Raw genomic sequence first — 72,089 nt, 5'->3', positions numbered from 1 at the left:
TTCAGAAAATTTCTGTACTTTTTGAAGAAACAAGATGTTTGGCAAAATGTGTCCAGAATCTTAAAAATGCATATAGCCTTTGGCTTCACAATATACTCCTATGAAATGATACAGAAAAAAATAATCAAGATGTGCAAAAACAATATTTTGGGCAGTAATTCATAAGAGTCAACACAGGAAGCAATCTAAATATCCAATATTAAGCAATGATTAAACAATGTATCAATGTGCACATCATACCATTATAATTGAACTATCAAAGAATTTTTTTTACCCTTACTTACCCTTAATTACCCTAAATTATCTACATATGAGACTTATTTGGAAACAAGTGGAAAATAACAAACATAATAAGATCATAATTTTCCTGTAGGATAAAAAAGAATATAAGTTAGATTACAATTTTCAAAATATATGTCATAATGTATATTTAATTATAGAAGTAGATAAAAGACTAGAATGAATGTACAAATTCTAGCATAATCTTGTTAAAGTCCATCCATGTTATCAAATATGACAAAATTTCTTTCCCATGGATGCATATTATTCTACGTCTGTGCCTGTGTGTGTGTGTGTGTGTGTGTGTGTGTGTGTGTATTTCAGATCTACTCTATGCATTCATCAAGTGATGGGCACTTAGGTTTTTTCCCTTCAGTTCATTAGAGTTCAGTCACTCAGTCGTGTCCGATTCTTTGAAACCTCATGGACTGCACCACTCCAGGCCTCCCTGTCCATCACCAACTCCCAGAGTTTACTCAAACTCATGTCCATTGAGTCGGTGATGCCATCCAACCATCTCATCCTCTGTCATCCCCTTGTCCTCCCACCTTCAATCTTTCCCAGCCTCAGGGTCTTTTCCAGTGAGTCAGTTTTTCATATCAGGTGGCCAAAGTATTGGAGTTTCAGCTTCAACATCAGTCCTCCAATGAACATTCAAGACTGATTTCCTTTAGGATGGACTGGTTGGATCTCCTTGCAGTCTAAGGGACTCTCAAGAGTCTTTTCCAACAGCACAGTTCAAAAGCATCAATTCTTTAGTGCTCAGCTTTATTTATAGTCCAACTCTCACATCCATACATGACTACTGGAAAAACCATAGCCTTGACTAGATGGACCTTTGTTGGCAAAGTAATGTCTCTGCTCTTTAATATGCTGTCTAAGTTGGTCATAACTTTCCTTCCAAGGAGTAAGCGTCTTTTAATTTCATGGCTGCAGTCACCATCTGCAGTGATTTTGGAGCCCAAAAGAATAAAGTCTGTCACTGTTTCCACTGTTTATCCATCTATTTGCCATGAAGTGATGGGACTGGATGCCATGATCTTAGTTTTCTGAATGTTGAGTGTTAAGCCAACTTATTCACTCTCCTCTTTCACTTTCATCAAGAGGCTTTTGAGTTCCTCTTCACTTTCTGCCATAAGGGTGGTGTCATCTGCATATCTGATGTTATTGATGTTTCTACCTGCAATCTTGATTCCAGCTTGTGCTTCATCCAGCCCAGGGTTTCTCAGGATGTACTCTGCATGTAAGTTAAATAAGCAGAGTAACAATATACAGCCTTGATGTACTCCTTTTCCTATTTGGAACCAGTCTGTTGTTCCATGTTCAGTTCTAACTGTTGCTTCCTGACCTGCATACAGGTTTCTCAAGAGGCAGGTCAGGTGGTCTGGTATTCCCATCTCTTTCAGAATTTTCCACAGTTTATTGTGATTCACACAGTCAAAGGCTTTGGCATAGTCAATAAAGCAGAAACAGATGTTTTTCCAGAACTCTCTTGCCTTTTCAACAATCCAGAGGATGTTGGCAATTTGATCTCTGGTTCTCTGCCTTTTCTGAAACCAGCTGGAACATCTGCAAGTTCACAGTTCACCTATGGTTGAAGCCTGGCTTGGAGAATTTTGAGCATTATTTAACTAGCATGTGAGATGAGTGCAATTATGTGGTAGTTTGAGCATTCTTTGTTATTGCCTTTCTTACGGATTGGAATGAAAACTGATCTTTTCCAGTCCTGTGGCCACTGCTGAGTTTTCCAAATTTGCTGGCATATTGAATGCAGCATTTTCACAGCATCATCTTTTAGGATTTGAAATAGCTCCACTGGAATTTCATCACCTCCACTAGCTTTGTTCATAGTGATGCTTCCTAAAAGCCACTTGACTTTGCACTCCAATAAGTCTGGTTCTAGGTGAGTAATCACACCATTGTGATTACCTGTGTTGTGAAGATCTTTTTTGCACAGTTCTTTTGTGTATTCTTGCCATCTCTTCTTAATATCTTCTGCTTCTGTTAAGTCAATACCATTTCTGTCCTTTATTGAGCCCATCTTTGCATGAAATATTCCCTTGGTATCTCTAATTTTCTTGAAGAGATCTCTAGTCTTTACCATTCTATTGATTTCCTCTGTTTCTTTGCATTGATCACTAAGGAAGGCTTCTCTCTCCTTGCTATTCTTTGGAACTCTGCATTCAAATGGGTATATCTTTCCTTTTCTCCTTTACTTTTTGCTTCTCTTCTTTTCACAGCTATTTCTAAGGCCTGCTCAGACAGCCATTTTATTTTTTCATTATAAGGGACTGGAATTTTCCCCTTGGCTCCATGAATAATGCTGCAACAAACATAGAAGCATAGATCTCTTCACTACACTGCTTTTGCTTTCTTTAGGTATATACCCAGAGGTGAAATTTCTGGATCACATAATAGATATATTTCTAATTTTGTAGAAAACTTCATTTTGTTTTCCATAGACACTCAACCAATTTACATTTCCTTTTCTCCACATCTCATCAACATGTATTGCTTATATTCTTGATGGTAGACTTTCTAACAGTTGTGAGATGGTATCTCATTGAGGTTTTGATTTCCATTACCCTGAGTATCAGTGATGTTAAACATCTCTTCATATACCTGCTGGCCATTTGGGTACCTCTGGAAAAATGTCTATCCTGTCTATCTGCTAATTACAATGAATTTTGTGATTATTGAGATGTATGAGTTATATATATAATTATTTATATTATATATTATATATAAATAATATATATTATTTACTATTTATAAATATATATATAAATAAGATGTTAATGCCTCTTTTCATGTGTGGTTTGCAATATTTTTCTCCTATACTGTAGGTTGCATTTTTATCTTACTGATTGTTTCTTTTGCTGTGCAGAAACTTTTATGTTTGATTTAGTTCCACTTAGTTGATTTCTTTTTCTTTTGTTGTCATTTTGATGTCATATCCAAAAAAAAAATAAGAGTTTCTTTTAGGAGTGTTATGATTTTTGGTCTTATATTTAAACCATTGATCCATTTTTGAATAATTTTTGTGAGTGGTGTAAGTTAGAGGTCTTATTTCATTTTTTTTTTTTTTTTTGCATGTGTTAATCTAGTTTCCTCAGAAGAGAAAGAAGAGACTAACCTTTCAAGATTGGGTGTTCTTGCCTTCATTGTTGAATATTAGTTGACTGTACATGCAAGGATTTAATTCTGAATCCTGTATTCTGTTCCCTTGTCCTATGTGTCTATTTTTAGGCCAATGCCATATTGTTTTAAATACTGTAACTTTGTACTATAATTTGAAATTGAGAGGTGTGTTATCTTTGGCTTTGGATAGTGTGGACACTTAACTATTTCTTTGTGTTTTATTCTATTTCTTTCAACAAAGTCTTGTAGTTATCATTATACAGATCTTTCACTTCAATGGTTAAATTTATTTATAGTTATTTTCTTATTCTTGATGCTGTTGTGAATGAGATACTTTTTTTTCAGATGTTTCATTGTTAGTATACAGAAATCCAACTGATTTCTGTATGTTGATTTTATATCTTGCTGCTGCTGCTGCTGCTAAGTGGCTTCAGTCATGTCCAACTCTGTGCGACCCTATAGACAGCAGCCCATCAGGCTCTTTCATCCATGGGATTCTCCAGGCAAGAATACTGGAGTGGGTTGCCATTTCCTTCTCCAATACATGAAAGTGAAAAGTGAAAGGGAAGTCACTCAGTCATGTCCGACTCTTAGCGACCCCATGGACTGCAGCCTACCAGGCTCCTCCGTCCATGGGATTTTTCTGGCAAGAGTACTGGAATTGGGTGCCATTGCCTTCTCCTTGTATCTTGCAACTTTACTTAATTTGTTGATTAGTTCAGTTTTATGGTTGACTGTCTGGGATTTTCTATACAAAAAAAATTTGTCATCTGCAAAAAGTGATAATTTTTATTCATTCTTTTTGATTTGGATCCTTTGATTCCTTTGTCTTACCTAATTGTTCTAGCAAGAACTTCTAGGTTAAACTGACTAAGTGTGGGAGTGGGCCTCCTGGTCTTGTTTCTGATCTTAGATAAAAACCTTTAACTTTTCACCATTGTGTATAATGTTACCTTCGGATTTGTCATATATGGCTGTTATTATTGAGGTATGTTCTTTCTATATCCAGTATGTTGAGGGTTTTTAATCATAAAAGGATTTTTTTTTGTCTTGTCAAATGCATTTTCTGCATCTACTGAAATGATCAAGTTATTTTGTCTTGTATTCTATTGGTATAAAGTATTACATTTGATTTTGGTATGTTAAACCATCCTTTCCTCTCAGGGATAAATCTCACTTGGTCATGCTATATGGTCCTCTTAATGTATTCTTGAATTTGGTTTACTGATATTTGGATGAGAATTTTTGCATGTATATTCATCCTGGATATTGTCTTATAGCTTTTTATTGTGATGTTCCTATTTATTTTGTATCAGGATAATGTTGTCCCACTGGGGAACAGGTGCTCTCTGGGGTACCCACTGAGATGATGGCAAGAGTCCCTCACAGCAGTTGCATACAGCACAGCCGACTGTGACATTGATCATACAATATGAGCTCAGGGCAAAGGGTGTAATATGTAAACAAACTCAGCAATATGGTCACTGAAATATGTAACGACATGGGCATATCTCTGGGTCATATATAAATAGGACTCAAAGGATTGCTTTACAGAACTTCCAAACCATAATACCAGACTCTTCAATGTCAGTGATTAATGATTTAGAGTGTTTTAGAAATTCTGAAAGAGTTTAAAGTAAGGCATAAAAATTACAGAGCTGACCAACTGATAAAGTCATTTATATTATAATTCTTTCTTAATGCTCATAGAGAAGTGAAACAGTAATGACTAAGCTAAAATAATTCCCTATAAAGTCTGACTGGAGTAAACAGATAATGTAGTAGAACTACAACAATAAAGAATTAGATTCATTCGCCGGCTGTAGCCCCGGAGGGCGGCGGTGCGGCGGAAGGGCCAGCGCGGACCTCGGGCGGCCCGGGCGCTAGTCCTGGGCCGCGCCTCTCTCCCTGCTCGACCTCGCCGGGAGCCGGGGGCGGGCCGCGCGAAGGTGACTTAGAGAGCCCTTGCGGTGCCGCCCTGGATCGCGCCTCGCAGCTGGGCTGGAGAGGAGGCGGAGGGACAGGTCGAGCGCGTTCTTGCGAGAGCTGCGAGCTGCGCCGGGCGGAGGGCGCCGCCGGGGGGAGCCCCGACCCCGGCCCAGGTGAGGAATTTTAAATTGGAACAGGAACAAGAAAAAAACAAAATTTTATCAGAAGCGCTGGCGACTGTAGCCACTGAACATCACGAATTAGAGCAGTCTCTGGTTAAAGGTTCCCCGCCTCTGAGCATCTTTAGTGAGGACGAGTTCTATGATGCACTGTCAGAACAAGCCTGCCTTCCCGTATGTTTTCCAGAAATGACTTCAGTATCTGGAGCATCCTCAGAAAATGCATCGGAATGGAACTCTCCAAGATCACCATGCCAGTTGTATTTAATGAGCCTTTGAGCTTCCTCCAGCGACTCACTGACTATATGGAGCATACATACCTCATCCACAAGGCCAGTTCGCTCGCTGATCCTGTGGAAGGGATGCAGTGTGTGGCTGCATTTGCTGTCTCCGCTGTTGCCTCGCAGTGGGAACGCACTGGAAAGCCTTTCAACCCACTCCTGGGAGAGACTTACGAGTTAGTTCGAGATGACCTTGGTTTCAGACTCATCTCTGAGCAGGTCAGCCATCACCCACCCATTAGTGCATTTCATGCTGAAGGATTAAACAATGATTTCATCTTTCATGGCTCAATCTATCCCAAACTGAAGTTCTGGGGGAAGAGCGTAGAAGCAGAACCCAAAGGAACCATCACGTTGGAGCTTCTTGAACACAATGAAGCATATACGTGGACGAATCCTACGTGCTGTGTGCACAACATCATCGTGGGAAAGCTCTGGATTGAGCAGTGCGGCAACGTGGAGATCACAAACCACAAGACTGGGGACAAATGTGTGTTGAATTTTAAGCCGTGCGGCCTTTTTGGTAAAGAATTACACAAAGTTGAAGGCTACATTCAAGATAAAAGCAAAAAGAAGCTCCGTGCCCTCTATGGGAAATGGACAGAATGTTTGTACAGTGTTGACCCAGCCACGTTTGATGCTTACAAAAAAAATGATAAGAAAAATACTGAAGAGAAGAAAAACAGCAAACAGGTGAGCGCTTCTGAGGAGTCGGATGAAATGCCAATGCCGGATTCTGAGAGCGTGTTCGTCATCCCCAGGAGCGTTCTCCTGTGGCGAATAGCCCCGCGGCCTCCGAACTCAGCCCAGATGTACAATTTTACTAGCTTTGCAATGGTTTTGAATGAAGTAGACAAGGAGATGGAGAGCGTGATTCCTAAGACAGACTGCAAGCTGCGGCCTGACATTAGAGCCATGTAGAACGGGGAGATAGATCAAGCTAGTGAAGAAAAAAAGCCACTCGAGGAGAAACAGAGAGCGGCCCGCAAGAACAGGTCCAAGTCGGAGGAGGACTGGAAGACGAGGTGGTTCCATCAAGGCCCTAATCCCTACAGCGGAGCCCAGGACTGGCTTTATTCAGGCAGCTACTGGGACAGAAACTACTACAATTTGCCTGACATTTATTAAAATGTAGACAAGTTGGGGCGTTTTGACTCATCTGCAGATAAATCTTAAACCTATGTTTTAAAATTTTCTTCCTTGGTTTCTACTCATTTTTTTAAAAAAACGGAAAAAACCCTCTCATGATAATTTGCCCTTCACCCAACAGAAGTGGGGTATTGGGTGATACCAGTGATGAAAGTCTTAGGAAGAATGGGTAATTCTGCTAGGTCGTGCTTCTTTGGAATACTATTTTATACAGAGGTATGGGAAACTGCTGGCAAATATGCTTTTGATGGTTGCTGTTGCCATATTTACCGAAGGTTTATGCCTAAATGTAACTTTAGCTTTATGGAATTATATAGTAACCCAAATCAAGTTATTTTGAATATTTTTATGATGTCATGCTTGAATGTTTTAGATTTAACTTTGAAATGTTTAAAATTCTCCTATACAAGGTTTATATGCTCAAATATAGAGGTGTATGTCATTTTGTAAAGATTACATTGAAAAGATGGCTTTTCTTTACACTAATCCTCTCAATTTTGCCCCCTCCCATCCCTAAAAAGAAAAAAAAAATGTCTGAGTGTTCGGAAGAGACATTCCTAATTTGAAAATTCGAAGCTGGAAAAGGTATTTCATTTGCTTATTTTAGTACTCTGAATTTACTTTTACAATTTTCTATAATTAATGTCATTAGAATTAAAAGGTGTTTGAATTGTATGTTTGAAAATATGTATAAAACCTAGCAATTCACAAAAATACCATAAAAATAGAGGTTTTAGGCACCATCATTACATAATGACAAACCTTTTTAAATCCTTCAACTTCCAGTGGCAAATGCCACCAGAGAAACTCAGTTGTATTCATGTATTATAAATATCAAACTATATAAAAGGAGGTCTTGTGCATTTCAGGTTTGCAAGGCACCTGTGTACTTAAGATATGTACGGAGACCTACTGTACAGTAGCTTTGCCCCTTTAATTGGGGCACATTAATCACATGATATTTATCTACCCAACCCCAAACTGAGATTTTGCTCCTAGGGGCCTTAGGTAACTGCCAGTAAGTTATTTCAATGGCTGTCTCAAAGTTAACAAGTGTTATAATGAAATAATCTACCTGATACTAATAAAGGCTTTAGAATGTTCTAAAAAAAAGAGAGAGAGAGAGAATTAAAGGTGACTTAAGATCCTGTGGTCATCCCTCCTGCTAAGAATCTATGTTAGTAATTGATAACATTACTGATAAAGAGTCTAAGCATAATCGTGTTAAGCTTATATTATCCCCTCATTACTATGTGTACTGGCTTTATCTCATTTCTTGCTTACACACACACACACACAAACATTCCCACAAATATACCTAATAGAAAAAACTGTCTTCAAATCACACATATCCTTCTCAAGGACCTAAGGAGTGAAGTCTTAAAAGACAGCTATTACTGAAGACAATTTGGATATTCTTCAAAAATTTGAAAATATAATTAAAGTCCATAAATTCCTCTTCTGGGCATGTATCCAAAGGAATTGATATTAGGATCCCAAGATCTATTTGCACACCACATTCACGAAAGCACTATTCACAACAGCCAAGAGGCTGAAGCAACCAAAGTGTCCATCAACAGATAAATCCATAAACAAAATGTGGTATCTACAAACAATGAAATATTACTCAGGTTTTAAAAGAAAATTTTGACATTTGTCACAATGAAGAATCTTACATGAGTGAAATAAGTAAATCACAAAAAAAACAAATACTGTAAAACTCAACTGACATGAGGTATCCAGACTAGTAAAATTAGTAGAAACATAGAGAAGAATGAAGGTTGCCAGGGGCTGGGAAAAGAAGAAAATAGAGTTTCTTAATGGACATAGACTACCACTTTTGCCAGATGAGAAAGTTCTGGAGATTAGTTGCAGAATATGAATATACTTTACTAAGCTATACACTTAGGAGTAATTAAAGTGGTAAGCTTTATATGTATTTTACCACAATATTTTGAAAAACAGCCGCAACTCTAATAATTCCTCAAAATATCAGATTTTCTCTTTAACTGTTTGTAGTCATCCTTCAACAAATGTTTCGTATGCTGTTGCTCTTTTGTGATGGAGCAAATGCTTTTTTTCACGGGAAATTAAAGAGTTTGTGCAGACCTCTGGAGAAAATGGGATTGTGGTGTTTTCTTTGGGGTCAATTGTTAGAAGAAAACTTCTAACATGTCAGAAGAAAGAGCTAATATTATTGCATCAGCCCTTGCCCAGATTCCACAAAAGGTATGCACAGTAACTTAACCAGTGGGCAACTATTAACATTTAATAAGTTGGTGTTTTTCTTTATGGGGAGGGAGGTGGGAGGGGGGTTCAGGATTGGGAACACGTTGTACACCCGTGGTGGATTCATGTTGATGTATGGCAAAACCAAAACAATATTGTAAAGTAATTAGCCTCTAATTAAAATAAATACATAAATAAATATTTAATAACTTGGTTACACTCTATAAAAGGTCAGATTTTAGACATCTTCTGTAAGAAAGATAAACCATTTTAATAGCTTCAGCTTATCTCAAATATTTATGTTGTTGGTATTGCTTAATCACTAAGTTGTATCCAACTCTTTTGTGGCCCCATGGACTGTAGCCTGCCAGGCTTCTATGTTTGTTGGATTTCCCAGGCAAGAATAATAAAGTGGACTGCCATTTTCTTCTCCACAGGATCTTCCCAACCCAGGAAGTGAACTGTGTCTCCTGCATTGCAAGCAGATTCTTTACCATTGAGCCAGCATGGAAGCCCCTCATATATATATTTAAAAACCAAAATATACACAGCAGGTGCTAAAGTAGCACAGCGTGCCTTTGATTGATGAGAATTTTGAAGTAATATTGTGATAAGAAAGTATATTTAAGAGATGCATTGTGAATTCTGGTATTATAATAGTAGTGTGGGCAGGTACAGAAATTGCCAAATTATGCCCTGTTATTTACTCCTTTACCTTGAAGGACTCCAGAGGATACAGTACACATACAGATGTTCTCAGGAGTTAAATTTTAACAGTAAACATCAGTCAGTCAGTTCAGTCGCTCAGTCATGTCTGACTCTTTGTGATCCCATGAACTGCAGCACGCCAGGCCTCCCTGTCCATCACCAACTCCCAGAGTCCACCCAAACCCATGTACATTGAGTTGGTGATGCCATCCAACCATCTCATCGTCTGTCATCCCCTTGTCCTCCCGCCTTCAATATTTCCCAACATCGGGGTCTTTTCAAATGAGTCAACTCTTTGTATCAGGTGGCCAAACTATTGGAGTTTCAGCTTCAACATCAGTCCTTCCAATGAACACCCAGTACTAATTTCCTTTAGGATGGACTGGTTGGATCTCCTTGCAGTCCAAGGGACTCTTTTTTTTTTTTTTTTTAAACTTTACAATATTGTATTAGTTTTGCCAAATATCGAAATGAATCCGCCACAAGTATACATACCCGCGTTCCCCATCCTGAACCCTCCTCCCTCCTCCCTCCCCTACCCTCCCTCTGGGTCGTCCCAGTACACCAGCCCCAAGCATCCAGTACCGTGCATCGAACCTGGACTGGCGACTCGTTTCATACATGATATTATACATGTTTCAATGCTATTCTCCCAAATCTCCCCACCCTCTCCCTCTCCCACAGAGTCCATAAGACTGATCTATACATTGGTGTCTCTTTTGCAGTCTCGTACACAGGGTTATTGTTACCATCTTTCTAAATTCCATATATATGCGTTAGTATACTGTATTGGTGTTTAAGAGTGTTCTCCAACACCACAGTTCAAAAGCATAAATTCCCAGAGGGATGGTATGGGGAGGGAGGAGGGCGGAGGGTTCAGGATGGGGAACACATGTATACCTGTGGCAGATTCATTTTGATATTTGGCAAAACTAATACAATTATGTAAAGTTTAAAAATAAAATAAAATTAAATTTAAGAAAAGCATCAATTCTTCAGCACTCAGCTTTCTTTATAGTCCAACTCTCACATCCATACACGACTACTGGAAAAACCATAGCCTTGACTAGACGGACCTTTGTTGACAAAGTAATGTCTCTGCTTTTGAATATGCTGTCTAGTTTGGTCATAACTTTCCTTCCAAGGAGTAGTGTCTTTTAATTTCATGTCTGCAATCACCATCTACAGTGATTTCAGAGCCCAGAAAAATAAAGTCAGCCACTGTTTCCACTGTTTCCCCATGTATTTGCCATGAAGTGATGGGACCAGATGCCATGATCTTAGTTTTCTGAATGTTGAGCTTTAAGCCAACTTTTTCACTCTCTTCTTTCACTTTCATCAAGAGGCTCTTTAGTTCCTCTTCACTTTCTGCCATAAGGGTGGTACCATCTGCATACCTGAGGTTATTGATATTTCGTCCGGCAATCTTGATTTCAGTTTGTCTTCCTCCAGCCCAGCATTTCTCATGATGTACTCTGCATATAAGTTAAATAAGCAGGGTGACAATATACAGCCTTGACCTACTCCTTTTCCTATTTGGAACCAGTCTGTTGTTCCATGTTCAGTTCTAACTGTTGCTTCCAGACCTGCATACAGGTTTCTCAAGAGGCAGGTCAGGTGGTCTGGTATTCCCATCTCTTTCAGAATTTTCCTCAATTTATTGTAATCCAGTCAAAGGCATTGACATAGTCCATAAAGCAGAAATAGATGTTTTTCTGGAACTCTCTTGCTTTTTTGATGATCCAGTAAGCATAGTAGCACAATAATGTTAATTTTGATAAAAGCCTGAAATGTGCCATGCAATGTATACTTGCGAGGTAATCCTGGCCCCTTTTATTTCCTCTAAATTTTAGTGTGCTATTCAGTGTGCTTTTCAAGGGAACTACCTAGATAGAGAAAGGATGGTCAGGGCCCCCCAAACTGCCTCCAGACATCCAACCAGCCACAGTGATTTAGAGAAAGAGAAACATCAACATCCCTGTTTGACTGGGCCCTGTCAGATCAAAGACCAAAGTGTGAAGATGGGGTCCTGCCCTTAGAATGAACCCTGCCCATTGTAAAGTCTGACTCCTAGTGGACTCTGTTTCTCCTCCAAATTGAGGAAGGAAAAGAGGCTGTAAGAAGATGTCAAGTATGAGCAAGACTGGCATGGAAAAGATTCAGTTGCCTCCTCCTCCATAAAATATAGTAGTAATGTATTTTCTACTATGTAAAATACCCTTGGCTGTTATCTTCTACTATGTTAAATATCGTTTTGGAAATTTGTGAACTACTTTTTAGTTTGCTATCTGATATTATAGTCTTCTTCTAAGCACCTACACTAATTTTTTGCTGAGAACTTAGAGTTATTTTACATTCACATGACAAGTAGAAGTCAAATGCTAGTAAATTAAAATACTGATAAAAGAATTGCTTGGGAATCAAAGTTGGTTATCTTATTTTGATACTGGGCAAGCAAACCACATTAATCAGTGCTGTCAATGCTTTGTGCCTCATTGTCAAAATGTTCAGGACTGATTCAATAAATTTTAGCAACATCATTTTGGAACTTTTTCAACAGCCTTATTGATATTTAAAAGTAGTAACATGGTTTTCTTTTCTAAATTCAAATAATTTTGAAACTAGTAATAGTGCTAATACTCTGGATTCATGTAAGATACTACCAGTTGCCATATTTGTTGGAAGTAGGGCTTAACAATTTGCAATCTCAAAGAACTTATACTTCCTACGCAGCATAAGTTAAATTGATTATTGATAAATTAGAGACTTCCCTATAGCTCAGATGGTAAAGAATCTGCCTGCAATGCAGAAGACCTGGATTCGATCCCTGGGTCAAGAAGATCCCCTGGAGAAGGAAATGGCAACCCACTCCAGTATTCTTGCTGGGAGAAACCCATGGAGAGAGGAGCCTGGTGGGCTACAGTCCATGGAGTCACAAAGAATTGAACACAATTACATCAATTTGTAAAAATATTTCTCATTGCATGCATGATTGTATGCACTTTCCTTTCTGTAAATAAAAAAATAAAAACTCTAATGAAATAATGAGTTATATTAAGTGGATATAAGTTAGCTCCCTTCTATAACAGTCAAAAAGAAATAAACCAGTAACTATTAAATTTGAGAGCTAGTATATGAAATAAAGTAAATTGCAAGTTATTAGTAATCTGTGACTATTTTTGCACTAGAGTGAAGACCACCTAATGATTTCTCAAATATTTATACTTGTCATTGAAAATCTCATTTGTCTATGCCATTATGTGTGAAAGGTCATGGCTGCATAGAAACAGTAATAAGTACATAAAATGTGGGCATTCCATGTCACATTTCATGATAAAATTTGGTTTTTCCTCCCTCTGCTTGCATTCCCACTACAATTATGCTTCCTGTTGCCTTGACTCCCTTCTTATCTGAATAAATAGCTTCAGTATTTCTTTAAGAGAGAATATTTCTGACATGCCCTTCCCTATTTTTTTTGTTCATGTGCTTCCTTTTATCCCGACTGTTCTTTCCATTTCTTCACCTTTCAATCTTGGATTCACTTGTGGAATTAAAGTGACGAAGCACTCTTTTCAGAAAGTCTTCACTTACCTCTTCAGCAGACTTAATGGATTCTTGCTCTGAGTTCTGAAAGCAGTTTAAATGCAGTTTCCCATGTATCATCATCTGTTATCTAAAAGACACTGCTTCTTTCAGTGCCTTATAATATCCATTTTTCATTTTATTTCTAAGACTAAAAGTTAATAATTCTACTGAAATTCACTCAACCCTAGGCCATCCAAAAACCAAAGCTTTCATAACTCGTGGTGCAACCAATGGCATTTACAAGGTGATCTACCATGCGATCCCTATGGTGGGCCTTCCTTTGTTTGCTGATCAACATGATAACATCACTCATATGAAGGCCAAGGGAGCAGCCGTCAGATTGGACTTGGAAAATGTTAAGGACAGATTTGCTCAATGCTTTGAAGCAAGTCATTAATAATCCTTTTTAAGTATAGTTTTGTTTTTCTACTCTTCCTAGAGAAGTTCTCATATGAAGACAAATGAGTCTTCATATAAACACAATGAGGAGTAAGATTGTTCAACACTTTTAAAACAGTTGTCAGTAACCATTTTGAGTGTCACATTGAGTTTTTTCTCTGTGGTTTTTAGGGAAAAGGTTTATCTCAGGTTTAGGGATAGTGGAACAATTTTGGAAGAGTTACTCATTAGAATGAGAGGAATCACTTATAAATATAGGTATATTCTTAGTTCTTTTGGTTGTTATGTTATTTAGAAGAATGTAAAATCATAATGTAATTAATTTAGAAGATATACATTGGGATATTCCTGTAGAAAAGCCAAATTTTCTTAAACCAGGAATATTAGATTTCCAAATTATTTCAGGATATGCATTAATTTCAATATTATTATTATTAATATCATAACTATGATGTATATATCTTCCCCCTTTTGCTTCATGGTAACTTTGGAAAGAAAACATTTTGAGAATATATTGATAATAATAGCACAGTGACAGTGGACAATTTTGTTTTAAAAGTAGTATTATTTTTATTTTAGCACAAATACAATAAATGAGTACCATAAGAATCACAGTTTCTTCTTTTTTAAGAGCTATAGGCTTCATTTGGTGGTTTTTATGTAAAAGTACATCTCTCTAGTATCTTTATACATTTCTTAATCTTTAGTATTGTAAAGCTGCTGTCCAAAAATGAAAATAATTTATTACCAGATATATACTGAATGTTTATGAAACTCTACAAGGTGTACTAAGTCTTTTGGCACATACTAAGTAACTTTTTCATTATAGTCTTTCCCTAGAGTATAACAAAAATATGTCTGGATTACTGACCTTTTCTCAAAAACCCAGTGCTCCCCATATGTTTTGTACAGAACAGGGAGAGAAGTTACCTCAATAATTATCGCTACAGTGCCATGTTGTAGCACTTTGTGATTCAGAGCTCCTGAATTTCTTTATTCCTCCTTCTTTCTTGACTGTTAGTCCATCATCATTTCAACTGTAGAAATAAATGTAACTGCAAAGCCTGAAAGTGAAATGTTGAGCCTTCTCCAGATTCTAAAATAACTAACAAGGAAAACAATATTAGCAAACATTTGCTGAGAGCTTACTTTATGCTAGGAATGCCTCTAAGAATCAACACATTATTCTTCAAAATAATCAGATAAGGTACTATTTCCATTCATTCCATTTCACAATAAAAAACTGTGAACTAGGAAGAATGAAAAACAGGCAGCAAATAAGTGTCAGAGTCAGGATTCAAACCAAGGCAATTCACTGCCACACTTTTAACTGTTACTTCACTAATAAAAGATCATCATCAATTTCTGGGCTACTCCTCCTCATCCCTGCCTGAATGTATCTCTGAACCTCATCATAGATATACCAGGTATCTCTGGGTTATGACAGCATTTTGAAACTTATTAAAAATTCTTTACTGGATGATTCCAGCTTTGAACACTCAAATCATGTATTTATTTCTTCTCTTCTTTCTCTTTCTTTGCCTTAGGGACTTAACTAATTCTACTCTTTAGGCTTCAATGTTTCTCCTTCCCCATCTTTTCTCTCTTAGCTTGAAATTCTATTCATTTAACAAATTCTAGCCCATAAGCTCTCTATAATTGTCCCTAAGGAAAATAATATATTTTCTTTCCTTTATGTGGCATTCATTTATACCATCTGCATGAAAATTTCACACATTTATCTTTTCTGGTTTGTTGTATAAATTAATGTCTCTTTGGTTTTCCTTTAGGTATACAGAGAATGTGATGAGGTTATCAACCATTCTACGTGATCAGCCTATGAAGCTCCTAGACCGAGCAGTCTTCTGGATTGAGTTTGTCATGTGCCACAAAGGAGCCAAGCACCTGTGGCCAGCTGACTACCTCAACTGCTTCCAGTACCACTCCCTGGATATGACTGGGTTCCTGCTGGCCTGTATGACAACTGTTATTTTCCTTCTCATAAAAGGTTGCTTGCTTTGCTATCAAAAGTTTGTTAAGACAGGAAAGAAGAAAAAGAGGAAGTAGACTGTGAGATCTCAGGCTAGCAGACATGATAGACAGTGTTATTCCATTTAATTCAACCACTATGGATCAAGTTGTGACCAGATTTTCGTCCATATTTGACAAGAACTGTGTCTTCCTGTTTTACCCAAAATTTTAATCTTGATTGAATATATTGTGTTAGTTAATCTACTCAACTCTAAGGATGAAAATCCTGTGTATTTCTTGATAAACACTTAAATATTCCTCTTGAAATGATCAGTTCTGTTCATCAAACCAAAGAAAAATGGTACCTAAAAATATAAGGTGGATTATAGTCAATTTAAAATTCTAATTTCATAAATCTTTCAGTAATTAATTCTACTTTTTAAAATACTGATTTATGTATAATTTTATTTTGGGGGGGCTCCAAAATCACTGCAGATGGTGCTGCAGCCATGAAATTAAAAGACACTTACTCCTTGGAAGGAAAGTTATGTCCAACCTAGATAGCATATTGAAAAGCAGAGACATTACTTTGCCAACAAAGGTCCGTCTAGTCAAGGCTATGGTTTTTCCTGTATCATGTATGGATGTGAGAGTTGGACTGTGAAGAAGGCTGAGGGCCGAAAAATTGATGCTTTTGAACTGTGGTGTTGGAGAAGACTCTTAAGAGTCCCTTGGACTGCAAGGAGATCCAGCCAGTCCATTCTGAAGGAGATCAACCCTGGGATTTCTTTGGAAGGAATGATGCTAAAGCTGAAACTCCAGTACTTTGGCCACCTCATGCAGAGTTGACTCATTGGAAAAGACTCTGATGCTGGGAAGGATTGGGGGCAGGAGGAGAAGGGGACGACAGAGGATGAGATGGCTGGATGGCATCACTGACTCGATGGACGTGAGTCTGAGTGAACTCTGGGAGTTGGTGATGGACAGGGAGGCCTGCTGCGATTCATAGGGTTGCAAAGAGTCGGACACGACTGAGCGACTGAACTGAACTGAACTGAACTTACAACAAAAAAGAAAATTACAGGTGAATATCTTTGATGAATATTGATGCAAAAATCCTTTAAAAATATTAGCTAACAAAAAAATTAGTACACTGAACTCAATTATACATTAAAAAAATCACACACCATGATCAATTTGGATTTATTCTAAGATTACAAAGATGGCTCAACATATGAAAGTCAATCAATGTGATACACTACAGTAACAAAAGGCAAGATAAAAATCACACAAATATCACCAATTTGATAAAATTCAGTATCTCTTCATGACAAAAACTCTCATCAAAGTGGGTACAGAGGAAACATATTTCAACACAGGGGCTTCCCCAGTGATTCAGGGATAAAGAATCAGCCTGCAGTGCAGGAGACACAGGACACACGGGTTGGAACCCTGGGTCAGGAAGATCCACTAGAAGAAGGAATGGCAACCTACTTCAGTACTCATGCTGAGAAAATCCCATGAACAGAGGAGCCTGGCAGGCTACAGTCCATGGGGTAGCAAAAAGAGTCAGAAACAACTGAGCAATGGAGCATATTCAACATAATTAAGGGCATTTATGATAACTGAGCGACTTCACTTTCACTTTTCACTTTCATGCTTTGGAGAAGGAAATGGCAACCCACTCCAGTGTTCTTGCCTGGAGAATCCTAGGGATGGGGGAGCCTGGTGGGCTGCCGTCTATGGGGTCGCACAGAGTCAGACACGACTGAAGCGACTTAGCAGCAGCAGCAGCAGCATGACAACTGAGCGACTTCACTTTCACTTTTCACTTTCATGCATTGGAGAAGGAACTGGCAACCCACTCCAGTTTTCTTGCCTGGAGAATCCCAGGGACGGGGGAGCCTGGTGGGCTGCCGTCTATGGGGTTGCACAGAGTCTGACACGACTGAAGTGACTTAGTAGTAGCATGACAAACCTACAGCAAACAGATTAATAAATAAATAATAAAGCAAAACACAATACGTCTGTATCACAAAGCTGAATTTGGAGTTGAAACAATAAATTGAAAACTGGTATAACAGACAATAGTACTTCAAATTTTTCATTCATTAACATCCCAAAGGTTTTTGCATCCTTGGGCCCAGCATCATAATAAAATTCAGGTGAATAGAGGCATGTGTGGGTGCTCAGTTATGTATGACTCTGTGATCCAATGGACTGTAGTCCGCCAGGCTCCTCTGACCATGGGATTTCCTAAGCAAGAATACTGGAGTGGGTGGCCATTTCGTTCTCCAGGGGATTTTCCTGATCCAGGGAATGAACCTGTACCTTCTGCATTGGCAGGCAGATTCTTTACCACTGTGTCACCTGGGAAGCCAAATAAAAGGCACAGCTTGTCTTTAAAATGAAGTTCATAGAAGTGGTAGTAGATAGAGCTCCTGACAAAGATGAATAAAAGTTAGGTCCCCTCGGGTCTGCAGCACCCCTGGTGGTCACTTCTTTTTTTTTTTTTCACACTTGAAACTAATAATTTATTTATCTATTTTAATTATAATTCAATAAAAATTATTTTGAGACTGAATTTTAACTGAAAGTGGAGTAGGGAAATGGAGGAAGAAAAAAAACAAGAGATGGAGAAAGTCTAGCCCTTAAGTAATCTCAAATGTTCTTTTAGATTACTCTTCCTGGGAACTCCCTGGTGGTCCAGGGGTTAAGAATCTGCCTTCCAATGTGAGGGATGTGTGTTCGATCCCTCATCTGGGAAGTAAGATCTCACCTGTCCCAGGCATAAAGCCCCTGTATGACTCAACTAGAGAAAGCCTGCATGCAGTAAAGACTCAGTGCAGCCAGAAAAAGAAAAAAAGATAATCTTCCTAATTTCTTTTAATTTCTGGTTTTAACTAGTTTATCCTATCATCTGTTATATAAAATCCAGACTGATTACAAAGCTTTCTACACCTGCCCTCTAGCCTTATCTCTTACCTTTTTGGCCCTGTCTTGTATCTGACATGACTGAGCGACTGAACTGAACTGAACTGTATGCCTCAACTTCATTTCCTCTAGCCAGACTGATCTACTCGCTGTCCTTCCAAACATTTCATATTCACCTTCCATGTAAATATTCATACTGCCTTTTATTTCTGGAATGATGCCCAGAATAATGTTTTCTCTTTTTTCAACTTTTCAAATCCTGCCTATCTCTCAAAACCCAATTCAAATTTCATCTTCCTCTTACATCAACCAAAAATGATGACTTTCTTCTTTAATGTCCAAATTATGGTAGAATAGACTAGATTTTCTACGTAATAGCTAGCTCAGTCTAGGTTATGGGAAATCCATTATGTTGGACCTGAAGGTTAGCCGAATATGCCATCCCAAACTATGCCACTTTGGCATGTTACTTTGAATTAAATACTTAGGAAAGTAAAGTTACTTAGGAGAAAACTGGTATAAGGATACTCTGACTTTCCTCTGTCCCCACTGATAGCAGGAAATAAATCGCCCTGTGAGGCTACCCTCTATTCCAGGAGAGTGGAAGGCATCCTTATCAACAGAGATAAGGAATTTAGGGCTAAGACTATTTAAACAAAACTTGTTACTTTTTCATGAATTTGCTATGCCAAGGGCAAACCCCTTTACCTTGTCAATTCTTCATCAAGGTATTATTTCTTTGTCTAAAAGGTATAATATCTGCCTGTCTGGTCATTTCTTTGAGTCTCATATTTTTATGGGCTCTCGTATATACAAAATTAAATGTTTTTCCCTGTTTATCTGTCTTACATAAATTTAATTATTAGATCAGACAATGAACCCGGAAGAGAAGGAAAGTTTTCCTCCCCTAAAAGCCCACATAAGCCTTCATCTCTGAACCCATCACCAATCTGTTCAAACATCCATCAAACCAGCACTAGAGTGACCAGATAATTGGTGTCTCCTCTATGATGGATATTAAATCAAACAATCCAAAATAAATGGAAATACAGTATTTTATTGATTTAACTGGCAAATCTCTATTAATATGATCACCCATTTTTTTGTATAGTAGTTTTGTTGTTTTTTATCCATTCAAGTCTCTTTTTTGTACGTACTGAACTCCTTTTCTATTGTGGTGCTTTTCTATTGACTCTTCCTTGGCTTAGAGAAAGTATGAAAGGTCAATTTGTCATTTGTAAAAACAAAAAATCTAGAATCCCAGAGTCATGGATGACCATGAGTGAAAGTGACTGGCAAAGAAACAAGACTCACAAAAGACAGATTAACTGGTAAAAATTAACCAGAAATTCAAGGTCAGAGAAGTTGAGCTTTGGAGCTGGGTTGATCAGTCATAATGAGGACATGCAGGTTACATGACCCAAGAAAGAATGAAATAAAAAGGAAGGCAAACACATTGAATCAGATCACAAATACTACAATGTAGCACAGAATGGGTAAGTATGGCCAGGAAAACAATTAGAAACACAAGAACTTTAAAAGCACCATAGATAATCAGGAGAGCTCCGATGTGAAGGCTAGAGGCTCTATCTGTTAAGATTCAGTCAGAAAAACAGAAAATTCACTAATTCTGTCTACAACTTATCATACTCATTCTTCTCTTCATCCATTCAGTTCCATTTTAGTTCATACAATCAATGAATATATTTCTGACTTCTAGAATTTCTAATGGTTCTTTTTATAGTCAACTTCCCACCCCAACCTATTCTTACCTGCACTTTCATCTCTGAACAGTCTAAACATGCCTTTCTAAATAAAAAAATTTATTGACATACAGTTGATTTACAATGTTAATTTCTGGTGTACAGCAAAGTGATATATATATATATATTCTTTTCCATTAGTTTATTACAAGATATTGAATACAGCTCCCTGTGCTGTATAGTAGGACCTTGTTGTTATCTATTTTATATATAGCAGCTTGTAGTTTGTATCTGCTAATCCCCAAATCCTAATTTATCCTTTCCCCCACTTCTACTTTGGTAACCATAGATTTGTTTTCTATGTGAATCTGTTTCTGTTTTGTAAATAAATTTTTATTATTTTTTAGAGTCCACATATAAACAATATCAAATGATATTTATCTGACTTACTTCACCTAGTACAATAATCTCGAGGTCCATCCATATTGTTGCAAATGGCATTATTTCATTCTTTTCATGGTTGAGTGGGGCTTTCCAGGTGGCTCAGTGGTAAGAGAATCTGGCTGCCAATTCAGGAGACTTAGATTCAACCCCTGGGTTGGGAAGATCCCTTGGAGTAGGAAATGGCAACCGACTCCAATATTCTTGCCTGGAAAATTCCATGGACTAAGGAACGTGGCAGGCTACAGATGGATGGGGTCACAAAGAGTAGGATATGACTGAGCATGCATGCACTTATGGCTGAGCAATATTCCACTATATTTATGTGTGTATGTGTGGGTGTGCATGCACACACCACATCTTCTTTATCCATTCATCCTCCAGTGGACATTTAGGTTGCTTGTCTTTGCTAAATACTGCTATGAATATTGGAGTGATGCCATCTTTTCAAATTACAGCATTTTCAGATAAGACATTCCCTTTTAATTATTTTTTAAATTTTAATGAAGTCAGAGATGTTTCTATAAATACTTTAGAATTCATTGAGATTTCATTTGTGACCCTGCACAAGGTCAATCTTATCAAATGTTTCATGTGTGTGCTCTTTAAAAGAATGTATATACTCTATATGGAGCTACAGAATTCAACGGATGAAACTTGTTTTTCTCAAAATAATCCAAGTTTCATACTAATTTTTGTTTGCTTGACTATCAGTTTCCAAGAGTACATTAAAATATCACAATTTTTATGTTAATTCTTAATAGAAATGTTTATCACATTTTACTTTTTGTTTTTCATTCTACTTGTTTGAAATTAATAGTATTACATCAATTTTTACTTCATTAGTATTAGAATGCATATGTTTAATAATATATACATAATTTTAAGTAATCAAAAAAGAGAGTTCCAGAAAAACATCTATTTCTGCTTTATTGACTATGCCAAAGCCTTTGATTGTGTGGATCACAATAAACTGTGGAAAATTCTGAAAGAGATGGGAATACCAGACCACCTGAGAAACCTGTATGCAGGTCAGGAAGCAACAGTTAGAACTGAACATGGAACAACAGGCTGGGTTTAAACAGGAAAAGGAGTACATCAAGGCTGTATATTGTCACCCTGCTTATTTAACTTATATGCAGAGTACATCATGAGAAACATTGGGCTGGAGGAAGCACAAGCTGGAATCAAAACTGCCAGGAGAAATATCAATAACCTCAGGTATGCAAATGATACCATCCTTATGGCAGAAAGTGAAGAAGAACTAAAGAGCCTCTTGATGAAAGTGAAAGAGGAGAGTGAATAAGTTGGCTTAAAGCTCAACATTCAGAAAACTAACATCATGGCATCCAGACCCATCACTTCATGGCAAATACATGGGGCAACAGTGGAAACAGTGGCTGACTTTATTTTTCTGGGCTCTGAAATCACTGCAGATGGTGACTGCAGACACGAAATTAAAAGACGCTTACTCCTTGGAAGAAAAGTTATGACCAAACTAGACAGCATATTCAAAAGCAGAGACATTACTTTGTCAACAAAGATCCGTCTAGTCAAGGCTATGGTTTTTCCAGTAGTCACGTATGGATGTGAGAGCTGGACTATAAAGCTGAGTGCTGAAGAATTGATGCTTTTGAACTGAGGTGTTGGAGAAAACTCTTGAGAGTCCCTTGGATTTTAAGAAGATGCAACCAGTCTATCCTAAAGGAGATCAGTCCTGGGTGTTCATTGAAGGACTGATGTTAAAGCTGAAACTCCAATACTTTGGCCACCTGATGCAAAGAGCTGACTCATTGGAAAAGACCCCGATGCTGGAAAATATTGAAGACAGTAGGAGAAGGGGATGACAGAGGGTGAGATGGTTGGATGGTATCACCGACTCAATGGACATGGGTTTGGGTGGACTCAGGGAGTTGGTGATGGACACGGAGGCCTGGCGTGTTTCGGTTCATGGGGTCGCAAAGTGTCAGACACGACTGAGTGACTGAACTGAAGGGTGTAACAACTAAATGCTAAGATTAAAAGATTAATTATCGAAGACTAAAAGAGACTAAGAAGATGTGACAACTAAATGCAATCTATGAACCTGGATTGGATCCTGGTGTAGAAAAAGTTAGAAACAGAAAAATCTGTAGCTAGACTGTTAACACTGTGGTTTCTACATTCTACCTACCCCCATTTTCCACCCCCACCCACCAACTCCCAGAATTAGAGTTCTTTTGTAAAGAAATTGAAAAATTGTCCAGGGAGAAATAAAGTACCTAAAATCAGTGTAACACATCAAAGTAAATCATTTCTCGTTCTGGCACGTATAACTCCCTTGAGTCATATCTAGTAATACGCACTCAGCATAAAAATCAAAGCCAGATAGTTAACAAATCCTTTACAGGTACAGAGCGTTCCCAGTGATTTCTTTGATCTATTGCTCATTCTTAAATACGAAGAGACAAGCAAAGATCAGAAAACATTTATGGATAGCTTATAAAATGCCAGATTAAGGCCAGCACACACAACACACACACACACACACAGACACACACACACCAGAATAAACATAATGAACAAATCAGAATTTTAAAAAATAAAGTTTAACCTTATTTAGTAACCTCTGCTGCTGCTCCTAAGTCACTTCAGTCGTGTCCGACTCTGTGTGACCCCAGAGACGGCAGCCCACCAGCTTCCCCCGTCCCTGGGATTCTCCAGGCAAGAACACTGGAGTTGTTGCCATTTCCTTCTCCAATGCATGAAAGTGAAAAGTGAAACTGAAGTCACTCAGTCATGTCTGACTCTTCGTGACCCCATGGACTGCAGCCCAAACAGGCTCCTCCGTCCATGGGATTTTCCAGGCAAGAGTACTGGAGTGGGGTGCCATTGCCTTCTCCTTAGTAACCTCAGAGGTCATCAAAAATTTCATTCATAATTACTACAAAATGAAATGAGGAAAAAGGGAGGGGTCTTGTATATTTCACACCTCTATGTCCTATCTCCTACCTTTTTAAACCTATTTTGCTCACTAGCTTTTGCTGTGCCAAGGAGCTTCTGCAGTTACAATTGGATAGTATAGATCTCTCACTTTCTACACAAGAGCTTCTTTAACACCACTGCATGCAACTGCTGAAGGAACGCATCTCACACAAGCATAATCTAGCAGAATGTTGAATAGGAGCCCCCTCCCATCGTGCAGGTGGTCATTTGTGAGTATATTATACATGGCTTCTTACTGGGTCCCAGTGGACTTAGGTTCCACGTGCTCATTAGCTTCGTAATACATGTACTAACTTTTCTCGCTTCCTGTTTCATCCTTTCCTGTTCCCTACTCCTGTACCCTAGGACTGCTCAAAATAAATTACTGCTTTCTGATCCTTATCGCAGGCTCTGTTTTCTGAGAATATACTGAAATAGGCTGCACCAGAACTGGCTCTAAAAAGCAGACCTGCACGATAAGATGTGGGAACTGGCTAACTCATTGATAACTAGCAATAACAATCTCACTCCTGATGACATGTGCAACACTGAGAGATCCTAGCATTTGGCAACATTACAATTTATAAGAATCGTACAACCAGTGAGGTTATGTGGAGAAGATAAAAAGTATTCATTTATGGACAGTACACTGTGAAAGTGTTAGATACTCAGTCATGTCCAACTCTTTGCAACCCATGGACTATAGCCTGCCAGGCTCGTTTGTCCATGGAATTCTGCAGGGGTCCAGCCCCGGTGGATCCAGGGAATTCGAAGCGGCGACGGTGTCGGCGAGGATCAGGAAACAATTGCTTAATTAAATGTTAATTAAGGATATAAAGAGTGGTTAAATAAGGATAGCTCAGTGAGGAAGTTCAGTGGAGAAAAGAGGCTGAATAATTCAGCCAGAAGGTGAGAGAAAGAACGACATGGGGAGACCAAGTTTCGGTGAACAAGGCCCGCACTTTATTTTCCAAAGTAGTTTTTATACCTTACGTTATGCATAGAGGATAATGGGGGAAGGGGTAGAGTCATGCAGTAAGCCAGGCTTTCTTCCTGCAAACTTATCATATGCAAAAGTTTAGGTGATTTGCATCATCTTCTGGCCCAGAGGCCTGTTAACATTTTAAGACCCTTTCTTCAGAAAACTTATTTTTCTCTAAAGGTAATTAGTCAGGCGCCACCCTCCAAAAGCATTAGATAAAGTTGCATTACTACAGGGCAAAGGTGTGGTGGGCCATAACAATAAAAAGAATTAACTCAAGGGTCCAAGGTTACAAACATTAAAGCTACTACTTACACCAATTATATTAATCAATACACTGCCAGGGACACAGCAGGTAAGGGATATGGAAACTTAGCAGCAAACATTGGCCCAACAAGTGAAAAACCCTTGACCAATACAATTTCTAATCAATCTTTTAACTGCTCAAAGGAATCTGTAGACAGTTTAGAACATCTTATGCCTCTCAGTTGGGAGGCTCTGAACAATCACATGTGGCCGGAAGAACCTATTCAGGAGAGAGATGGTGGTGGGAGACAGCCCCCCGTAAAGTCAGAGGTGTAGGTGAGAGCACAAAGCAGTAAAGTAGGCAGACTCTGGTTTTGGGGGTAGATGCTCAAGAATTTCCAGGGGGACTCCTGAGGCTCGATCCCGCCTTTGCGTATGCTGAGCCTCCTTCCTCATGACCTTTGCCACGGGTGGAGTTCCTCAGGCTGGATCCCTGCAGAATTCTCCAGGCAAGAATACTGGAGTGGGTAGACATTCCCTTTTCCAGGGGATCTTCCTGACCCAGGAATGGAAGCCGGGTCTCCTGCATTGCAGGTAGATTCTTTGCCATCTGAGTCACCAGATAATGCTTATGTGGAAATTACTATTGGTAATAATACAGTTTACAGAGTGACATGGGTTTTTTTTAAAACAAACAAACAAAAAGTTTTAGAAGTCTTATAAATGACAAACTCAGTTTAAGTAGACATCAAATCAAAATACGCTGTGCAAGTCAGGAGTTCTCCTTGGCAGTGTTTAGCCTCTTTCTTCTGCAGCAGCAGAAAACCAGGCTTAGAATATAATTGCTAAGATAGAAGCCTACAAAGAAGACTCAACTCAAGCTCAACAGTTTTCCTACCAAAGTCAGGGTCTAGATAGAAAAATGGGGAACTCTTGAAACCTGGGTTGGGGGAGTAAGCCTGAAAATGCTCAATACCCAGGTTCTTCTAGGTTCTGCTTCTGGGGGTACAGTAGTGAAGACAGTTCTATCAGGGGTCACAGTAAAGTCACCACTAAACATAAAGCTATGAATATCACATTTTGGACTCTTCATACCAGTCACTCGGTGGGCAAAGAAAATAGTAACTGTTAAGAGTGGACAACGAACCCTGATCCAAGTCAGGAAATATGATCATAGTTACATGACAGGGAAAGAAGGGATTAATCTGAGACTCAGGATGCGGCATGCTATGCTGTGTGTTAAAATCTATCAGTCATGTCCAACTCTTTGCAACTTCATGGACTATAGCCTGCCAAAGTCCTCTGTCCAAGGGGTTCTCCAGGCAAGAATACTGAATGGGCTGCCATACCTTCCTCCAGGGTATCTTCCTAACCCAGGGGTCGAACCTAAGTCTCTTACATCTCCTGCATTGGCAGGTGAGTTAACCACTAGCACCACCTGCAGAGAAGGCAATGGCACCCCACTCTAGTACTCTTTGCCTGGAAAATCCCATGGACAGAGGAGCTTGGTAGGCTGCAGGCAATGGGGTTGCTAGGAGTCAGACACGACTGAGCGACTTCACATTCACTTTTCACTTTCATGCACTGGAGAAGAAAATGGCAACCAACTCCAGTGTTATTGCCTGGAGAATCCCAGGGACAGGGCAGCCTGGTGGGCTGCCATCTCTGGGGTCGCACAGAGTCGGACACACGACTGAAGCAACTTAGCAGCAGCAGTGTCACCACCTGGGAAGCCCCAGGATGCAAAGGGGTGCCTAAAATTTAGGGGGGTAGAACTCAGTGCTAGTGATAACCATGAACTGACATGGGTAGGGTGGTTTGAGGGTCAAGGTTCATGTCATCCCATCAGACTAGCAATTTAGAACAGCCAAAGTGCTGGCAAAGAGAAAAGTAAAAGAATCTGCAGTAAAGGAAGATGAAGAGACAAGCAAAGCTTTTTCTGAAGCTAAAGATAGTGGTCACAATTCCTCAGTGGAGGGATTGAGATAAAAAATACGGCTGATGTGGAAAGAAGCAAAATTTTTTATGATGGTTGGGTCAATGAATTAAATATATGTACACATATCCTGATGCTGGGAAAAATTAAAGACTGGAGAAGGGGACGACAGAGGAAGAGATAGTTGGATGGCATCAGCAACTCAATGGACATTGAGTTTGAGTCAACTGCGGGAGTTGGTGATGGACAGGGAGGCCTGGCGTGCTGCAGTCCACGGGGTCGCAAAGAGTCAGACACGACTGAGCAACTGAACTGATATTAACTTGTAAAATGTACTGGTGAATATAAACAAAATGTTAGTGAAATTTATTACCAATTGGTTTAATCAAAGGCAATGCTGATTCAGAATCCAGGTTTCTTAATACATAAGTGTTCTTTCTTCTCAACCCCACTGCAGAGATTTAAAATAAATCCTTTTTTTGAAAGACTGAAAGGCAGGAGGAGAAGGGGACGACAGAGGACAAGATGAATGGATTCCATCACCAACTCAATGGACATGAGTTTTTGAGAAAGCTCCAGGAGATGGTGAAGGATAGGGAGGCCTGATGTGCTGCAGTCCATGGGGTCACAAAGAGCTAGACACAACTGAGCAACTGAACAATATATATCTATTAGGCTGGTACAAATGTTAATTGTGGTTTTGGACTGTGATTTTTAAGTCATTATAACTAGACTCAAACACATCTTCATTAATCAAAATAGGAACCACTGCAATCAACACATTTTTGCCAATGAGGAACAAGTTTGCTTATTCCTGTAGCACAAAAACCCATGCGTCAGGATTCAATGAACTCTCGGAAAGCATTTTCTACCTCCTGCTGGTTGTAGAAGCATTTTCCCTGTAAAAAGTTGTAAAATGCTTGAAGAGGTGGTAGTTGGCAAGAGGTCAGGTGAATACGGTGGATGAGGCAAAACTTCATAGCCCAATTTTTTCAACTTCTGAAGCACTGGTTGAGCGGTCAGACATTGTGGAGAGAACTGGGCCTTTTCAGTGCAGCTCAGCGATCTGCCGAGCACACTTCTTGGATGTAATGGTTTTGCCAGGATCCAGAAAGCTGTAGTGGATCAGACTGACAACAGACCACCAGTAACCATGACCTTTTGGGCGTGCAAGTTTGGCTTTGGGAAGTGTTTTGGAGCTTCTTGGTCCAACCAGAGCTGGTTGTTGCATAAAAACCATTTTGAACTTCAATTAGAAAATCGCTTGAATTTGCTTTTTGTCTAACATCATTTCTCTAGTCTAAATTAAACAGCTATAAATCTTCAGCAGAAATATAAGGCAAGAAATGTGCTAAAATGATGTAAACATAACATTTATTTAAGAATATATTTCAATATCAAACGACAAAGTTCAACAATGCAAAACCACAATTACTTTTGCACCAACCTAAATACTAATTGGGAACGCATGGAAAAATATTCTAAATGTCAGTGAGAATATGAAAGCAGTAAGCTGACAGTTTTAAAAATCATTCAACAGTGAAGTTCTTGTGTTCTTTTGACACTATTATGAACATGATTTAGCACAGAATTATGACAGTGTATGAAAATGAAAAAATGTGATCAAACATGCAAATATCACAAATATTTAAATATTCAACATAACAAAGGCCAAAATGGTAACTTAAAATACAGTTCTTTCAGCCATCTTGGATCCTGTGGAGGCCTGCTGGGAGCAGGATGTCTAAAACAACAGCTATGTCTGGAAGGCTGTGGTACAAGGCCATTTTTGTTGGCTAAAAGTGGGGTCTGTGGAACCAGAGGGAGCACACAGCTCTGCTGAAAACTGAAGGTGTATATGCTTGGGATGAATTCTATCTAGGCAAGTGATCTGCTTATGTGCACAAAGCAGAGAACATCACAGTAACTCCTGGCAGATAACCTAACAAAATCAGAGTAATCTGGAAAAAGATAACTCACGCTCATAGCAACAGTGGCATGGTTCGTGCCGAATTTCAAAGCAACCTTCCTGCTACTGGACATAGAACCTGTGTGATGTTGCATCCTTTAAGTATTTAAACTTACTAAAAAGTAAATAAATAAACATGTGGATTTATGAAAAAAAATTTTTAATCTTTTATTTTTTTAAATATAAACTTATTTATTTATAAACTATATTTTATATAGCTTGTTACTACTGAGAGGGATTAATGAGGGTTAATTTTAAAGGTGTATTTTAAAAGTAAAATATGAAATATCTAACTTATCAAAGATGAACACAAAACCTGAAAAAAACAAAATAATCCTGTAACCAAAGTAGATCCAAAAATGCTACCAAATGAATACCTTAACCAAAATATCAATGAAATTCCACTATGTACCATTAGTTCTTATATTAGAAACAAAAGTAAGCATTTATATATAATTGACCTAGGTTAATCATTTTCGATAAAATATGCAAAAAAGACAAATGGGGGTCCAACAATTTCTAAGCACAAAGCATTCTCTTATGTCTACTAATAGGTTGGTCAAAAAGTTCATTTGGGTCTTTCCATAACATCATATGGAACACCCAAATGAACTATTTGGCCAAATGAACTTTTTGGCCAACCCATACATCATACACAAGAAAACAAACTTGCGTTCAGACAAGAAAGAAACACAAGAGATAAGTGTCAATCTTTACCAATTTATTTTATACAAAACAGTAGCAATGTAGAATATGGGAATTATCTTCTGCTGCCACACACGCAGGTTGTGAACATTCCAAGCCAATGTATACAGTTTGGAGGAGAAGGCTAAACCAATAGCATCAACCATGCTACTGAACATAAGAAGTTTTCCTATCTAAAAAGATTAAAAATTAGATAGCAATGTCTTCTTAATATTGCTCTCATCATTGAAGACGAAGAAAAATAAAAAGTGACTTTTTTAAGATTAAAAAAAAGAGGGAAAGGGAGAAACCAAGAGGCTGCTACAACACTGCCATAGAGTCAAACCATCATACTTCAATATTTGCATACTTGATAGCAGCATTATTTTTACTGAACCGTGTGCAACTACATTTAGAAATACATCAAAGCAAAATATCATGGCAGTCATCAATCAAGATCCAAAAGAAAGAAAATGAACAAAAAATAACTCTAGGATGAACACCCTATAAGCAGATGAAGATTTACAGAGACTGAATCAGTATCTACATTCTTGGACTGTTCCATTCTGTCCCAATAAAAGTGTCAACTCAAACTGTCAACTGTGCATTTTTGGAGGATTTGAGTTTTTCCAGTTCTTATTATACTGCATGCTTGGAACAAAGAGGGTCATAATAAATCCTTCTACACAATGAACTTTAAGTAGACAGTTGAAAATAAATTTACTACTTGTAAACACACACAAAAAGAAAAATACAAGATTCTGTATCTTTAAACAATCAGTGCTTCCAAAAGCGCATTATCTCCTATATCTACCTCTCTCCCCTCGGTCTCTGTCCCGATCACATAATCGCTCTCTTTCTCTTTCTCTATCACGTCCTCTATCTCGCTCTCTGTCTCTTCTGTTATCTCTAGGGCGGTCTCGTTCTCGTTCCCGATCTCTTTCACGGGGTCTACTTCTCCGGCCACTGACAACAGCCTGTGTTCGACGAAGGAAATCATCCACCCTCATATCATAATCATGCTAGAAAAGGTAAGAAATGGATAAGGTATGTCAAAAATCAAATGGAATTTATGAGTCCATTTACAGTAATTACTGTCTGGTAGAGAGAAGAATCTAAAGAAATACCCTAATGCATTAATTCACAGAAAGCAATTTTGACATTGTTTAGAAGAAGGATTCTGATGTCTTACTAATTAGACACAACAGATGATTTACTCAGATCTCATTAAAAAATCATTTCTTGTAGTCAGTTTTTAATTTCTCTAACCAATCTGTTTAATAAGATTTATGCCAAATAATCACCTAATGATGACCTCCAACTGCATGATCAATAACATCAATACATGGGGCCACCTATGCTAAATGTCAATGTTTTTCTGCAACAGGTGGATTCTACTTAATTTTTCCTCCTTTGAGTCTACAAACTAAAGCAAATCAACTGCGCCCTCTAAAGGTGAAATTGGGAATTCTTCCATTCCTGATTTTCTTTCAAACTAAATCATTGTTAACAATTTATGGAATTTGACAGAATTTTTTAAAAATATGTACTGCAATAAGACTGTGAAGTCTATTTCACACAGAGCTAATAATACACATAAGGCTGAGGAGGACAGTGAAGGGTAAGATAAGCAACTAAGTGAGGTGCAAGGTTGTCACTGGCTACTACTAAGTTTGACCCCTGCTCTAGAGTTCCTCTTTCAGTTCTCAACTCATCTTTAGTGAACTTTGTTTCTTCAAAAGTCAGCTTATAAGATTCAAATTTTCACACTACCTTTCATATATTAAAAAAAAGCGATTAAATAAATACAAAATATATTACACATATGTATTAACCAGAAAGCTACTATATAATGGTGCATGAAGCACAACCTGTTAAAAAGGACACGAATAGTTTAAGAGTCTCAGAAAAACTTTTTCAAAGTAATGTGATCATTTAAAAAAGGCATTTTCAAAAACACCACAAGCTAGCTATTCAACTAAGATTTCATCATACATTGGCTGTACACTTGAGTGGTGGGGGGAAAAAAAAACTACTAAAAGTCTACTGCTATTCAGTTGTGAAGTCACGTCCAACTCTCTTTGTGACTCCATGAACTGCATGCAGCCTGCCAGGCTCCTCTGTCTACAGACTTTTGCAGGCAAGAATACTGGAGTGGGTTGCCATTTCCTTCTCCAAAAGTCTGTTTGTTAGAATTCTCAGATTGTTTTACTAAATATTAATGGTCCTAGTGTGACTTTATTTTGAAGGCTTAATAACTTCATGAGATAAGGAAATAAATGACAGATGAAAGTATCTCAAAGATAAGAAACTACTGCTCTGACTGGTTCTCAGACATGCATGTTCTTTATCATGTGGGAAAATAAAAAGAAGTTTATGTGGCCCAGCAGAGTCATCATGTGTGTAGCATTTAATAAACAAACTCAGCCCAACTATTATATTGAAGACCCAGAAATATTTACTCAAAAATAATCCACTTAAATAATCAAAGAGATTAGCCTAAACAATCTGCAATAGAAATATGAAACCATTATCTATTAATCAACATAATCTGGTTGTTGTTCAGTCACTAAATCATGTCAGACTCTTTTTGACCCCATGGATTGCAGCACACTAGGCTTCCCTGTACCTTCACTATCTCCCAGAGCTTGCTCAAACTCATGACCGTTGAGTTGGGATGCCATCCAACTATCTCATCCTGTCGCCCTTTTCCTCTTGCCCTCAATCCTTCCCAGCATCAGGGTCTTTTCCAATAAGTCAGTGTCCCCCACATTTAAATTATCTACAGAATTCTAAGTAGTTCCCTCACGCTTTTGCCTTCTTGTGCACTTACTACTCGTTTATCTCTGTATCTTGCTTCATGTGGTACTGGGTGATGTCCTGAATAAGGGGGATGAGCTTGAGGAGGTGGAGCATGGTGCTGATAGTAAGGATGGTGTGGAGGCTGTTCCATTCCAGGATAAGGAGTCTAAAAAATGAAAACCATTTCCATAAGCATCTAAAAAACATCCTTGTAACAAACCATTCTTAGAATTCCCCTATCCAAACCACCCAACCCAAAGAATTTACTGTTGAAGCCATTTACTTTGATGACATTAGCATTCTTTAAAATACCCTCTGTATTTGCTTGTTGAAAAAAAATGTGTGTAAGAAACTCCTGAATATTTAAACCCCATCATCTAACATGTTACATACCATAAAATACCACTAGAAATCAAAAGCCTATCCTACACAGTGATTACTATTCAGTGTCCTAAGCACTTTAGAAGTCTCATTTAATCCCCACAGCAACCCTACAGATAGGTACTAATAGAATTATAGGTAATAGTATTATTATGTAATCCTAATTTACAAAAAGGGAAACTGGGGCACCAAACGGTTAGGTCACTTGCTCAAATTCACACTGCTACTAAAGAGGGTAGAAGTTAGACACAACATCAGATAATCTGACTCTAGAATCAGTCATGTTAATACTATGCACAAATGTATTTAAAGAGCTAATGAAATTATAAAATGAATAATGCAATTATAAAATGAATGATGGAAAATCAAGGTAGTTCTCCCCCTAGTTAGGGCCAAGATATTACTATTATTTTTTAAATGTCATACTCTAAAGGAAAGAAATAATTCATCTGTCTGTATACAGTACCTTAAGTGAAACAAAAGTCAGATGAAAAGGCCACATTACAGGCAGCATTTTAAGATAAAAAGGTAAGAAACAATCAGAACAAATTAAACTTCTAAGTTGTTTTATTTTATTAGGAACTAATGCTTCAGCTATCTTTAATACTTTAAAATATACTTTAAGAAGAACATCCAGTTTTCTTAAAAAAAGAAAAAAATTAAAGTTCAGGAACAAGATTTAGTTAACCTTATTTAACATAGAGAATTTACTGAATATCAGGGTCAGGCACTATGCTAAACTTAACATGTATTTTGCAAACTTAGCTTCTTGACAATCCTACAAGGTTGACACTATTCCATTAAATTTTAAACTATACAAGCATAGGCATACTGTCCCAATTTATTCACTGATGTACACCCAGAGCAAACAGGGTGGTGCAGAGTAGGTACTAAATAGTTTGATGAGTCAAAGAATGAATGGATATCCAAATTTCACAGATAAGGAAAACTAAGACAAAAATGTATTATGAAACTTTTCTAAAGTCAGAGCTGAGACGGGAAGGTATTTGAACCCTGAAGAGTTTACACTACTAGCCACCACAATAATAAATCATAACATTTATCAACTAAGCCTCCACTATTAATACAAATCCAATCATTCATTAGCCTTTACTTTAAAAACAGCATGCAATTTTACTTATCACCAGACATGTATTTTATGTCTCTTAATGGGTAACTGTAACAATCATACTCCAAGTAAGCATTCAAAATGTATGGAACTGCAAATGAAATTATATAACTTGCAAAAACAGAATTAATACAAACCATTCCTTGCCAAGGTGGTGGTGGTCCCATGTTATGAAATTCCCTCACATAATCATTGTAGGACTAAAATGAAAGATGATAATGTCAATAAATAAAAACCCAGAACTTACAAAATAAAGCAGATACTGATTTTATGTGCATTAAATAAAAAAAAAAGAAATGCTTACCCCATTTAAAAATACATCTCGGCGAACTCCTGAAAACCGTCTGTTGGGAATAAGATTTGTGAAACTAAATTCAGGTGGTTCATAAACTAGTTCCAAGAATGTAATTCAAAACTGAACAAAAATGAACCCAACTTACCTATCTACTTCCTGGTATCGTGGATCCTTTAAATACCCTGTTCAAACATCAAGCATTTTAGTATATCAAACTTATATTTTTTATTATGGCATCATAATTAAACCTTCCTTACCACTCATTTCAATTCTTCCCATGATATAATAGTGAAGCTATTAAGTGATACTATTATCATACTGTTCCATTTTCAGATTTTCTTCTTGGATTACATGATAATTAGAAAGTAACTAAATAACTTACTGATATCACAGAATTATAAACTGTTAGAGAGGTTTGCATATGGATCTTCTAAATCCACACCCCAATTCTTGCTAGACAGAAATTTCTTCATGCTGCACCATAGGAAGGTAAGGACAGAGGAATTATCTTGAGGACACTGTAATAGGTCTTCCTTAAAACAAATGTTTACCTTCCACCTTGAGAATACATAAGCCTTGCTAAGTCAACCAAAGCTTTAAAAAATGCAAACTTAAGGGGAGAAAAACAAAATTAACGAAAGTTGTAAAAATTAAAATATATACATTTTAAATGAAAGAACCACAGTAATCAGAGAAATATTCTCCCCTCTTCTTCTCATAAGAACTTAGTAAATTAAAATGTGAAAAAGTTTAAGTGGCCAAGTTACTGGGGAAAAATTTTACTTCTTCAGAATATCCCATTTTGGAGAAGAATGAGGCTTATCAAGCCATCTGTCATGTAACAAGGCTGTAATGCTCACTAACACCAACTTCCAAATGGTCTGATTTTTATAAGTGTATCACTGACTGTTTTAAATAAATATCTTCTCTTTAACTACAGTGTGCCTTTTTCAACTCCAGTAAGGGAAAGGTTAACTGAAAAGCTGCTTTTAGATTACAAACCAAGCATTTCCCATTCCTCTCTAAAAATATGAAAATCAAAGATGTATTTAGAAAAATACAGCATAATTTCAGTTTCCAATTAAAGCTTTCTACCACAGGAAATACTAAGTATCAAAGAGAATAAAAATCCTAATAAGAGTGTAAGTTCATTGCTTTCCCTATTTAATCTTAAAACACAAGTGCAGTTTCCATTTCCTACAATTTCAGGTCATTAATAGCTGCATCCTAAAGTTTTCTCACTTTTAAAACTATAGGGTCATGATAGAAGATTCTGTGCTGTTGTTGTTTTTAATCATTTCAAGTCAAATATCTGCAGGATTATAAAATATTAACCTGGTCTCTGATGAAACTCAGGGGCATAGTCAATCCTTGGTTTCTTTCTGCTGTTATGAATATCATAATCTTCTGGTCGACGCCTACATAAATTAGACACATTAGAAATTAAACCAGAAACTGCTAGGAGAACAAACAGCAAAGCAAGAGTTTCTGACAGAAATAAGTACAAAAAAAAGCTCATTATTTCCTTTAGAATAACAGCCTCGTCTTTCGTGAACATCTTAAAATCTCTAAATTTTAATTTCTCAAATTCTTATACACCAATCTTTAGATGTATTGCTAGAAAGAAATATATTCTCTAATCCTTGTGCTATGATCAGACACTTAAAAGTAATCTGTTCAAAATACGTAAATCACATTTTAGTTATCTAAACAAAAGTAAATGAGCTAAAGCTAATATAAATATCCAGTTTAACAATTAAAACACTTTTCTGAATAAAGTCTTCATTCAGGTAAAATAAAGGGGAAAAAACTTCTCATCATTACACAACAGGTAACCCTAAAATCTATATATTTAAACTTATTAGTGTCATTTTAGGTTAAATCTGAATAAAATTATGTATTTCTTAAATATTTTTCTTCTGCTTTGTACAAAATTATACTTTTCACATGATCATACAGAAAATTTGATACTTATTAAAAGTTATTTTACAGGAAAGTTTTAAAAATGTTTAAATACTTTGAAAAACTAATTTCTAAAGTTAATAACATTTACAAATTGTGGGAATTTTTTCCCAGAAACAATGCCTTAAAATAAACTGGCAAATAATGGGGCAGAGTTTTAACAGAGTTTCATAATACAAATTCAAAATGTATTCTTTAGAAGGTGAAACTTTACTATCTGCAGCAGGCTGCTCTTCACTATCTTCCATAAATCTCAACGGTTAATGTAACCATTAAGGTTAACGTATATACATCATGAAATACACTTCATTATACTTAGCATTTAATAAAGAGCTATACAAACTAAAAAACAAAATTTCAGGTTTTTTAAGGTAATAATAAATATGTCTTTTTACCCTTGTCAAAATCTCTGTAATAACCTGGGCATCACTAGCTTTCCAGTTATTTCTGAATGTTTACTGCTTTCATAAACTTCTGCAACACAAGTTCACTCAAACTACAAAGCTGCAATAAACCCAAGCCCCCCAACATAATAAAAACAGTTGCATCTACAATAAATAAGACTAAGAAAATTAAAAACTGGTTTAAAAAATAAACATACCGCTTTCCTGTAGTTTGGGGAGTGCATTTACGACCGGTATAAAACATGATAGTAACAGTTCATAAAGTAGTCCAACTACTGACTTTAAGCTGTAAGCCACATACAAATATGGAGGCCCTGGCAGGCTTGAGAGGAGTAGTGGTGTAATAAGTATAGTTTACAGTCCATTGCAAATCTGAGGTAAAAACTTCACTTGTATGTACTGTATTGCACTGGAAATCTCTTAGCTTAAAACTTCAAAAGACATCTTGGTGATCAGTCCTTTTAGGCCAAAAGTAAGGGGGCTCTGCCAGGTTTCCTCCTACCTACTTGACAGTGTCCTTCTTAAGCTCAAAGAAAAGGGGACTCTTGTTGGATTATCTGTACCTACCACAGGATGTTTCCACCAAAAGGAAACTTAACCAAAGGTTTCATCCCATCAACCACACATCCAACAGTCTTTAGCAGAATATTTTAGATTTAGCTGTATGCAAATCTACTCAGGGTAAGGTGTTGGGTGAAGGGCTTAAATCAGTCCTTTGCAAAGACTTCTCCAATTCTGTAACAAGTTAAAACCCCTTTTCCTGGAAAATGCTGTTTAGTTCATAAAGTAGTGATCAACAACCATGGCGATCCTCTAAAAAACACTTTAAGTCCACAGGTACTGCCAGCATCTGGAAAAGCTGTAAACAGACACAGCAACAGCCCTTCTTTTTGGTTTGTTGCCGGGTCTCCCAGGGCCACTTGATCCCCTTTGGAAAGAACCTAGTTTTCAGAAGCTCAGCAAGATGTGTGAATTCACGGGGTACATGTTAGACAATATTGAGAATGGGGTTAACACATCACGATGGTAAAATCTGAAACAGTCCCAACAATGCTCCTCTTGAATATCAAAATAACTTAAAATATTTTATCCTCTAATAAATGAGGCGTCATCTTCTGAAAAAATAATAGTGATCCTTTATAAAAGTCCCATATCTGATAAGGTTTATCCAGAGACACACCTGAAAGAAAAGGCTTTTTACAAAATATTAACAATTTTTGCAAATAAAGACTTCCTCCTCTTCCTCCTTTCTAGCCTGTTCTTAGCAACAAAGGCCTACCTCATTTCAATGGTATACATTGTATTATCAGATTACTATCTAATCTAAACTGGTTATCACTCTTTAGCAGATAATTTTTTCTGCATAAGGAAAGATCCCCATTTTCCTCTTGAAAAATGACTGAGACCAAGGTGACCATCTGAAATCCTCAATGAAGCCACAAACTAGTCCATGCAGCTTGATTTGAGGATTTTCTCTTTCTTCTTTACCGCAGGACAAACTTTTGACGAATCATATTCCTCCATCATGTTATTCTGATATATGTGCCTATTATCAGTCCAAAGAACGTTTCTAACCTTCCCACATCCCGGACTGGTTCTCGACGGGATGGTCGTCCTCTTGATCGGGGCTGAGAATGCATTCTTCTCTTGTGACGCATTTTATGAATGACCTGATACAAGTCAATACTTTCATCAGGGGGAAATAGAAGACAAAGCTGGGTTCCACATTCAAGTTCAATTTCCTGGAATAAGAAAGCAGTAATTTACAAAATGAAAAAAAGGAGAAACTTTTGATAGAGTTGTTGTATTTTCCTGATGTACAGAACAAAAATAGGCTGACTTGGAGGTTTCCTTCCCAAGGTTGATGATCACATGAGATTCCAATCAACTTCCTTGAAAGATTTTAAAAAGCTTTTCAAAAGTGTTTCATGTATTTATGTAAGGGGAAAAATGGTGTCCCTGATGGCTCAGACAGTAAAGAGTCCATCTGCAATGCGGGAGACCAGGGTTTGATCCCTGGGTTGGGAAAATACCCTGGAGAAGAGCATGGCAACCCACTCCAGTATTCTTGCCTGGAGAATTCCCATGGACAGAAGAGCCTGGTGGGCTACAGTCCATGAGGTTGCAATGAGTCAGACACAAATGAAGGACTAAGCACAGCACAGAATCTCCAAGGTTAACTACAGAATCGGTGACAGTCACCCTCTGTAACAAAGGAATATTTCTTTGTGCAAAATACATTAAGTATCAGGATGAAGTCATCCATCTTAATACAATGGAGAAAAAATGTTTAGTGTGTCAACAATTTTCATGGTTATGAATTGCTAAATGCACTGGAATATATTAACAAGGGCAAACTAATCTATGGGCTTTATATAATTTTTATTTTAAATTACCAACATTTTCACTTACAAGCAATAAAAACTTGGTTCAAAATTACATTTAGAAAACTAAGGGTCACAAGCCTAGGTTTATTTTAAATCACTGCACATTTTTAATTTTATCTGCAGACTCGACAACCTGCGTATACACATACTCATCTCCTTTTAATAGTTTCTTTCTATTCAGAAAACTTCAGTAAAGATGTTAAGTGGCATTTCTAAAATGTATCAGAATCTGTTAAGCAGTAATAATACAATGAAAAACCTAAACCTAAAAGGTTTTTAAAATCGTGCCAGTTCTCTTCAAAAACTTTTCCTTCAATTGTATAAATCCAGTACCAAATAAATCTACCTTTCTACATTAACGGAGGTCATATCAAATCAGTCATAATTACAGTAATCACAAACTCCAAATAAGAATATTTTCCCCAATCATTCTCAGAAATTCACTCAAAAATGGTTTTAAAATATCTTTCAATAAAGATTTCTATAAGAGTGATTAAATATATGTTTTTTAGAATCAATTAAAACAACAAACCTGTCCATCACGTCCAATCTTTACCGGCTTATGTTCATTCCAAGGATTGGTGAGATGAGCTGACTTAGTAAAGGGTAATTCACGCCTAAACACAAAGTGATATCAATTATACTATTTTGCAGAATCTTTTAAAGACCTTATACTACTTTAGTAATGAATTCCTATTAATCATGACTTAAATGCGACTAAATAAGATTGATAGAGATTATTTCCCAGAAACAAAGCCACATTCAGAGACACACTTTTCACATTCTCCTGTATTCTCAAAAAGAAAAAAAAAAGCTAAATATGCTTAAAAATATGAGCTAAGACACCAAGACAGTTTGGTCTCTCTCAACTTTTCTGAACCTGAGTTTCTTCATCTTATAAATATAAGGATAGTGCCACTCTCTTCAAACTTGTTTTAGGTAGCTTGCAAATGAAATAACACATCAAATGTTTACATCTTGTATCTATGTACTAAAAATCTTGTATATTTTAATAACTGATCAATAAAGAGATGAACTTTAACCAGGCAGTTAATACCACATGAATACATGTCCCCTACCCTTGGTTCAAGACTGCTTTCCCAGATTCAATTATCTTCCCCTTTTGCTAAAGCAATAATACAAAATTTTATACTTATAAATTTACATATTTGCATGTATTAATTATGCACTATCTCTCCTCTTACACTACAATGCTATACTTCATTTTTTATTAATTGGAGACTAATTACTTCACAATATTGTGGTGGTTTTTGCCATACATCGACATGAATCAGCCACGGATGTACGTGTCCTCCCAGGTGTCCTCCCCCTGCCACCTCCCTTCCCACCCCACCCTACCCCCTTTTGGGTGGTCCCAGAGAACTTGCTTTGAGTACTCTGCTTCATGTCCTCTATTTTACATATGGTAATACACATGTTTTAATGCTATTCTCTCAAATCATCCTGTCTTTGCCTTCTCCAACACAGACCACAAGTCTATTCTTTACATCGCTGTATCTTTTGCTGTCTTGCATATAGGGTCATCGTTACTGTCTTTCTAAATTACATATATATGCATTAATATATTGTATTGGTGTTTCTCTTTCTGACTTACTTCACTCTATATTATAGGCTCCAGTTTCTGAGCCACAGGGCAAAATAGTCTCGCCAAGTTTAAAAAAAAAAGATACCCTGCATTTTTATAGCACAACAATGAACATAAACATGACAAGTAATAAATACCTGTTGCCAAAAAAAATCAGAAATTAACATCATTCAGTAATGTTTCATCTATTTGTGTATAAAGTAATGCCAAATTAAAGAAATGCTTTAGTTAAAGAACTATATCTACAAATAAAACTGCTCAAAAAGCATACAAAGATGAGTAAGATAAAAAGCTTTAATTCCTAACCTTTTTTAAACAGCTTTCACCAAACAATAAATAAGCACACACAAGTATTTTGTAAAAAGAATGAGTACCATAAACAGAGTATAGAACTTTTGCTTTTAATGTGAATGGTCGTATTTGTCTTGGCAAGCAAGAAAGAAACAAATAGAAAATGCTTCTATATGCCACCTGGTAAAGGTGGCATAAGGGATAAGCCTGAAAGAAAAGTGACTCAGGAAAAGTCATAGGTAGAAAGGTAAAGCAGAGATACTTCTGAAGCAATGAAAAGGACCTGAGTGAAGACATAACAGAGAAGAAAAATTACATGCAAATGACCTGGTCCAATGGACAAGCTATACAACCATTTACTTCTAGCCTTATGTGAATTTTCTTAAAGATGAATATTAATGCTCAAAGTTTGGACTTTTTTAAACCTCAGAAAATATTTTTAACATCTACAGGAAAAGATTAAAGTTACAAAGTGGCATGATCTGTTGTGGTGGTGATGTAAATGTATGGGAAAAGTGAGCAGTGAGTGGTGGAAATAAATGCCCACTATGTACTACTAAAAGGCCTGAATCTTCATCTAAAAGACATCTTACCTCACACATCAAGAGTGGTTCAAGAGTGTATACAAACAAAAATATATGTGTACATATATACATATATACACACATCCCCACCCCGCCACTTCAGGGAGGGCTGGGAGGAAAGAGATCATCATTAAGCTAAACTAAAGCCATAGCAAAGCCTAGAATATCCAGACACAGATCTATAGTTAAAAACTGTATTTTAAGTTTCTTATATTTTTCTTCTAAATTGCCAGTTAATAAGTTACAGAAAGGAATAACCTACAACCTTCCCTGGTGGCTCAGATGGTTGAGTCCACCTGCAATGCAGGAGACCCGGCTGGGTTCGATCCCTGGGTCAGGAAGATCCCCTGGAGAAGGGAACGGCAACCTACTCCAGTATTCTTGCCTCAAGTTCCATGGACAGAGGAGCCCGGAGGGCTACAATACATGGGGTTACAAAGTTGGACACGACAGAACAACTAACACTTCCACTTTCAACTACCAAAGCACAGGAAGGTTTCAAGTTATTATTGCACAGAATTATCACTGCTATTTAAACATTAGCCATGGATTACCCTTGGTCCCAAAAAAAGGCATTATGTTGAGCTGGTTGAGTCACTTGGGGTTAAAATTCTTTGGTGGTTCTTTGATGGCACTGGTTCTAACTGAATTCCAGAGACATATGCCCACTGTTTTGACAAATTATTTAATCTCAGCCTGAATATCACAGGGAACTATGACGCTTTAAGTAAAACAGGGCTCAGGTTAAAACTAAGAGAAATGGTACATCTGTGGTTATCACGAGTATATAGCAGGCATCCTAAAAACTAGCTTTTGAGCAGACATGTAAGGAAGAGGCCTACAGATGTTTCTCTCTACTGTGAGTATTCTAGGTAACATGGCAGTGATTCTCTACTTTAAGGAGCTTAGTAAATGGGGCATATTTAAAAAAAGAACATGAACTGTACAAAGACTCTGTATATACTAAATAGTTGGTCATTAAAGCTAACAGGAATAGCAGAGAAACCATGAAAGAAAAGAGAAATGGGTTATTTGGAATGGACCCGATAGGGGTGAGGTTAAAACACAGATTTAATTCTGGTTGAATAATATTTTATAATTTTAGTCTTATTTTGATCTAACTCCCAGTGGCAACTGGGACTTTTTATGCATGCTTCCTTCCTTATGTGCTACCATGCACCATCTAGTCTTAAAAACTCAAGTGTGCCTATGGGGCTTCTCCGATGGCTCAGTGGTAAAGAATCCACCTGCAAATCAGAAGATACAGTAGATACAGGAGACTCAGGTTTGATCCCTGTGTTGGGAAGATCCCCTGGAGGAAATGGTAACCCACTCCAGTATTCTTGCTTGAAAATAATCCTGTGGACCGAGGATTCTGGCAGGCTAAAGTCCAAAAGGTTACAAAGAGTTGGACACAACTGAGTGAGTGAGCATGAGTGTGTGCATACAGGTTTGAGGCACCTGTCAGAATCCTACATTCTAATAATCAGATACTGCTGATGCAAGTGATCCAAGGACCACACCTAAAAAAAACTCAGAGCCAGTTATTAAATCCAAAAGGCACTTAAATAAAACTCTAGTAACTATCATATCTGATTTATATTTATTAAAGTTTAATCCTTTTAAACTGGATCATCGAAAAAGCAAAAGAGTTTCAGAAAAACATCTATTTCTGCTTTACTGATGATGCCAAAGCCTTTGACTGTGTGAATCACAATAAACTGTGGGAAATTCTGAAAGAGATGGGAATACCAGACCACCTGACCTGCCTCTTGAGAAATCTGTATGCTGGTCAGGAAGCAACAGTTAGAACTGGACATGGAACAACAAACTGGTTCCAAATAGGAAAAGGAGTATGTTAAGGCTGTATAATGTCACCCTGCTTATTTAACTAATATGCAGAGTACATTATGAGAAACGCTGGGCTAGAGGAAGCACAAGCTGGAATCGAAATTGCCAGGAAGAAATATCAATAACCTCAGATATGCAGATGACACCACCCTTATGGCAGAAAGCGAAGAAGAACAGAGTGAGAAAGTTGGCTTAAAATTCAACATTCAGAAAACTAAGATCATGGCATCCGGTCCCATCACTTCATGGGAAAGAGATGGGGAAACAGTGTCAGACTTTATTTTTCTGGGCTCCAAAATCACTGCAGATGGTGACTGCAGCCATGAAGTTAAAAGACGCTTACTCCTTGGAAGGAAAGTTATGACCAACCTAGATAGCATATTGAAAAGCAGACACTACTTTGTCAACAAAGGTCCGTCTAGTCAAGACAATGGTTTTTCCAGTAGTCATGTATGGATGTGAGAGCTGGACTATAAAGAAAGCTGAGCGCCAAAGAATTGATGCTTTTGAACTGTGGTGTTGGAGAAGATGCTTGATGTCCCCTAGACTGCAAGGAGATCCAACCAGTCCATCCTAAAGGAGATCAGTCCTGGGTGTCCATTGGAAGGACTGATATTGAAGCTGAAACTCCAATACTTTGGCCACCTGATGTGAAGATGACTCATTGGAAAAGACCCTGATACTGGAAAAGATTGAGGGCAGGAGGAGAAGGGGATGACAGAGGATACGATGGTTGGATGGCATCACCGACTCAATGGACATGAGTTTGGGTAGGCTCCAGGAGTTGGTGATGGACAGGGAGGCCTGGTGTGCTGTGGTTCATTGGGGTCGCAAAGAGTTGGACACGACTGAGTGACTGAACTGAATCATTTTAACACTAACAGTTATAAGTAATTCTCATTTCATATGGAGAACAGTTCAAGTGACTTACCCAAGGAAATATCAATGTAATAATATCATGTGCCTCCTCAGAACTTTTAAGTACTATAAAATTACTCTTGAACATACTTGTGACTTTTTCTTTTTAAAGCTGTATTTTTTTTAATTTAAAAATATTCTTTTCAGGTAAACCTTAAAACTTACTTAAAAATAAGAATTACTACCCCAAATTTTGCGAACTGCTAGAAGGATGGACTATTTGAATTTTTACCTCTTCTGTTGCTAATATAAATAAGATAGTAAAACTGCCAGTAAGTCAATGAAGAAGAAAATGACACAATAATCTGTGTATAAATTAATTTTCTAAAATTGAGAAATTTATCAATAATTTGAAAATAAAAGTTAAATAAGTAAAATTCAAAATAAAATTTGCTACCACCAATCTAAAACTGGGTAATTACTTTTCTTCTATTCCTAAGAAAGCATCATCTCCAAATATCTTTCAGTGACACCAGTAATGTCTCTAGTCATAAAACCATAGACTTAGCAAACCTTTCCTTTGGCCTTTATCTATCAAAAAAATTATAAGTAAAAATGTCTCATCTCTAAGAAATAACTTGTCTTCCCTATAAACTACCACCAGATTTCTAAACTTTGTAATTTTGATTATGATTAATTTTAGAAATAAAGAACTTCATTTTAAAACCCTGGGTACAATGGAGTATGGGAATATTATCTATAGTCTCACCATGCTAACAATGCATTTCAATGTAGTTATGTATCCTTTCATCTGTTAAATCTTTCCATGTTACATGTATTACATTACAAACCATAATTTACTTAACCAATTTCCTGTACAAGAGAATTTAGATTGCTTCTAATTTTTCCCTATAGAAAGTAATGGTGATATATATATATATCTCTAGCATTTTGCTATTCCATTAAATATCAACATAGTCTGCTGTATCACTGCCCATGTATTTTCATAGTTCTTCACTGTCCCAAAGTAAACGTTTAACTCCTTAGGCTGACCCACATTAATAATAATCTTTGCCTTTTGTTGTTCTCTTTACTGACTCTGCTTCATTAAAAAGGTGGCTCCCTCTATCACCCAACATACCCAACACCTCCCACCCCCAAGGTTTCTGATTTCATAGTTCTTCTGTGTGTTAGTTTGCCTTCATGAAAACAAATAGCATTTTTCCTTCTTATCTAATTCCTCTATCCCCCTCAAAATCCACCTAAGTCAACTTATAATACCAAAAAATCCTTATGGTTCCTTTCAGGTAATTCTTATTTAACTAAAATTAATTTTACAAGTAGTAGATTTGTGCATGCCAAGATCACTTAAATAACTAGCTTTTCAGACTGTTGAAATACCTTTTTAGGCCCAAGATGGAGTCACTCCTGCCCAAGGTGCCAAACCAGCAAACTGAAATTTAGGTAACTTTCATGTCCCTATAAATGCTCCATTTGACCAGAAATGCAGTATGTCCTACCAGCCAGTCCCCAAACATGAAGCCAGCTCTGGGCTTCCTCATTCCAAGCAAGGTTGACAATGCTACCCCACCCAGTCAAATAATCTCTTATTAGTATCTTTCTTATTCATTACTATTTATCCTATAAAAGCTTTCTGCCTTCACCCCAGCTGGCAGTTCCAGACAACAAACTGTCCATTTCCTGAAGTGTTAAGTTTTTCTGCATTATCTAAACTGACTGTTTTAATCTTTTTTTTTAAAACAATGTAAAATCATTCAGTAAAATCAAAAAAAGTAGTAAATAACTCTGAGTTCAAAGTAAGTTATTTTTATAACAAACATTTAAATCTTAATTACTTCAGTTTCAAGAATCACAATGCTAACTAACATGACTTTGCTAACTTCCTTAAAAAACACTACTTGTTCACAACTAAATCAGTCACCTCCAAAATGTTATTCAGCCAAGCCAAAGAGTGACTATTTTCCTACTTTACAGTAATAAAATGCCAAGTTAAACCACTAAATATAAATGTTAAGTAACATTCCAAGCATTTGTCTGGTTCATAAATTCTGCTATGTTACTAACACAGAGAACCAATGAAATACATAAAACTCGTGACTAAATCTTTGCCCTATGCATCTTAGATTATAAAGGTTGTAAACAAAGTATATAATGTTATTTTTACTTTCAATATTGTTGAATAAACCAAACAGGTCCCAATCAGATTAGGAGTAAGACCAAAAAAGGGGAGAATAATTAGGATAATAAATTACAACTACATACATGTTAACATTATCAACTGGTAGCCCACTTAAAACAAGGGCAATTTTAATTATCTACAGTGAAGTGTGTAATTTACCTGCAAATCCAATCAATTTTAAAGACACCTCCCAGCATTTTAGCACTCATTCCTGCTGGAAGTACCCAATGTATAGGAGATCCTCCATGATGTGATTCTGAAGAAAGTCTTGCAAATCCTAAGGGAAGAAATTATAATGTATTCATGCAAATATAATTAATGTTTTTACATATCCAATTTATTTTTACCCTGAAATTTCCCTTGAAAAATTAACAATGAAATTTTACCTTGAAATTTTCCACTCTCTCTCACAGAAAATATTAAGATAACGCTCCTTGCAGATCTGAATGCAACATTCAATTTCTTCTCATTTACAGGCAGTGTAGACCATACACCCTATATAAATGATGTGAAGATCACAGATTGAAATTAATATAAATCTTTTATGTTTCCAATTATATTTGCAAAAGACCAAGGCTACCAATAAGCTATTATGAATAAAGGTCCTATTTATCAGCAGTCAAAATAATATAATACTCGGGAAAAATATGGAGAAAATTAACCAAACTTAACAAAAATATTAAAACTATGAGTGAAACACATGAGGGCAGGAGCTGACCAAAACATATGAGCTAGAATTTTATACAATAAAAACAATCACCAACAGTTACTCTAAATTAGAACCATTTACTACCAGAAAAACATTTTGTTTGAAAGTGAATCACAATGTGTACATTTCTTCTTTAAAAATTGTGTCTAAACTTTCAATGGCTAAGTCATAGATCTCTTTTGGTAAATGTCACAATACACTTGAAAATATGTGTATTATTTTCAAATATCTCTTGACATTGATTTCTAACATAATTCCACAAGAGAACAGACTGTATGATTTCAATACCTTTAGACTATGAAATTTTTCACTTTGTTTTACATCCGTGGATATGTTCCAATTGTCTCCTGGATTACAGTCTATGGTAACATGAATAGCATTTGTACCCTGCTGTTGTGTGAAAACTGTATAAAATCTTAATTATGTTGAATTGGTTCATAGTGCTTTTCACGTCTACTATACTGTTCTACTTTTGTATATTCACTCTGTTAATTTTAGAGTGTGATACTGAAACTCCAACAAAAAAAATCTTAATTCATCTACTTAAAAAGTTAACTGTAATCTGTAGTGGAATTATATATAATTTTGTTCTGTAGTTTCCAATAAATGTGTTATCCTAGTTTCATAATTTGAAAAAACAAAAACAAAACTTGCTCAAGGACTTTCCTAGTGGTCCAGTGATTAGGACTCTGCACTTCCACTGAAGGGCACACAGGTTCAATTCCTGGTCAGAGAACTAAGATCCCACATGTAGTGTATCAGGGCCAAAAAAATTTTTAATTTAAAAAATAAAATAAAAATAAGTAAAATAAAAACTGCCTAATGATGCAAAAATATGTGAGTAAATCACAGGGAAGAATTTCTATTAAGTTTGAATCCTTTTTCTTTTCAATTTAAGTTCAAATTTTCATATACCAATAGTTTGAAGAGACTTATGTTTTATGTACAGCTGGAACACAGCTACCATTTCCAAAGCATTTTAATCAATTCTTTCTTCATGAAAGATTAAGAGGCAGAATGGTAAAGTAAAGCAGAAGCTCCAATTCAGTTTGATCTGCTGATACATACTAGATCTCATTCACACTAGATGCTTAAACACTTTTGCCTAAATCCACTCCAGCTGAGGAACAGAATAAATTTCCATTACATAGTTATTTGGCATATTATTCCTTCCATCTGTAAAACTGAATGGGTTAACCGCAAATCAGAAATACAGAATCATTATACTGACAGAAATATCTTTAAAAAAATGTTTAGTTTTACCTTTCTTGAAGTCAGTAGAAACTGTCTTAAACCAAAAATATGAAAACACTGTAATAGTTTGTATAAAAAGTAGATGTATTTTACAACAAAACATTAGAAAAAAATTAATCTTACAACATCTGACAGCAACCAGGTATATCCCTTTTGTAAAGGCTAGGGTGGGCCTGTAAACTGAGTCTTCTCTTTTCTTTGAAATCCAAGTGATCTTACTTTTGAGATTCTCCATAGAGGAACACCTTCTTTGCAAGAAAACCTCAAGGTGGAAAACAAGCAGTAATACAAAACAAAAACTGGCTGACTAAAGAACCTTTTTAAAAAGTGTTGGTATAATAAACTAGCAACTGGAATAAAGAAACACAAAACTTGAACCATTTTTGCAGTACAATGTATAATGAAATATATTCTTCAAATATTGAATAATTTTACTTCTAAACTCATCTTCAGAAGACTTAAAATAAAACTTAAAGTTACTACTTGGGTTGCTTAACCAGTTAAAAAAAGCAGACCCTGCAGGGCAACTGTGGGAAAGAGCTTTAAAGCTTTAATGAATATTACAGTATCTCATGTACTCAAGTGATAGTTAAGTCCACCTTCACATGTAAAATTTTCAAGGTTAGGATAGTTTCAACAGAACTGATGCTAATACCTTAGCTTTGGCAAGGGACACATTCTCATGGTTGTTACTCTTTATGAGAAAAAATCTTGCATCCTGTAGAACATATTTGAGTTTACTGGTTTGATCTGAAAAAAAGAAATCCAAACTGATTAACCAGAGGCCATTATCACACAGAAGAATTTAAGTTGTACTAACTGAAATTAGCCCTCCGCAACCCAGCTAAACTTTTAAAATTCATAATCACCCATTCAACCTGAAAAGCTAAGCCACAACACGTAGTAAAGCAAAGCTAAGAAAAGACACCAGCATTTTGCAAGAAGGCAAACCTAATATAGTAATGTTCCGATATATCAGATCCATATTTTGTGTGAAAATAGCTATAAATTTTATGGATTTTTATCACATTAACCATTTAAAATTGTAATAAATTCTTATGCTATTAAAATATATACATATTTTTTACACACACATCATCCACTCTGTCCAGAAACTAAGGTAGCTGAAGATGTTTGCTATTTTTCTAAAAGATATGGCAGCAAAAAGTGAATACAGAGCTCTGTGTAAGACATTATATTTTCCCCCCTTAATGCAATATATCAGAACATTACTACATTAAAACCAACTATTAATGGAGAACCAATAAGGCAAAATAATGACTTTAAGGCAGCATGCAATGAAAACAATTTCAAATTTAAATGATACCTTTTCGGACAGCACGAACGGAAGATGATAATTTCTCATGCTTCTTTTCTGAACCTGTATTTAGCCAAAGTACATTTGTTCAGATTGGGCTTTAATAGAGATAAGACAAAATTTCTACAGTCTTGTCACATAAAGTTCTCATTCAAGACAAATTATTCTTCCTGGCGCACCCACACACACAAAAAAAATACTTCTCAATGTGTACGAGTGTTTTGCTTTTTGGGTTGTTTGGATGTTTTTAAAAATATTTGAACAATTTCTCACTCAGAAAACTAGTCACTGAATCATCATCTTCCAAGAAAAAAAAAAAAAAAGTGAAATTCCACTTAAGCAATAACAGAACAGGATTAAAATAATAAGAAAAAGCTTAGTTTCTTCTAGAATTATTACACTGAACATGCCAGAAATCAATACTAATGAACATCAACAAGTTCACGCTAAACTACAGCCTCCACACTTTTTACAGCAGATTACATTAGAATCAGTCAGATATGATCACAAATAAGAGTAAATGAGAATACCTGCATATGACTCCGATGCAGAGCTTCCACTTCTATCAAAAATAATAGGAGATATGCCTCTAGCTCTCTTTCTTTCCTTCTTTTTCTCATCTAAGAAAGAATAAGACAAGATTTTTTAAAACATTACAATGTAAATTAATCAAATAAGGATGTATCATGTCTAGATTTTCCCTAACCTCTGGATTTTCATTACTAACCTCTCCTGACCCACTTAACTTCCTCAGAAGAAAGTGTTCCAATCCAGACACTGTTCAAAAGCTAAGCACATTTTTTATTTCTCCCACCAATTTGAATCAAATAAAAATGCACAGCCATTAATTAAAAACTACTTACCCTATATATAAAAGAAAGTCTTTAAAGTTTTAAAAGGCGGGAAAAAAAATTCTGCAAAGCAAACACTACTTTTCTTTCAATTAAATTTATGGTGTTCCCTCACACCAGCCAGAATGGCTGTCATCAAAAAATCCACAAATAATAAATGCTGGAGAAGGTGTGGGGAGAAAAGACCACTCCTACACTTTTCTTGAGAATGCAAATTGGCACAGCCACAATGGAGAACAGTATGGATGTTCCTTAAAAAACATTCAGCTAGTATGACCCTGAATCCCACTCCTGGGCATATATCCGGGGGAAAATATGATCCTAAAAGATACATACACCTCAATGTTCATCGTAGCACTGTTTACAACAACCAAGACATGGAAGCAACATACAGTCCATCAACAGAGGAATAAATTAAGAATAGGTGATACATATCTACAACCGAGTATTTCTCAGCCATAAAAAAGAATGAGAAAACGCCATTTCCAGCAACAGAGATGGACCTAGAGAGTGTCATACTGAATGAAATCAGACCTAGAAAAATATCTTATGACATCCCTTATATGTGGAATCTAAAAAGAAATGATACAAACTTACAAAACAGAAACAGACTCATAGACTTCAAGAACCAATTTATGGTTGGGGGTGGGGAGTGGGGAATGAGAGGAAGGGATAGTCAGGGAGCTTGGGATTGATATGTACATACTGCTGTATTTAAAATGGGTAACCAACAAGGACCAATGGTATAGCAGAGTAGGTACTCTGATCAATGTTATGTGGCAGCCTGGATGGGAGGGGAGTTTGGAGGAGAATGGATACCTGTGTATTTATGGCTGAGTCCCTTCCTTGTTCACCTGAAACTAGCACAACACTGTTAATCAGCGATACCCCAATACAAAATAAAGTTAAAAAAAAATTACAATGTTCCCTTCTATGCACCAAGTATCACTGTTTTAAGTCCTCTTTTAAAAAGCTTACTATCATTCTTCAGCAAAATTCCAAGTCTGATTTGAGATGTCCAATGAACCCCAGAACTCAAAGGTTTTCAACTGTTCAAATAAAAAAAATTACACTAAACTAGTAAGTCCCTTCTGGTTGTCACTGCTTGCTTCTGTGTCTTCAAATACATTCTTTTTGACCATTTCCTTCCTGAATTACTGCTTTTCAAATTCAATTCAAAATTTATCTCTAAAATCTCAGTGATGGTCTGTATAGTGCAATTAAAAGGCTGGGAATCTTCAATAGACAGAAAAGGTTTGCATTACTTATAAAAACAACTTCAAGCTTAATTTGGAACTTTATAAGCATATAAATGAAGACCTAAAATGGAATTAGGCTCTCCTGTCTCTGTTTATCAGTATTTTAATTACTTCATGATAAGCACCTTTACAGCTAAAAAAAGGAATATGATGGGAGAAAACATATATACTTATTTTTATAAAAATAAGAGAATGTTATAACAGTAATCAACGATCTTTCATATAAACTTCTTTTTAAAAGCTTTAAATAGATTATCTCCCTTAAACCTTAAAACAAACTCGTAAGATACATAATACCATTATTCTCACTTATAGAAAAGGAAACCTCAACTTAGTGGTGTGGTTAGGAAACTTGGCCAGGGTCCCATGGTTCCTGAGTGGCAGATCCTAGTTTCTAACTTGAAAGTACAAGACAAGAGCTCTATTCTTATTAAGAGAATAGAAAAGATATTTTACTACTGTTCTTGAAAGGGGATTCTAAGTTTAAGCTAGTTTAAAGAGGGAAAACTACAAGGTAATAAGTTCCTTCTAAGTAAGCATTTCTCCCCCTTGTAATTTACTACTAATACCTTCTCCAAATAAGATTGTTAACAAGTTTATAAATGATGCTGATGTTTCTAACTCTGGCAAACAGAGAAAGGCAAGGCAGTACATACTGACACAATTTCAAAACCGAGCCCATTTAAAGCTAGCAACTGGGGAACATACTGATATTCATATAGCTAGCTATAGAAAAAAGTATTCCTAGGCCTGCCGGCTTTGAATAAGACCTAACTTTCAAGTTTTAAAATCTTCTCCCTCAGGGTAAACTGTTAAGACTTGAAAAGAAATTAAACTGAAGTTTTAGTACAAAATAACTGAAAACCTCAACCAAACAGATGAGAAACAGGAGTTTTTGTCACATCCCAAATCTCTTCTCTCATCATGCCTGTTTTGTTCACTGACTACACATTCTTATATAGCATCTAGCATACAGAAGGAACTGAATTCATTGACTCAATTGACATGCACATGAAGGAGACTAGAAAAATAAACTTTGTTTTTAAAAAATCATTCTAAATTATTTCTTTCAAAATGTCTAACACGTTTCTTTTACTTTTTCCTATTTGAACCGTTAGGGAATCTAAGCATTACAAGGTTTCCCTGGTGGCTCAGATGGTCAAGAATCTGGCTGCAATGCAGGACACTCAAGTTCAACCCTGGATCGGGAAGATCCTCTGGAGAAAGAAATGGTAATCCACTTCAGTATTCTTTCCTGGAGAATTCCACGGACAGAGGAGCCTGGGGAGCTACAGTCCATGGGGTTGCAAAGAGTCGGACACAACTGAGTGACTAACACTTCCACTTCCACACATACAAATTGATCACAAAGAATAATACAACTCCTACTGCTGTTTAAAAATAATACTTTATGATTATAAGTACTAAAAGAATCTCTCAACTAAGATGATGCAGGAAAAATAACAGAAGCAAATCTTGCCCAACAATTTTTATATAATGTTAAATATTGTATTACCATGAAAAATCTCCAAGGAGTTTTTATCTTTTTTGTACAACTAACTTTCATTGTTCTTAAGTTTATGATCCCCTCTCCTGACTATTATTCTCAGATCAAAAAAAAGTCACCTAAAAAATAACCTTTAACAAGCACCAACTGTGTCACTTTTATTATAAAAGGAAGTTGCTAAAGTTCAGAGGAAAAAATAAGGTAAAATAAACCAGAGGCTAGAAAATTCATGACAAGGAAACTAAACTGTCATTCTTTGTATTTAAAAACTGGTACCCCTCTTTTAAAGTTTCAGGTTCTTTTTCTTTCACAGTAATAGAAACTGCTCCGTGATAAAAATAATAATATCCTGCATACTAAATAGTCTTTAAAACATGTTCCATGTAAAAGTCACAAAGCTTCCTTTAATAAGGAAAGTAAGAGTTCCAGGTATCTCTAACAATAAATCTCAACAGTTTTAATATCCAGGTTTTCTAAAAACCATTGGTTAGTATTCAATACAAAATATCTAATCTACAAAAAACATAAAAAGTATGAATAAGTATCTTGCTAAGTATCAGCATCTAGGAGCTTATTAAAAATACACGATTTCAGGTCTGATCTATTTATACAATCTCCTTGGCATGCGTGTTTACTCGCTCAGTCGTGTCTGATTCATTGCAACCCAATGGACTGTAGCCTGCCAGGCTCTTCTGTTCGTGGATTTTCTAGGCAAGAATACTGGAATGGGTAGCCATTCCCTTCTCCAAATAAGTCTCCCCTATTTAACTTAAACAAGATAAACATTCAAGTCAAAGAAATATCATTCCTAATGGGGACACCAAAAAGAAGATTCCTACAATAAAATGTCCCCTATTTTTCTATTTTCACACTCTCCACAATAAATGAACATTCATTCAAACTTTGAATGCAATTTTTGTTCTCCATCCATTATCATAAATTATAAATGCATATCCCATCAGCCTGTGCAAAGTATGATGGAATAATAGTAATAGATTCCACAAGTTTTTTTGTATTAAACCCAACTACCCATCTGTTCAGTTTAACTCTTTAACCACCTTCAAAAACCTGTCTACCTCCCAAACCTAGAACTCTGGTGAGTAGAAGGCTAGCAGCACTTCAGCTGTCAACTGGAGAATACCTGGCCATCTGCTCTAACATTTACACTATCAAGAATATGATTAACCAACAATGTACTACTAAAATGATAAAATTCTATAATGACATTGTAACTATCACATATATCAAAAGAACAGAACTTTTCTTGTGTTCCAATGTTTGTTACATTTGGCCTATGTAGCAGATCTGGTTGCACCTTTACATTAAGACAGCCATGGCACTATAATCATCATATAGTGGCCAATGATCTTTAAGGACCCTGACCTCTCCTTACTCTACCTTCTGAATTTCTCCCCAAAAGAGGGTCCCCTCAGCCTAGTGACTACAACTATCTACCATTCCTACTTTAAGTCTCCTGGGTCAGAGAAAGTGGCAAAGCATCTAATATTCTTTCCCAGTCTCTCCACAAGAATTTTATACTCTTATTTTCCATCTAATACCTTTTAAACCCAGCCCTCTGGAGGCATTGCCTCAGTCAGTCAACCCAAAGGTATAAAAATAAAAGTTCATGCTCCCAAGAGAAAAACAAAGTTATTTTGATTTCTGTTGCCACATGATGGAAATCTAGAGGCATTTAACATGAAAATACTGTAATACCTAGCAGATAGGTTCCATATGAATATACTTTAAGTACAGCAGTGTTTAAGCTAGTGTCGACTAGTATGTAAATCTAAGAATTTATAACAATAAAACCTCAGATATATTTCCTTATTAGAGAAACAAATGAAGTAATGTGCATTTGCAATACAATTAATTTGGAGCTGAGAAACACCTTTACTAAGATATGTAAATCTTATTCAAGTGCATAATACATTCCAAAACACACCATATTTAAAAAAAAAAAAGAACAAAAACACAGCACAGTCTTACTACCATCCCACAGTGCCTCGCCACAGTGCCTCAAATTTCATAATTCAATTTTAAAATATTCAAGAAGAACACCAATCAAGTCAACTAAAAAATAAAGACAAACTTTAACATATAAAAATTAGTACCTGATCCATCTGTTCCTGAACCAGATCTGACAGACCCATCCGTGAAGGTAACAGATTCAGAATCAGAGTCGCTAGCCTCACTTCTAGTGTCATAATCATTTCCCTCTTCCTTCTGGTCTCTCTCATCCTGTTCATATTCTTCTTCCTCCTCTTCCTCCTCTTCTTCCTCCTCCTCCTCCTCTTCTTCCTCCTCCTCCTCCTCTCCATCTTCATCCACCTCTTCATCTTCCTCTGCATCTTCTTCTACCTCTTCGTCTTCCTCCACATCTTCCACCCCCTCCTCCTCATTCTCTGTGTTGTTGCCTTGCTCATCAGAAGAACCACTGCTGCCAGTCTCGTGGTCAGAGCCATATTCTTCAGAGTTCACTTCCTCCTTAGAAGACTGGCTGGATCTGCTTGCACGTCTATCCACTTCAAGCCCAATTCTCTGATGTTTAAAGAAAAAGGGAATCAGCAGTCATACAACAAGGTCAGAGTGAATAAATAGTTCTAGCCTCACACAGAAATGAAAGAATTGCTCTCTGTATTATATCTGCAATAATATTGACTACCTCAGAATCATCTGGTGTAGGGGATTTGACCCTCCTTTCAGGATCCCTTTTCCGCAGACAAGTTTTGTCAGGCTGACTCTTATAAGGTTCTCTGGAGGCACTGCTTGACAAACGAATCTTCCGATCAGCTTCTAACCGCTTGTTTCTTTCAGATCTTTGATATTCCTCATTTTTATACTCTGTGACTGATTTTCCTTTTGTACTAACCATTCTTTTGTTGTTGTTAACTGATGAGCTCAGTGGCTTAGAAATCAACTGTCTTGAATGAACAGAAGGCTTTTGTCGCTTTGTATCAGCAGATTCCATTCGGTCACTTTTTCTTTTTGAACCTTAAAAATACCAAAAAAAAAAAAGGTTTGGGTATTAAGACTTATTTCACCAAAGTTCAACAAGTAAATACACCAGAGAGAAAAAAAGCCTCATTTCTTTAAAATGTCTTCTGAAATATTTGTACTCCAAAGTTAATTATAAAGAAAACACAGCTTTCAAATACTGGAATAAATTCACTTATCTGAGACATTTCACACGTTTGAAAAAACATATATTACTCTCTTTCATGTGGAATTGGGTACCACTGCTTGTTATGATTGTGCTTTTGGTGTTAAGAGCCTCAAGGAACAAGCACAAAAGCAAAGACTTAAGATATTTATCTCTATGTACACTGTTATTTTAACAAAATAAACAGAAATCTTACCCTTTTTCTCATTTTTATCTTGTTCACTCTCTGGATTATAGAGTTCATCATCTTGTTCTGGTACTTCAGTCAAAATATCATCTAGAACATTAAGTTCTCCATCTGAAAGCAAGGAAATTAAAAAGTAATGGGGAAAAATCATTACCATTAAGCATTTATTTCTGAGTACTTACTGTGAAGTTATTTAAGTATGAGAACATAACCTTTAAGGAGTTTTTATTTCAGGATCAAGACAAAAGAATAATTCCTATAAAACCATACAAAGCAGAGGATATGATACAGAGCCCTGGTCTACAAAGCCTAGGCTATGAAAGGATATATACTGGGGTACAAAAAGAAAAAGTCAGAACTTATTTGTGCATCATCCTTTCATCTCTAATTTTTTGTCAACTGCTTTAAAATGTGCACAAAAAAAAAAAAATACAGGTGCATAACTTTTAAATAAACATATCTATCAAAGGGATTCCCAGGTGGTGCTAAAGAACCCTCCTGCCAATGCAGGAGATGTGAAGAGATGTGTGTTTGATCCCTGGGTCTGGAAGATCGCTGGGGGAAGGGCACGGCAACCCACTCAAGCATTCTTGCCTGCAGAATCCCATGGAGAAGAGGAGCCTGGCAGGCAACAACAGTCCATGGGGTCACACAGCATCAGGTACAACTGAAGCGACAGCCCACATATTTATCAAAGATTGTGAATTTCGGGAAAAATACTTACTGATTACTATTTTACAATTCAGAAACTCTGGCAGACTCCAGCTTAAACAAGTAATCAAAGTTATCACCACCCACAGTGGATCAAATCAGTATCATGGACCCTGGTATGACGCACTACTCATGGAACACTTCTCCAATATTCCTATGCAAAATGCAAAACCTAAACCTATACATAAGGAAACAAATACAAAACCAACCCAAATTTAGAGGCATCCCAAAACATCAATATCATGAAATACAAACACTAAGGAAACACTTCAGATTAAAGGAGACTAAAAGATACGCGATACAGCACATGATCTGAGACTTAACTGGAAAAACTAGTGAAATCTAAATAAGGTCTGCAGATTTGATAGTACTACCGTTAAGTAAAAGAGAATTCTACTTTTTAGAAAATACATACATAAGTATTTAGGACTCGTCTGCAACAGACAAAAGATGGAGTGTGAATGAATTAGAAAGACAAATATGGTAAAAAATGTTAACATGTGAAATGTGGTTGAAAAGCAAAATCTTCATACTATCCCTACAGCTATCCTGTTGTCTGAAATAACATCGAAGCAGGTTAAAAGAAGAAAATTAGTGATGCTGGTTTGGACTATAAAAAGTGTAACTTGTCCAAACAAAGAAACCATTGACTGTAACTGATACTTTCAATGATCATGAAAACTTACAACTCAGTTTCATCATCCCACCCTCCTTCATACCGCCCCCATCCTGTCTAATAGGACAAAAAAATTCTTAGAAATATATGCAATTATGTATTTACTACTTTAAACTGATTTTTCCCCCCAAATAAGGCACTAAAGCTAATGGTCAATGTTTTAAACACTAAGTATACAAGCATCAAAAATATCTTTCCAAATTTAAGGTGCCATAACAAGAGATATAAAATCATAAAAACTGATGACACAGGACAACTGTACCCATGGCTCTAGCCAAAAAGCAAAGCCCACTCAAAGTATAACAAGGTTTATTAACCTGAGGTCTTTGAACAGGTTAGATATAACTCAAATTTCCCCAAAAAGGGACAGAAATCAGGTACTGAAGAGAACTAAAGCAGATAATGTAGGTAAATAAGAGGAAAAGCAAGGTGACACAGGATACAGAAAACAAATCTTCTGTACCTGGAGCCACAGTTGCTACTTAGAACACTGAAAATTACATATGCCTGAAATAGAATAGTAACTGATTTCCTTGAGCCATAAAAATGCTTACCTGTACTTTACTATTTTTCTAAAATGAATATATACTATATGGACTGCTTCCTTTTTTTTTTTTTAATGTTACTGAAAATCAAGATATGTAAACCAAAATGGTTTCTCTCATCCTTTGGGTTCATGTTTTCACTGAAGAAAATCCCCTTGAAACCTGAACAGTGCAAACACAATTTTTGGATACTATATCATAAATAAAGAATAAAAACATATAATTTGATTTTTAGACATCCATGTTTTTCAGATATTAAGCCATCTTTGGGTCAAAGTTCTCTAGTCAGTAAAAAAGTGGGTCCAACAAATCCTGAAAGATAAGACATCTGTAGAACCAAAACAAAACAAACAAACAAAAAAAAACTATGACATGACAGCAAATAAGACAATCAATACAGTGCTACCTAAATCTTTGCAAATTGCTAGTTCTTGATTAGAAATATCCACCCAAAAGCTTGGACAGTCACATGAAATTATATACTTTTATACATGCTAAATCTAACACAGAAAGAAATACTGTGAAGCTGATTATATCAACTTAAATTTCAGACATGCCTAAATCATGGTTTACCTACAAAAAGGGTACTACTCTCTTTAAAAACTTCAATAAATAATTTTATTAGACAAATCCAAAGATTAGTTGCAGTTTTAGAAAGTATCTACAAATTTTTAAAATACTAATCAATACTTGCTTTTCTAACATTTTATCACTTTCATACATATCATACATGACACACATAAACTATATTTTAGACTGCTTTGCAGATAAAGAAATAGAAGCTGAGAAGTTCAAGTTACGCAAATTCACTTGTCTAGAGTCCAGGCTTTCTAAATATATGGTTAAATTACATGTAAACAATAGAAGTACCTTTAAACAAAGTGTAAGAAAACAAAAACCCAAAACATCACTGAAAGGTTGGGTGCACTAGTAATTAATTTCAAATTAGTGCATCAGAAAGCCTTGCATCCTAAACATTGCAGCATCTTAAATTTACTTTAAGTTCAACCACAATATCCTCATTTGATGTCTACAAATTTTTACCCATTTTATACTCTATGACAACAAAAATGTAACTGGTTTTAATCACAAAACTGGCAAACTAAGACCTGCAAGACAAAATTCAGCCCACAGCCTATTTTTGACTGACAAGAATGGTTTCAACATTTTTAAGGTTGTGTTTTTAAAAAAGAAAAGAATATATGACAAAGATCTTATGAGGCCTACAGAGCCTAAAATATTTTCTGACTCCCTGATATAAAAGATTGTATTTGTTACTTTTCTCCACCACTGAAATCTTTTATTTGCTGAAATATGATACAGACGAGATTTGTGTTTGGAATGAAGAAAATCCAGGTCATCATTTAAGAGCTAGGTATCTTTGGGGAAGTCCCAATTTGAGCTCCAGTTTCTTCACCTCTGATAAGAGGCAATTAGAATAAAAAGATCACTGTTTGGGGTGGGAGCGGCGGGGGGGCGCAGGTATTTGACCCTCCTGAACCTTGTATTAATAATGACTAGGGTACATGATATACAAAATACAGTCCTGAATATAAAACAAAATCCTCTTTTCTCAATAACACAAATACATAAATATTCTGACTACTGCAGTAAATTTAACATGCTATCCCAAAACTTGGTGACTTAAAACAATACAGTCATTTATTATTACTGCTTATGGTTCTGAGGCTCAACTAAAGTCTCGCATGTGGCTGCAGTTAAAGGCTGGCTAAAACCATCTGAAGGCTTGTTTATTCACACTGGCTGGGTAGATTCAAAACAGCTGGGGCTCCTAGGCCATGCTTTTCAATGGCACCCTCTACCATGACAGCTTCAGCATAGGTCAACCTCTTTCATGGTGGTTTAGAGCTCTAAAGATACATTAATACAGCCCAAAAGAAAAAGGGCCATCTACTCAGGTTCAAAGAGAGGAGCCAGGGACTCCAACTACTGTGGAAGAAATGTTCCAAATACTTGGAAGGTGTTATCCAAACTATCACCACTTGCTTAGTTTTGCTTATTTAATTATAAATGTTAAGATGTATTCTTAAAATAATACGAGTATTGGGTTATAAAGCTAACTGCTTCCTATGACCATTCACTGGCTAGAAAATGTACACTTTGTGTTTTAATTCATGTTTTTAATTTAAAATGAATTAGCTATAAAGGATTATTTTAGTAATCTCAGAAGTTACCACTATGAAAGATTAACCTACCCCTGGTACATCCTTTTGGGGAAGAAGAGAGAAAGTAGCATCCACTGGTTCTCCAGTGTGACTTCTTTTATGCTTTAAATCACTCATTTTATCCTGAAATTTAACATTATTCTGCACAGTGATATGCACATGTTCAATTTCATCACAGTAGTTTGACAGCAGCACCATAAGAATATTAGCAATAAAATGAACAAAGGTTAGCAGATGCCTGGTTAAGAATTCTATATAAAATATAACTCAAATGCAGCATTTCCTAACAGGATTTTTAGATGAATTTATTTATTTAAAGATCTATTTATTTTTATTTTTTGGCTGTGGTGAGTCTTCAGTGCACAAGAGCTACTCTTTTGTGGTGCTTGAGTTTCTCATTGTGGTGGCTTCTCATTGCACAGGCTCTAGAATTTGGGCTCAGGAGTGGTGGCGCATGGGCTTCTCATTGCGGCAGCGTCTCTTGTTGCGGACCAGAAGCCCTAGAGCGTGAGGGCTTCAGCAGCTGCAACACATGGGCTCAGCAGTTGAGACTCCTGGGCTCTAGAGCACAGGCTCAACAGTTACGGCTCATGGGCTTAGCTGCTCTGTGGCATGTGGGATCTTCCCCAACCAAGGATTGAACCTGAGTCCCTTGCACTGCAAGGTGGATTCTTAACCACCGGACCACAAAGGAAGCCCCTCAAATGCAGTATTTAAAGTGCTTTATTTATTTTTTGAGAAATCTATATAGAGTCTTTAAAAAAAAAAAAAAAACCCGTTTAAAGTCACAACAAAAAATGAATTTTTCACAATGTGTCGATGCAACAAAATAACTCAAATGAAACACAAACAGTATTCCCATTTATAGTTAAAGTTCAAATCCATTCAAAGTTATACACTAAGAGCCTGTAGAATTTAGCTCTTGGATGCTTTGTCTTTGAAAGCTCCAAGGGTTTAAAGTAAGAACATATATTCTACATTTTAAAAAAAGACTATTTGATCACTGCTGCTGCTGCTGCTGCTGCTAAGTCGCTTCAGTCGTGTCTGACTCTGTGCGACCCCATAGACGGCAGCCCACCAGGCGCCCTCATCCCTGGGATGCTCCAGGCAAGAACACTGGAGTGGGTGGCCATTTCCCTAGGGTCCCAGGTTTTTACCTGAAAACTACCAGTTGGAGCAGTCCTGACAGTCTTTGGTAAAGACACACACAAAGTAATTTATGTCAAAGTTGTGCATGAGACAATCTAGCTTTATGTTTTTTACATCAGGGTATTTACCAGTATTTCCTGAACATGGACCATACTTATCCCTCTATTCTCTATTACCTCAATACTTGCCATTCCTGCTGCTAGATCGCTTCAGTCGTGTCTGACTCTGGGTGACCCCATAGATGGCAGCCAACCAGGCTCCCCCGTCCCTGGGATTCTCCAGGCAAGAGTACTGGAGGGGGTTGCCATTTCCTTCTCCAATGCATGAAAGTGAAAAGTGAAGGTGAAGTCGCTCAGTCGTGTCCAACTCTTAGCGACCCCATGGACTGCAGCCTACCAGGCTCCTCCATCCATGGGATTTTCCAGGCAAGAGTGCTGGAGTGGGGTGCCATTGCCTTCTCCGTACTTGCCATTACCTATTGTATTAAATAGGGGTTCACTGGTGGCTCAGATGGTAAAGAATCTGCCAGCAATATGGAAGACCTGGGTTCGACCCGAGTTGAGAAGATCCCCTGGAGGAAGGCATGGCAATCCACTCCAGTATTCTTGCCTGGACAATCCCCGTGGACAGAGGAGCCTGGTGGGCTACAGTCCATGGGGTCGCAAAGAGTCAGACACAACTGAGCGACTAAGACACACACAGTTCAGTTCAGTCGCTCAGTCGTGTCCGACTCTCTGCAACCCCCATGGACTGCAGCACGCCAGGCCTCCCTGTCCATTACCAACTCCCGGAGTTTACTCAAACTCCTGTCCGTTGAGTTGGTGATGCCACCCAACCATCTCATTCTCTGTTGTCCCCTTCTCCTCCTGCCTTCAATCTTTCCTAGCATCAGGGTCTTTTCAAATGAGTCAGTTCCTTGCATCAGGTGGCCAAAATATTGGAGTTTCAGCTTCAGCATCAGTCCTTCCAATGAACATGCAGGACTGATTTCCTTTAGGATGGACTGGTTGGATCTCCTTGCAGTCCAAAGGACTCTTACGAGTCTTCTCCAACACCACAGTTCAAAAGCATCAATTCGTCACCGCTCAGCTTTCTTTATAGTCCAACTCTCACATCCATACACGACTACTGAAAAAGTCATAGCTTTGTCCGTACTGACCCTTGTCAGTAATGTCTCTGCTTTTTAATATGCTGTGTAAGCTGGTCATAGCTTTCTTCCAAAGAGCAAGCATCTTTTAATTTCATGGCGGCAATCACCATCTGCAGTGATTTCACAGCCCAAGAAAATAAAGTCAGCCTCTGTTTCCACTGTTTCTCCATCTATTTGCCACACACACACATCTATTTTTAAAGCATTTTATCTGCCTGACCCTAGAATGCATATGCCCATAACTCTTAAACAACACTGATATTAAGTAACTACCAAAAAATTTATGGTTCAATTCAAGACACTGAGGTAACAGGAACACCAAACATATATACTTTTAGTACACAGGATACCTTGTGAAAGAGTAGGAATGCTACAGGGGACAAGCCTACTCAACTCCAGTGGATTCACTGTCTTAAGAGAAATGCCAAGTACCCTGTCAGATCTTATAAATTTTCAAGAGGATTTCTAAATTCAGATTTTTACTTGAATTGTCTGACTTTCAAATACTCCTTGATTTAAAACAAAACAAAGCAGGCTGCTGCTAGCTTGATTCCTTTATGGAAATACAATCATCTGTGAACGTTTTGCATTCGCAATATATGATGCTCATACATGGACTTCATTATCATCACTGGTTAAACAAGCATAATCTTATGTTACCATCACAAACTATTAACAAACTGAGTTTTGGGATAAATATACAGATCCACAATACAGGAAACAAAACAAAGAAAGAAAAAAATCACTGTTTTTAGAGAACCTGTTCAAAACTGTGTTAGTCAACAAAGCTTGTCTTCTGTAGATGGGAGTATTTGTTTGGATAAGATAAACACAGGAACTTTAAAATCTAACTGGCTTTCAAAGTAGTTTCTAACCTTTAGAAGGTTATGTATGAAACAAGTATTCCAAAAAGAAGCCCAATAAATTCAAGTACTGTGAATAAAATCTCACAGTTCTGAATCCAAATTTAGTACTCTTTCCACTGTGCCAGAATTACACCTCAACCTTGAAACTCCTGGCCTGAAAGGCCACAATCCTTAACTCCAGGGATACCAGTGTTGAAAATAATATTTATCTGAGAAATGGTTCGCTTTTTGTTTGTTTTTTGGACTCTGGAAGCTTCTGGATCAGGAGATACAGAGTACTGTTTATTTCAGGATCCAGGTTCAGACTAAGACCTTAAGTATTTAAAGGGAGGAAAAACAGACAAAAAAAAAAAACTGAGCAGTTAAATATATTGTGCATTTTGTGTCTAACATAGGGCACCAATACATTACAGTTGTTATTTTAATTCAGTTAATATAGTGGGGTTTGGCGATGGAGCAACATTTCCTGGAGCCTCCCATTCTGTTTTGTTTTAGATTAGACCAGTCTCTCAGTTATTTTTTTGTCATTCAAATTGTCATTCTTCTAAAAGAAGAGACTTGGATTTCCCGTCCCATCCAAACTTCCTGCCTCTCAAAAAACAAACAACTGAAGTCTACGGAGAGCATGTGTAGCTTTCTGTCCTACTTCTATTATGGATAAAACAAATATATTGGAATATCAAACATACTCTACGCTTTATAAAGCCCTAAAGTGAACGAACACTATCTAGCCCTAAAGACTTACTAGAGTGAGGACATGTGTTTGTGTGTGTGTGTGTTACCAAATGCACATATTTGTATGTATTTGCATGAACGTGTGTTATGTATAAACTGAGAAACTCTTAACTTTGGACATCAATAGCAAATATCACATAAATAGTTTTTAATGAAGTCCAACTTTGAACTAACGATTTACAATTTTCTAAATCATTTATTCAAGGTACTGAGACAATTACTGTACACCAGCAATCGGGTAAACAAGACAGACATATTCCTGGCCCTCATGGAGCTTCCAGTTGGGTAACACGCAAAAAACATGTTACTTTTTAAAGTGGTACCTAATTATCCACATTTTAGATATATTAAACTTGTGTAACTGTTCTCCAGAAAGAACTTTATAAGAACTGAAATAAAATGCAAAGATGTTTATACAGAAAAACGGCAAATAACATTCGATAATACCACCAACATTTCAACATCTTCCAAATCTCCATTTTGGATAATCACCACAGGAATTAAGCAGGCAATTTCTCCAATTACAGGCTTGAGCTTTCAAGTACAGGTATTACATAAGCATTCATACAAGGTAATGTCTGCTTATTATATAGCTAATGTGCAAAGCCCAATAATACAAGGGGTTTATGACCAAAGTTTAACTGTTTTGTTATTTACAGCAAATTTTTGCAACTTAAACTCATTTCTTATCAAGATCTTACACCACTTACAGAATCTTTAAAGAAAGGCCTAAGGTGTGTGGGCATGTCTAAGATTCTTACAGGGCTTATCTTTATAATTTCTTAACGTTTCATTCAAGACATCTGCTGTTCATTTTTCCTTGTTCAATGTGAAAATAAAGTCAAGTATTAATTCTAATTCTAGCTATTTTCCAGCTGTTTGACAAATATCAAGAAAGTAAGACACCCTAGGCCTCAATTTCCTTATTTGCAAAGTAGGCTATTCTAGAAATCTTCCCATTTCAAAATTATATAAGCAACTCCAGTAGGTATGTATCTGCTAGCTTTGCCAGTAAACTATAGACAATCTTAAACTATAAGATAAGCATTTTTATCATAAATTTTGAAATAAGCTGAATTACGAAAATTAAGTTTTTAAAAACTACACAAATGTGAGGCCTTTCAAAAGCTGGACAATTTATCCTAAGTATTGCTCTTAGGTAGCATTACTACTTCCCAGTAAGTGACAAAGTTCATGTAGACATTTTCACCTCTAAATCCATTTCTAAAGCAAAAAATTCAATATAGCACCTACTCTTTTTCCTCCTGTACAACTGTGTCTACTCCATAACTGACTTACAACTATGTTCATCTTGAGACAATGAACTCTTGAAAGTACCGAGCTTTACTCATTTTTCATCTAGCTCATCTCACATACCTCAACCACCATCCCACACACACAGCTCATAGATAACACTCTTGAAACAATCGTTGACTGAGTTAATTCTTACTGATTAAAATCATCTATTTAATACTACTATACTTCTAATTAAAAGCAGTTTGTTTTATTTACTAACATCATGCAATCTTATGATCACATTCCTTCTGGATTTCTCAAAAGGAGGGGAGAGGATTTTTAGGGCTCGTTAAGGAAGGAAAATTAAACTACTAAAACCTAATCAATCCCATGATTGCATTCCTTCTGGATTGCTCAAAAGCAGGGGAGAGGATTTTTAGGACTCCTTTAAGGAAGGAAAATTCAACTACTAAACCCAGTCACCATCTCCTGCTTAAACCAGGAGCAGTTATCTTAAACATATTCCCACCCAGTCCAACTCTCAAGGTTGTCCCTTTCCCTAGAACAGTTCACTGATTTTTCCAGTTCATTGACTCTTTCTTCTTTTAAGGAGCAAAATTAGAGATCACAAATCTAATGGAACTTGACTCTGCAGTCCATTTAACAAATTGCTCCCCTCACCACACAAAAGGGTAGATTCGAGAAATAAAGGGCAACAGCTGGCCATATATGTATATATTTTTTAATAATCAGCTATATCCTTCCCAAAACTATTATAGTAATCTTTGGGTTGTAAAAAAAACCTTAACTCACCATCCAATCTAGACCACTCTTCAAACTTGTATTGAGTCTGGATCTACATCTAGGCCCCGGAAGGCCAGTATTTCAAAAGACCTGATATTTCATTCTGGCAACATCAGTTCCTCCCAGATTTCAAAGCAACTGTATCCCTCCGACTCTATAAATTACATTTGTTCCTAGTTACCCTCCAGTAACTACGCAAAACGTGTGTCTTTCAGAATAGCGGCCAAGATTTTTTCTACCAGGCCTGAACCACATAATCCTCTTTTCAAACATTACCTTTCCCAAAATAAGTAAATATGTAACCAAATAGGCCATTCCTGCCACTGCCTACTTAACAGGAACAGAAATTACTTGTCGACATTTCCCCGGACTAATCATCTATCTATACCACGTCTTAAACATCCACTAGACTACCAGCTTTAATCGTGGCATTAAGGGTTTTCGAAATTCAGCCTAAGAGAAAAGACTTCCAAAAATACGCATTACCTCCGCATAATACTACCAGGAAATAAACCCAAGGGCCTGCAACTCAAGAAAGGCCTTCTCTCAGCCGCGCCCAGGACGGATAAACGTTACGTGAAGAAGGAAATTAGGATCAAAGAAAAAATCCAAGGCTAGATGAAGTGTTAGGTCATGTGGAGACCGAGGACGAAAGGGCAGGCCTGGTCTTTGCCAGTGAGTTCGAGTGTCTCCATGGAGAGACCGGCTCCGCGCGGAGCAAGCTAACCTCCTCAACCCCCAACTCACAATGACGACCACGGTTCGGGCGACCACTCCAGAGCCCCGACTCCGCCCGTCACCTTTCTCCGCACTAACCTTTCTCCTCTCGGCTGTCGGCCGCCATTGCTCCCCTCTTGTTTCCGATGCTGCTGCTACCGCCGCCGCGGCTTCGAGGCGACTCGCGCGGGTGCCGCAGGCGCGGCAGCAAAACAGGCGCGTCCGTCAGTCCGTCCGCTGGGCTGCGCGCTCGGCACCGTGGCCTCTACACTTACCCTTCCCGATTCACCCTTTCTCCCCGCTTCTTCCCTTTCTCTTTTCCCCTTCCCTCCTTTCACTCTAGCCACCCGCAGCTTAGGCCCAGCCTTCCCGTTGGGGCTTAGAGACGGGAGGAGGGGAAAGGCGGGGGTTGGGGGGAGGGAAACAGATGGCGACGGCGGGCGGCGCTAAAATGGAGCCTGCTTCCTGCGTGAAACAATCCAGCTCCCGAAGTGCCCTGCGCTGTTTACGCTACGTTCCTCCCTGGGAACGTCACAGTGCGGAGAGGGGCGAAGAGGCGGGACGGACGAGGGAACGTGACGTAACGTCCGCACGTCGTGCCGCCCCCCTGCACCCCGGAAGTCTCTGGAGTGAGTTTCATTTCTAGGGATCTAGTATTCCAAGTTACATGCTATCTTGCGTACTCCCAAGTTTCTGTTTTCTCACCTGAAGCGCCTATTAAAGTACCTTCCAGCCTCAAGACAGAGATGCTTCCTGTCTCTCCGCAGGACACCTGATTCAGTTCTGAAAATTGAAGGCTTATTTAGGACAAGTCTGGGCCAGCCCCTGTGCGGCCACCACTTTCTACACTAAGTACAAGATGTACTTTCTGATTTGGTGCTGAAGGCTTACCGAAAGGCAGCGCAGGATGCGATCAGCTCAGTTGTAACAAAAGCCTGCTAGTTGTGTTTTTTACTGGGGAAAGGAATTGTATTGTATTTTAAAATAGCTTTGTAAAGTCACGTAAATTTGATTTAAACATGTATTGAGCTCCTAGGGTACACAGTTGAGTTAAATAGACTTGAGAAATTAAAACTACGAAAGTGACCAAAAATCATTTTACATGATAGAGTAAGATCTTTGAGGACACTTGCCTAAAGTTCATTGTCAAAGGGATGAAAATATAATTTTGCTTCACTGTTCCATAACTGAGTTTACAAGGGAAAGAAAATTTGAACGCAAAAAAAAAAAAGTAACATTGTTAAGATATAAAATCAAACTAATAACAAATTCAAAGAAAGGCAGGATCTATGCTCCCTTGTTCTTTGACCTTGATTGGTTTCTCTCTTCAAGGAGTTTATATTCTACTGAGGAAGACAAAGCATAAGTAAAAAATTAAAAATCATGATGAATTCTATGAAAGAAAAAGCTAATATGGCAAGGCAGGGGGCTTAGGTGAAGGCTTTTTATATAAAGTCCTAAGGAGATGAAGTTGAGACTGATACCCAGTAAAAGGTGGAGATAAGGGTCTTCCAGGCAGAGACCAGCACACCCAAAGGCTCTGATCAGGAAGGAGGCCTTGGTGTGGTCAAGGATCCACAAAGAACATCACTGAGCTACCACCCAGATAGTGAGAGAGCAAGTGGCTGAGATAATGTTTGAGAAACAGGCCACATCTTTAGGAGTAAGGGCCTAATCAGGACCCAACCAAAAACAAAAGCAGCTCAGTATCTACAGAGAGACATAAATTCAGGGGTGAGCCCACTGGAGGCAGATGGAAAACACCTCTGGCTTTCCACAGATCCACACCTATAAAATGTGAAAATAAGCCAACACAAGTTCAAGATGAGCAGCACACCTAGGAGGAAAACAGCAAAATCTTAAACATCTCTGAAACATTTTCCACAATGTTTACTATTAAATCAGACCAGGGCCAGGTCCTATAGAACACGTTGCAAACTGGTGCCTGCTAACCTAAGACATCTTGAACCATCAGTGTTTCTGTGCTTTTATTGAAGCTTAATTCCTTTAATTGGGGCAGGCACTTTCCAGTAAGACTTCCTCCACCATCCCTCTCAACTGCCTTACCTTTGTCCAGTGTTACTGACTGAAGTATGTATCTATGAAGTGTGTGGATTCAGAAAAAAAAAAAAAATGGTAGTTGGATTCTGTTGCTCTGGGAAGGTTATGTAGAGTGAAGAGTAAAGGAAACTCAGTACAGAGTCTTAGAGAATATCAATAAAGGGAATATACAATATGAACCTAGAACATTTTGTCATATTAGAAAGGAGTAATAAGAGAATGCTGCTGCTGCTGCTGCTAAATCACTTCAGTCGTGTCCGACTCTGTGCGACCCCATAGACCGCAGCCCACCAGGCTCCACTGTCCCTGGGACTCTCCAGGCAAGAACACTGGAGTGGGTTGCCATTTCCTTCTCCAATGCATGAAAGTGAAAAGTGAAAGTGAAGTCCCTCAGTCTTGTCCTACTCTTAGCGACCCCGTGGACTGCAGCCTACCAGGCTCCTCCATCCATGGGATTTTCCAGGCAGGAGTACTGGAGTGGGGTGGCATTGCCTTCTCTGAAGAGAGAGAATGCTAGGGCCCTATCAAACTATGAGGCATTTTGAGCAGCTGTAAAGATAAAATTGCAGTGGACTGAAATATACCAAATATGTTTAAATCCTTGAATTCATCATAGTTCAAAAAAATCTCTCAGTCCCCTTTGGGTTATGCTAGGGAACCAGTTCATTATTTTGAAAAATGGTAAACAAGAGAAGTAATCATTTAACCTGTCTTTCAAATTAGAACTGTATCTCATGGTTACCAGGCAAGTAGTTGATGAAAGAAAGTTTCTCTTTAGGGAGGTATTCAAGCTAATATGTGTCCAGGGCAAAGCAATGTTATAAGTTAGGATGTCATCATTTTATAACCATGAATGAGATAAACAGATCAAGACAGTAGTTATTAATGGTTGCTAATTTGTATAACAGACTAAAACCAAGGTCCAGAATGAGCCACAAGAGGAAACAAAATGTGGAAGTTGAGTCTTTCATATTAGAAAAGATTAAAAAACATAAATATGCAACCTACAGAAGTTCAAGGTGATTAGCCTTCATATGACAGCAGCCTTAATCTGACCTCAATTTCCTAAGCCAGAACTACCCAGCTAAATGGTTCTGAAATTCCTGACCCACAGAAATGACAAAAGATAATAAAGGTTGTTCTTGAAACCACTAAACTTGAGGGTATGTTGTTACATGGCACTTAGAGAAGTAATATAAAATGCCATATGTTAAAGTCAATTGTATTTCTAAATATAGCAACACACAATTGGAAAATAAAATTTAAAAACATTTACAATAGCATTAAAAATATAAGATACTTAGGAATACTGAAAACTATAAAACAGTGTAGACAGAAAATTAGAGAAGACCTAAATAAATGAAAAGATACTCATCATGCATTGAAGGACTCACTATTGATGTCAACCCTCCCTGAATTGATCTATAAATTCAAAGCAATCTCATTCAAAATCCCAGTGGAGTTTCTTAAAAGAAATTGACAAGGTGAAATTAAATTTGTAGGGAAGTGAAAAGGACTTAGAAGAGTCAAAATAATTTAGGAAAACAAGAACAATTTGGAGAATTAGCACTACCTGACTTCAACACTTATCATAAAACTATAGTAACACAGTGTGGTAAAGTAAGACAGATAGACTAATAGATCAGTTTGGTTCCAAATAGGAAAAGGAGTACGTCAAGGCTGTATATTGTCAAGTTACTTATTTAACTTATATGCAGAGTACATCATGAGAAACGCTGGGCTGGAAGAAGCACAAGCTGGAAACAAGATTGCTGGGAGAAATATCAATAACCTCAGATATGCAGATGACACCACCCTTATGGCAGAAAGTGAAGAGGAACTCAAAAGCCTCTTGATGAAGGTGAAAGAGGAGAGTGAAAAAGTTGGCTTAAAGCTCAACATTCAGAAAACGAAGATCATGGCATCTGGTCCCATCACTTCATGGGAAATAGATGGGGAAACAGTGGAAACACTGTCAGACTTTATTTTGGGGGGCTCCAAAATCACTGCAGATGGTGACTGCAGCCATGAAATTAAAAGACGCTTACTCCTTAGAAGGAAAGTTATGACCAACCTAGATAGCATATTCAAAAGCAGAGACATTACTTTGCCAACAAAGGTCCGTCTAGTCAAGGCTATGGTTTTTCCAGTGGTCATGTATGGGTGTGAGAGTTGGACTGTGAAGAAAGCTGAGTGCCGAAGAATTGATGCTTTTGAACTGTGGTGTTGGAGAAGACTTGAGAGTCCCTTGGACTGCAAGGAGATCCAACCAGTCCATTCTAAAGGATATCAGCCCTGTGTGTTCTTTGGAAGGAATGATGCTAAAGCTGAAACTCCAATACTTTGGCCACCTCATGCAAAGAATTGACTCATTGGAAAAGACTCTGATGCTGGGAGGGATTGGGGGCAGGAGGAGAAGGGGACGACAGAGGATGAGATGGCTGGATGGCATCACTGATTCGATGGACGTGAGTTTGAGTGAACTCCGGGAATTGGTGATGGACAGGGAGGCCTGGCGTGCTGCGATTCATAGGGTTGCAAAGAGT

At 37.2% G+C, this 72,089-nt stretch overlaps 2 protein-coding genes and 2 pseudogenes across 9 annotated transcripts; 3 read left to right on the top strand and 1 right to left on the bottom strand.

Annotated features, from left to right (window-relative positions):
• Positions 1-5,231: 5,231 nt before the first annotated feature.
• Positions 5,232-8,071, top strand: LOC781280 (oxysterol-binding protein-related protein 1-like). The gene is given in 2 exon segments (XM_059887780.1): positions 5,232-5,369; positions 5,523-8,071. A coding segment is annotated over 1 exon segment (1,233 nt). The 5' UTR covers positions 5,232-5,369; positions 5,523-5,704; the 3' UTR covers positions 6,938-8,071.
• Positions 8,072-9,130: 1,059 nt separating this feature from the next.
• On the top strand, positions 9,131-15,965 carry LOC104968907 (UDP-glucuronosyltransferase 2B15-like; annotated as a pseudogene).
• Positions 15,966-28,814: 12,849 nt separating this feature from the next.
• On the top strand, positions 28,815-29,135 carry LOC112447089 (large ribosomal subunit protein eL33-like; annotated as a pseudogene).
• Positions 29,136-29,725: 590 nt separating this feature from the next.
• Positions 29,726-67,856, bottom strand: YTHDC1 (YTH N6-methyladenosine RNA binding protein C1). Of its 8 annotated transcripts, none has more exons than XM_005208044.5 (17): positions 67,582-67,856; positions 56,717-56,818; positions 56,023-56,351; positions 55,472-55,898; positions 50,271-50,360; positions 49,750-49,803; positions 49,078-49,172; positions 46,846-46,954; positions 46,619-46,736; positions 39,602-39,686; positions 38,258-38,424; positions 35,652-35,734; positions 34,462-34,498; positions 34,326-34,389; positions 34,159-34,221; positions 32,543-32,677; positions 29,726-30,731 (listed from the first exon to the last, which is right to left on the bottom strand). In XM_005208044.5, exons 1-17 carry the CDS (start codon positions 67,607-67,609, stop codon positions 30,507-30,509), a joined length of 2,211 nt encoding a protein of 736 aa, XP_005208101.1. In that variant the 5' UTR covers positions 67,610-67,856; the 3' UTR covers positions 29,726-30,506.
• Between the last annotated feature and the right edge of the window lie 4,233 nt (positions 67,857-72,089).

This window comes from Bos taurus, chromosome 6, assembly GCF_002263795.3.
Source record: "Bos taurus isolate L1 Dominette 01449 registration number 42190680 breed Hereford chromosome 6, ARS-UCD2.0, whole genome shotgun sequence".
Taxonomy (NCBI): domain Eukaryota; kingdom Metazoa; phylum Chordata; class Mammalia; order Artiodactyla; family Bovidae; genus Bos; species Bos taurus.
Note: the sequence above shows the minus strand (reverse complement) of the source record. Positions and strands in the feature narration are given on the sequence as shown.

Excerpts from the sequence above, each read along its gene's own strand:
- YTHDC1 (XM_005208044.5), bottom strand. The coding sequence starts at position 67,609 with ATGGCGGCCGACAGCCGAGAGGAGAAAG. Across the intron at positions 49,173-49,749 it reads CGTTCGTGCTGTCCGAAAAG|ATCAAACCAGTAAACTCAAA; the intron begins GTATCATTTAAA and ends TCTTTTTTTCAG. Across the intron at positions 34,390-34,461 it reads CGATACCAGGAAGTAGATAG|TTTCACAAATCTTATTCCCA; the intron begins GTAAGTTGGGTT and ends ACCTGAATTTAG.